Source organism: Theropithecus gelada, chromosome 2 (assembly GCF_003255815.1).
Source record: "Theropithecus gelada isolate Dixy chromosome 2, Tgel_1.0, whole genome shotgun sequence".
Taxonomy (NCBI): Eukaryota; Metazoa; Chordata; class Mammalia; order Primates; family Cercopithecidae; genus Theropithecus; species Theropithecus gelada.
In genome coordinates, this window is record NC_037669.1 from 59,755,492 (window position 1) to 59,827,580 (window position 72,089).

Genomic DNA, 72,089 nt, shown 5'->3' on the forward strand with positions numbered 1-72,089 from the left:
CTGGAGTGCAGTGGCATGATCTTGGCTCGCTGCAACCTCCACCTCCCACGTTCAAGCAATTCTCCTGCCTCAGCCTCCCAAGTAGCTGGGATTGTAGGCGTGCACCACCATGCCTGGCTAATTGTTGTGTTTTTTGTAGAGACGGGGTTTCACCATGTTGCCCAAGCTGATCTTGAACTCCTGACCTCCAGGTGATCCGCACACCTCAGCCTCCCAAAGTGCTAGTATTACAGGCATGAACCACCATGCCTGATCTATAAAGGCTATTTATCTTTTATTTTTATTTTTTGAGACAGAGTCTTTCTCTGTCACCCAGGCTGAAGTACAGTGGCGCAATCTCGGCTCACTGCAGCCTCTACCTTCTGGGTTCAAGCGATTTTCCTGCTTTAGCCCCTGAATAGCTGGGATTATATGTACATGCCACAACACCAAGCTAATTTTTGTATTTTTGGTAGAAATGGAGTTTCAACATGTAGACAGGCTGATCTCGAACTCCTGACCTCAGGTAATCCACCTACCTAAGCCTCCCAAAGTGCTAGAATTACAGGCATGAGCCACCATGCACAGCCTGTAAAGGTTATAATAAAGAGAGAATTCTCATCTCTATCATGCAGGAATCCCTTCCTCTTATCTCATTTCAGTCAGGTTGCTATGCAATTGGAAAGTTTTAGGGATAAAAGGTTCTTAAATTTTATCTTATCCAAACCCTTCAGTTCATAAATAAACTGAAGCCCAGAGAAAGGAAGTGACTTGCTGAAAGTCACACAGCCATTTAGTTTTCAAAGCCAAGAATTTTTTTGAGACAAAGTCTTGCCCTGTCGCCCAGGCTGGAGTGCAGTGGTGCGATCTTGGCTCACTGCAAATTCTGCATCGTGAGCTCAAATGATTCTCCTGCCTCAGCCTCTTGAGTAGCTGAGATTACAAGCACGTGCCACCATGCCTGGCCAAGTTTTGTTTTTTTAGTAGAGACAGGGTTTCACCATGTTGGCCAGGCTGGTCTTGAATTCCTGACTTCAGGTGATCTGCCCACCTCAGTCTCTGAAAATGCTGAGATTACAGGCGTGAATCATTGCACCCAACCTAAGAACTCTTTAATTCAAGACATGGCTTTTCTTCCAGCAGCATGGTTTTCTTCTTTCCTGCACAGGACTCTTCGCACCAACCTACTTTGCACTAAGTATCTGTTTTCCACCTAGGGAATTCTCCTATGATTGGTTATTCTTAAAATGGGGGTGACTAGCTCAATTTTTAAATAATGAAGAGGTGGAGCCTGGTGGCTCATGCCTGTAATCCCAGCACTTTGGGAGGCCGAGGCATGAGAATCACTTGAACCCGGGAGGTGGAGGTTGCAGTGAGCTGAGATCGCACCACTGCACTCCAGCCTGGGTGACTGAGTGAGACTCTGTCTCAAAATAGAAAGAAAAGAAAAGAAAAGAAAAGAAAAGAAAAGAAAAGAAAAGAAAAGAAAAGAAAAGAAAAGAAAAGAAAAGAAAAGAAAAGACAGGACAGGAGAGGAGAGGAGAGGAGAAGAAAGAAGGAAAGAAAGAGAGAAAGATGTTCCTTCTAAAGAGGAAAGGAAAAGAAAAGAAAGAAGGAAAGAAAGAAAGAGAGAAAGATGTTCCTTCTAAAGAGAATGTCCTAATTGAGTCTTGCTTCCCTCTTCCTGTAGGCCAAAACTCTTCCTTTAAAAAGATGGAACTGACATTCTGCAAATTTTGGGGAGCACCTGTAGTGACATCCATGGCTAATGAAAAACTCTGGCTCTTTAATTGACTTGGCCCAATGCAGAAATGTCCTGTGGATAAGGCGCAGGTGCTGTCACTTTCAGATGCTACTAGTTGATAATCAGGTCCATGGGATCTATGCAATGTGTCACACTCATTTCATTCTTTGGAGTCAAAATAATGATCACCTTAGACAAATGCAAAGGTAATCAAACAAATGCCTGAGAGATGAGATTTCAGGTTCCCCATGCTGGCTCACTCATTTAAAATGATTTTAGTAATTTAAGTAGAAATGTTAAGAAGATTATGACTTAGCTGGGTGCGGTGGCTCACGCCTATAATCCCAGCACTTTGGGAGGCCGAGGTGGGCGGATCACGAGGTCAGGAGATTGAGACCATCTTGGCTAACACGGTGAAACCCTGTCTCTACTAAAAACACAAAAAATTAGCGGGGCGTGGTGGCACGTGCCTGTAATCCCAGCTACTTGGGAGGCTGAGGCAGGAGAATCCCTTGAATCTGGGAGGCAGAAGTTGCGGTGAGCCAAGATTGTGCCACTGCACTCCAGCCTGGGCAACAGAGTAAGACTCTGTCTCAAAAATATAAAATAAAATAAAATAGCCTTTATATTTTTTAGAGAAGTTTCAGATTTACAGAAAATTGAGCAGATAGTACAGATGGTTCCAATGTACTCTTCCTCTCACCCCCACAGCTTCCCAACTTACCTTTGTCTTAACTGAGGAACCAATATTTCTACCTTATTGTTAACTAAAGTCTATAGTTTACAATGGGGTTCAGCCTCAGCATTGTATATTCTGTGGGTTCGGACAAATGTATAACGTTATGTATCAACAATTACAGTGTCATGAAGAACCATTTCATCTAAAAATTCCCTGTGTTCCACCTACTTATCTGTTATTTTTAATTTAATTTAATTTTTTTAATGACGAGGTGGGTGAATCGCTTGAGGGCAGGAGTTCAAAATCAGACAGGGTCTTGCTGTGTCACCCAGGCTGGAGTGCAGTGGCACGACCACAGCTCACTGCAGCCTTGACTTCCCAGGCTCAAGCATTCCTCCCACCTCAGCTTCCTGAGCAGCTGGGACTGCAGGCGTGTGCCATGACATCCGGCTCCTTTTTTGTAGAGATAAGATCTCACTATGTTGCCCAGGCTGGTCTTAAACTCCTGGGCTCAAATGATCCTCCCGCCTCAGTTTCTCAAAGTACTGGGATTATAGGGTGAACCACTGTGCCTGGCTGCACCCACACATCTCTGAGATAATGCTCTTTCAATTTTGATAGTCTATGGTTTTGAATATTTATAGGAAACAAAGGAACATCAAGTGGCATAAACACTAAGACAAGGGTCATCATTGTAACTAGAAACACCTACGTGACAATTGAGCAGAGGAGAAAGGTTTCTGTGTTATTTTGGTGGAGTGCCCTGACTGATGTGGACCTGAAGCTGTTCTGAATTTTTCATTTCAATGACTCCATTGGCTGGGCGCAGTGGCTCACACCTGTAATCCCAGCACTTTGGGAGTGCAAGGTGGGTGGATCGCTTGAGGACAGGAGTTCAAAATCAGCCTGCCCAACACGGTGAAACCCCGTCTCCACGGAAAACACAAAAATCAGTCGAGCATGTTGGCACATGCCTATAATCCCAGCTACTCGGGAGGCGGAGCAGGAGAATCGCCTGAACCCTGCGGGGGGCAGAGTTTGCAGTGAGCCGAGATTGGGGAACTGCACTCCAGTCTGGATGACAGAGGGATACTCCATCTCAAAAAAAAAAAAAATGATACCATCAATCTCTCTCTAGTTAGTTGGATCTGCATTCCTGTCAAGTGCACTGGTAAGGATCCTGTCTAAAAGAGATCTAAGTAATCAAAACACAAACAAGTCTATCTACGAAAGAAACAAAGTTAGGAAAGTGAAAGAAAATACAGAGAACGATAGAAAAAGGGAACACAGAAGTACAGGATAGAAACTTTTTTTTTCAAGTGGGCAGCTTCATGGTTGCTTGGTGGATCTGATTATTGGTCAGTTGTGTAGGGTTTGTTTGTTTGCTTGCTTGTTTGTTTGTTTTGAGACAGGGTCTTGCTTTGTCACCCAAGCTGGAGTGCAGTGGTGTGATCTTGGCTGTCTGCAACCTCCACCTCCCAGGTTCAAGAGATCTCCCACCTCAGCCTCCCAAGTAGCTGGGACTACAGGCGAGAGCCACCATGTCTACTAATACATACATACGAAAATTAGTACATACATGCTGATTTGTTTATTTTTTGTAGAGACGGACGGTCTCACTATGTTGCCCAGGCTTGTCTCGAACTCCTGGGCTCAAGCAATCCTCCCACCTCACCCTCCCAGACTACTGGGATTACAGGTATGAGCCGCTGCATCCACTGTCAGTGGTGTAGTTTGATGGGTAAAAGCATGCATGCATTTTGACATCAAGCAGGTGTGCGTTTGCATCTCAATTCTCCCACTTCTGACCTTTGATATATTGCTTCACCTCCCTGAGCCTAAAACGGGAATACCAATATCTACCTCTCGGGGTTACCAGGAGAGTCAAATGCAGCAACATAACAAAATCTCCCAGCACAGTGCTCTGCCCATAGAAGGGGCTGTTTAAATGATGCCGTTGTTTCCCCTCGCATCTGAGATTCTAATGCCTAATGCATAAGCTTCCATTCTGTGTTCCCTTGACAGGCGTGCTACCCAGAAAACGACCTACGTAATCCGCTCCTTCTGAGAGTTTACAGTCTACAACAACAGGCCCTAGGAATCCACCCTGGGCCCTTCTCTCCCAAAGTTAAGGAGTGCCTCGTGTGCGTCCTGTGATTAAAATATCAAGGTCAGGTTTTCTCGACCTGGCACTATTGGCATTTGGAGCCGGACAATTGTGTGTTGCTGGGAGCCATCCTGTGCACTGCAGGATGCTGAGCAATATCCCTGGCTTGTATCCACTAGGTGCTGGTAGCACCCCATCCTACTCCTAGATGGGACAAATAAAAATATATCCAGACATTGCTAGATACCTCCAGGAGGGGGAGAGGGGATGGTGGGGTGGGGCAAAATAACCACCAGTTGAAAACTGCTAGATTAGACAATAATTTTTTTTAATCTTTTTATATTTTCCCCTGCAATGTCCTTTAAACCCTCTCTGTGGCAATGGTGTACCAAAGAGGTAGGGAGTGGTGGGAGCAGCATCCCCGGCAGAGAGGAATGTGTTATCACTGACAGGGTTCAGTACTGCTAGCATAGTGGTGATAAAAAGTAGATCTGGAGGCTGGGCACAGTGGCTCATGCCAGTAATCCCAGAACATTGGGAGGCTGAGGCAGGGGGATAGCTTGAGGTCAGGAGTTCAAGACCAGCCTGGCCAACATGGTGAAACCCCATCTCTACTAAAAATACAAAAATTAAGGCCAGGCATGCTGGCTCACACCTGTAATCCTAGCACTTTGGGAGGCCGAGGTGGGTGGATCACGAGGTCAGGAGTTCGAGACCAGCCTGGTATAGTGAAACTTCGTCTCTACTAAAAATACAAAAATTGGCCAGGTTTGGTGGCAGGTGCCTGTAGTCTCAGCTACTCAGGAGGCTGAAGCAGGAGAATCAGTTGAACCGGGGAGGTGGAGCTTGCAGTGAGCTGAGATTGCACCACTTCACTCTAGCCTGGGTGACAGAGCAATGTTAAGAAAACACTGACAAACAGAGCCAGTAAAGACCATGAAGAGAGGGTTCTTATTCTTGTATGCCTGATAATAAAAGAGACTCTACAAAAACTACAACCTCACACAAAGGCCATGTCAACCTGACACAAAAAATACTCCCGCAAGGACATCTGCCCAGTAACTACCTGTCCAGCCTCAGACTGGCATCACCCTTGTTATTGATCTTTGTAGCCAAGGATGGTTCTTTCAAAACAATTATGTAATCCTCTTCATTTCTTTCCTTTAAAAACCTTTTTCTTCCTTTACTTCTCTAAATACACACACAGTTTACTTTGGCATGTATATTTCCATCCCGATGCTCTATTCCCAAATGCCTTTTTCCTTTGGAGAGCCCCTCTCTGTTAGGTTGGCAGCATTCGGGTAGGAAGCAAAAGGAGTATTCATTCACATACACAGTAGCTTCAGATCTGTTCGATCTTGTCTCCATGTAGGTTCTAGAGATGGGAAAAAATGACATTGGTTATCAATACTACCATGGCCATATTTGTTACCACAACGTCTAAGCTTCTGTGCATGACCATGCACTCAAGACTTCAGAAGTGTCTATTTTTTAAGAAATTTCTGTGTATAGAGGCAATTGTAAAATATTTACTGAAGAATCAAGCTCACTTTTAGGCTTAGGACCAGGTTCTTTGTAAAAATATTGCCTGATAACAAAAAAATATGTTTTAAATGTGGCTGTTCTGATCCATTTTTAAAAGATATTTACAGAGTGAATATTAAATTTTTTGTGAATTTAATGCAAGACAGCTTCTAGTTTTCACCTCCCAAATACTTGATTTACAGTTTTGGCTCCTTCACATTTTTCATTTTTGCCTTCTTTCTTTCTCTTTCTTTCTTTCTTTCTTTCTTTTTTTTTTTTTTTTTTTTGAGACGGAATCTTGTTCTGTCACTCAGGCTGGAGTGCAGTGGCACCATCTCAGCTCACTGCAACCTCGGCCTCCCAGGCTCAAGTGATTCTCCTCCCTCAGCCTCCCGAGTAGCTGGGATTACAGGCATGAGCCACCATGTCCAGTTAATTTTTGTATTTTTAGTAGATACGGGGTTTTGCTATGTTGGCCAGACTGGTCTCCAACTCTTAACCTCAAGTGATCCGCCTGCCTCAGCCTCCCAAAGTGCTGAAATTACAGGCGTGAGCCACCACACCTGGCTTTCATTTTTGCCTCTTTAATGTCAAGATTGGTTATTTTATCTTCAAAACAGATTTTTTTTTCTTTTTTGAGATTGAATTTTGTTCTTGTCACCCAGGCTGGAGTGTGATGGCGCTATCTCGGCTCACCGCAACCTCCGCCTCCCCGGTTCAAGTGATTCTTCTGCCTCAGCCTCCCGAGTAGCTGGGATTACACGTGCATGTCACCATGCCTGGTTTTTATTTTATTTCATTTTATTTTATTTTATTTTATTTTTAGCAGAGATGGGGTATCGCCATGTTGGCCAGGCTGGTCTCAAACTCCTGACCTCAGACGATCCACCTACCTTGGCCTCTGAAGTGCTGGAATTACAGGCATGAGCCACTGCACCTGGCCAAAACAGATGATTTTTTTAAAATTATAAAATGTATTCAACATATGCAGAAATACAAAGCAGCATTTTGAAATTATTTGAGGTCAACAAAATTCTACTCCTTGAATGCAGTTTAGCTAAATGAATTGGGTGCTCTTGTTGAACGAAAATAGATGATGGGAAATGCCTACCATTTGACTTTATGAGGATAAGCAAGAGTTACTCACGATGCTTGAACTTGGGGGTAAATGCTATTGATAATCCATCACTGCCCTGGCACATATCAATTACTACATAAAAGGTCACATGCAATGCTAAATCCAAAACCTTGGAGAAAAAAAGTGTTTAGTTCCCAAGAGAACAGTGATCGCTTAAAAACGTAAAATATCTAGGTATAAAAGCATTAAATGAGTACTGTGAAAACAATACATTGAGGACTTGCAGTAATACCTGGAAGTTCCTTCTGATGTACATATAAACAAAATCGTGGAAGCTTTTCATTTTACCTGTTTTATGGCATTATAGATTTCATGAACCAAGACAAAATCAATACCTTTCTTTTTTTTTTTTTTTTTTTTTTTTTTGAAACAGAGTCTCTGTCACCCAGGATGCAGTGGAGTGGCATGATCTCAGCTCACTGCAACCTCCACCTCCCAGGTTCAAACAATTCTCCTGCCTCAGCCTCCTCAGTAGCTGGGATTACAGACATTCACCACCACACCCAGCTAATTTTTGTGTTTTTAGTAGAGAGAGGATTTCACTATGTTGGTCAGGCCGGTCTCCAACTCCTGGCCTCAAGTGATCTGCCCACCTCGACCTCCCAAAGTGCTGGGATTACAGGCATGAGCCACCATGCCTGGCCTCAATTCTTTCTTTCTATTTTTTCTTTCTTTTTGAGGCAGAGTTTCTCTCTTGTTGCCCAGGCTGGAGTGCAATGGAGTGATCCCAGCTCACTGCAACCTCCGCCTCCTAGGTTCAAGTGATTCTCCTACCTTAGCCTGCTGAGTAGCTGAGATTACAGGCACACGCCACCACGCCCGGCTAATTTTGTATTTTTTTAGTAAGGACGGGGTTTCACCATGTTGGTCAGGCTGTTCTTGAACTCTTGACCTCAAGTGATCCACCTGCCTCGGCCTCCCAAGGTGCTGGGATTACAGGCATAAGCCATTGCGCCTTGCCTCAATTCTTATTTTTTAGGCAGAGTTTTAGTGTCCGTATTTGTTAAGCCATATACAAGGAAATCATGTCTTAACTACTTTTGGATGTTGCCTGTCTACATCTTGTACATAAAACTCCAGCAGATATACTATTGGCATTCATCATCTTGTCAAACCCTTCACACATTCTTCAAGCCAATCAAATTTATGGTTTTTGTTGTTGTTGTTGTTGTTGTTGTTGTTGTTGTTGTTTTGAGATGGAGTCTCACTCTGTTGCCCAGGCTGGAATGCAGTGATACCATCTCAGCTCACTGCAACCTCCACCCCCTGGGTTCAAGTGATTCTCCTGCCTCAGCCTCCCAAGTAGCTGGGATTACAGGCATGCGCTACCGTGTCCTGCTAATTTTTGTATTTTAAGTAGAGACAGGGTTTCGCCATGTTGGCCAGGCTGGTCTTAAACTCCTGACCTCAGGTGATCTGCCCGCCTTGGCCTCCCAAAGTGTTAGGATTACAGGTGTGAGTCACCACTCCTGGTCTCTCAACAGTTTTTATGTCAATACAATAAGGTGTGGGATTAGTAGATTCGACGAAAACTTGTTTTTTCTTTGTCATGTTGGACTTCTAGATGCCATTTAAAATGGATTTAGAAGATGGGACATACAGATGTTTCTTGGCCTGAATCTCCTAACATTAGAGGTGGGCGAGATAAAACAAGACTAGGAGGAAACTGGCTGCTGACTCCAAGGCACTGCCAACCACCTTGGTGGTGGCATTAGCTGGATTTGTGGCCACTGATGTATTCCGGGAGGAGTTATTTGAAGATGTTTTAACAGTTGTATGATTTGAATGAATCTTTGTGTGTAGGAGCAGTGCCAGAGGCAGTAGCCCCAGCCCGAGCCTGTCCACCATTACTCTGCCGATATCCCCTCCTTCAGTGTGGTGGCTTGTCTCACTGGATGCTGGGTGTGTGTAGAACTACTGACTCCTAACAGATGTCCACCTGGTCACTCTTAGGTACCAAAACATCCTGCTGTCACTTTAAGTCACTACACACATTTCAGGTTCAGTAACAAATGGTCTTGTCTTCTGAAATTAAAATGCAGGCCGGACGCGGTAGGTCACGCCTGTAATCCCAGCGCTTTGGGAGGCTGAGGTGGGCAGATCACCTGAGGTCAGGAGTTTGAGACCAGCCTGGCCAACATGGTGAAAACTGGTGTCTACTAAAAACACAAAAATCCAGGCATGCCGGCAGAGGCCTGTAGTCCCAGCTACTCGGGAGGCTGAGGCAGAAGAATCGCTTGAACCCAGGAGGGGGAAGTTGCAGTGAGCCAAGATTGTGCCACTGCACTCCAGCCTGGGTGACAAGAGCGAAACTTCATCTAAAAAAAAAGAAATTAAAATGCAGCCATAAAAAAGGACACATCATATCCTTTGCAGCAACATGGATGCAGCTGGAGGCCATTATCCTAACCAAATTAGTGCAGGAACAGAAAACCAAACACCACGTGTTCTCACTTATAAGTGGGAGCTAAACTGGGTACTCATGGACATAAAGATGGGAACAATAGACACTGGGGACTACCAGAGAGGGAGGGAGGAAGGCAAGACCTGAAAACCTAACTATTGAGTGCTATGCTCACCACTTGGGTGATGGAATCAATTGTAACCCAAATCTCAGCATCACGCACGTAGCCATGTAACAAACCTGCACATGTACCCCCTTGAATCTAAAATAAAAGTTGAAATCATTTTTAAAAAGACATTTAAAAAACCAAAAATTGCATTTCAGGTAAAATACTTCCCTTAGCCCGCAGCTGGAGCCAGCTGCAGATTGGACATTTGGGAAGGGACAAAGTGCAAGCTCGGCTGCTTCTGTTTCCTGATGTATTCATTCGCTAGGGCTGCTGTCACAATGCACCACAATCTGGGCAGCTTAAGCAACAGAAATGTATTGTCTCACCATTGCAGAGGCTTGACATCCAAGATCAGGAGGGCAGCACCCTTGTTTTCTTCTGAGGGCTGCGAGAAAGCATCTGTTCCACGCCTCTTCCTTAGCTTGTGGAGTTTGCTGGCAGTCTTTGTCGTTCCTTGGTTTGTACATGCATCACCCAATCTCCGTCTTCATCTTCACCTGACATCCTCCCTGTGTGCATGTCTCTGTGTCCGAATTTCTCCTTTCTGACATCATATTAGATTAGGGTGCACCCTAATGACTTCCTTGTCATTTGCTAAGACTCTATAAAGACCCTATAAAGACCTTATTTCAAATAAGGTTACAATCTGGGGTACTAGATATTAGGATTTCAACATATCATTTTGTGGGGATACGATTCAACCCATTACACCTGCCTAACCAGCTACTCCTAGCCTTCCATGTGGAGGATGAACATGTAATTTATCATCCAGAACGGGACTCTCTTGAGATTGAAAGGGGTGCTATTAATTACCTCAGGACTGCAGATGTAAATCAGAAGTGTCCTGGGCAGGCTGGGTATGGTGGCTCACGCCAGTAATCCCAGCAGTTTGGGAGGCCGAGGCAGGTGGATCACTTGAGGTCAGGAGTTCAAGACTACTCTGGCCAACATGGTGAAACTCTGTCTCTACAAAAATACAAAAAAAAAAAATTAGCCGGCTATGGTGGCGCGTGCCTGTATTTCCAGCTACTTGGGAGGCTGAGGCAGGAGAATCCCTTGGACCCAGGAAGCGGAGGTTGCAGTGAGCCAAGATCACACCACTGCACTCCAGCTTGGGTGACAGAGCGAGACTCCATCTCAAAAAAAAAAAAGTCCTGGGCAAACTGGGGCATATGGTCACCCTGCCCATGAAGCATCAGATCTAGTGGAGGTAGGAAGTGGGGCGTAGGCTAGGGAGTAGTTAGGGGGGCCAGGAAAGTGTTGAGTTGACCAACGCTGCCATGATAGATGCTGGTGCTTGCTGGGCTTGGCAGATGTTTATGGCTGGCTCTTTCTTTCGTGGGGCATTGGAAAGATCTCACCTGTTATTCACTGAATTCAGGCAAGTATCTCTCTATTCCAGCTGGTGGCTTGAGAATTTCCTTTAGAACCCAGAGTATCTAGTTTATCTTATTTCTGCTGACTTCTCCTCACCCCACCAGAAGATCTCCATGGACAAGATCTAAGGCAGCTCCACCTCAGTTCTCTTTGGCAGGCCATCCACATATGGATCCCTGGGAACAGGAACTTTTGTCCCCACAAACCATGGGGACAGGATGACCCCGATATAGCAATGTCTCCTTGTTCCTTAGTCGGAACAGTTAGCCAGCCCTGGTACCACACATTTTATTTTGTCTTTTTATTTTTTTAGAGACAGTTTAACTCAGTGGCACGATTGTAGCTCACTGTACAGCTACAGTGATTGAGCTCTTGGACTTGAGCAATCCCTCCTGCCTCAGCCTCTAGAGTAGCTAGAACTACAGGCTGCACCACCACGCCTGGCTAATTTTACTTTAAAAAATTTTTTTGTAGAGACAAGGCCTCACTGTATTGTGCAGGCTGGTCTCCAACTCCTGCCCGCAAGCGATTCTCCAGCCTCAGTCTCTCTAAGTGCTGGGATTGCAGTCACTGTGTTCGGCGTGCAACTTTTAGATTACTCAGACAGGAGTCCACTGTGTCCCCAGCCCCTGTGAGTGATTCCTTTATAGCCCCTTTTTCTGGGTTTAAGATGACAGGCTGGCACCCCCCCTCCCCATCCCCCACCCTCCTCACTGCTGGGGGGAAGGTGGGGAAAGGATCAACTCATCATCAACTCCTTCCAAATACTGTCTTTTCCTGTAATGTTCCTCTTTCAACCCTTTTCATACCCTCAGTGGGGGCGAAGGGCTCAGCATCTCAAAACCAACCCTTTTGCAAGCCCTGCATGAGGATCTCACACATCTTGCTGACATGTGACATCTGTCTCTGTGTTTCAGCCAAAAGCAGAACAAAATGCTTCCATTCCAACCCTGCCTTAATGTATCATTATTAACTAGAACGAGGCCCTCTGAAGGTAGGGATTGTCTTACTCAAGGCGGCATTCCCAGTGTCCCGAGACTGACCCCTGGCAGGAGGTCTGTAAATGTTTCCCAATGAATGGAGGAATGGCTGGTTTCCAGTCTTCTCAACATTTGGACTCCTCTCCTTTGACAACGCTTCAGTTTGATTTTATGAAACCCCTAGAGCAATCTTTCATAATAGAATAAAGAGGCCTAGAAAAGCGAGCTGTAAGTGAACTCCAGCCCAGCTTCGGAGGGCACGCCTGTGACTCCCCTCACCCCCATCCCTCGCTGCCTAGGGAAGGTGGTAGGTCGGGCGGAGCTGACGCGCGCCCCAGCCCGGGCTCCCCGTGGGCTTCGCGCCTGCGCGCCGCCTTTTGGTTCCAGCTGGTGGCCGCGGGGCGCACTGCAGGGGCTTCTGCTGGCAGGAGGACGCCGGAGCAGCGCTCTGACGCGCAGCGGGGTTGTCTGGGGATGTTCGCGGAGGTTTTCATCGGTTGCCAAGTCAAGTTCAAAGCCAGACTGGAAGCTTTCAGGATAGACACAGTCATCCAAAATACCCTTGGCGTTGACAAGGCCGAGGCAGGCGGTCTGCTCTGCCGATGTGCTAGGGGAAAACGGATTCAGAGCGTCCAAATAAAACGCTGTTGATAACATCGGGTTCTTCACGCTGCTCTGGGGCCAAAAATAAGCTATGGAATACAGGCACTGGAATAGATCTTACAGATTTTTTTTTTTTTAACGCGTTCATTTTATTTTAATGGTTGCTTATGGGAGAAAATAAAGGCATTTGGAGAAATAAATTTTGATAGGAGAGGGTGTTTTGTTTTGTTGAGATGGAGTTTCCCTCTCGCTCTTGTTGCCCAGGTTGGAGTGCAGTGGCGCCATCTTGGCTCACTGCAACCTCAGCCTCCTGGGTTCAAGCGATTCTCCTGCCTCAGCCTCCCAAGTTGCTGGGATTACAGTCATGCACCACCATCCTCGGCTAATTTTGTATTTTTAGTAGACATGGGGTTTCACTATGTTGGTCAGGCTGGTCTCGAACTCCTGACCACTCACCTCGGCCTCTCATGAGAGGGTTTTTATTTTTACTTTTTAAATTTTTAGTAGAGACAGGGTCTTACTATGTTGCCCAGGCTGGTCGTGAACTACTGGGCTCGAGCAATCCTCCCGCCTCAGCCTCCCAAAGTACTAGAATTACATGCATGAGCCACTATGCCCAGCCTCAAAAGGTATTTTTATTTTTATTTGTAAATACAGACAGGATCTTGCTATATTCCCCCGGCTGGTCTTGAACTCCTGGACTCAAGCAATCTTCCCACCTCAGCCTCCCAAAGTGCTGGGATTACAGGTGTGAATCACTGCCCCTGGCCTCAAGAGGTATTTTTAAATAAAACGCCTTTTATAACATGTAATGGAAGTGGTGTCTGATTGTTGTAAATGCATGGAAGAGCCCAGATGCGTATAATGCAGACAATACCAATTGTCATCCCCTCCCTTACCTCTAGCATCACTCCCTAGAGGTAATCACTGTTGACAGTTTAATGAATTGCTCTTCATAAAAATAATGACAATAATAGCAAAAAAAATGGATCAAGTACTCATTTTTGTATCAGGCACTGTGCTTTTATCCTTTCTTTGTGGTAGATGCTTTTTTTTTCCCCCGAGATGGAGCTTCACTCTGTCACCCAGGCTGGAGTGCAGTGGCACGATCTTGGCTTACTGCAACCTCCACATCCTGAGTTCAAGCGATTCTCCTGCCTCAGTCTCCTGAGTAGCTGGGACTATAGGTGCACATCACCACACCTAGCTAAATTTTTGCATTTTTAAAGCAAAGATGGAGTTTCACCGTATTGGACAGGCTGGTCTCAAACTCCTGACATCGTGATCTGCCCACCTCGACCTCCCAAAGTGCTGGGATTACAGGTGTGAGCCACCACTCCCGGCCTGTGGTGGATACTTTTAATACTCTTGCTCTACAGATGTAAAACCCAAGTCTTAGAGCAAGTGGGTAACTTCCTGAGGTGATATTGCCTTTTATACATTTTTCTCATACATTTACAAAAATATATTATGTGAGTACATCTGTATGTGTTTATCTATACTTTGAATTAATGCGATTTTCTAAAATGAAGTTATCTATAATGTACTGTTGTGAAACTTGCCATTTTGCACTGAATATAATGTAGACACCTTTATGTAACAATTTATGATTGTGTTTCGTTCCACTGAGCAAGATGATCTCTATAAACTTCAGTCTCCCTGTAGTTTCCCTGTTATTATCAACATGAAAGTTAATCTATGTATGTAAAGTTCCAGGCTGGCACATAGTAGGTGCTCAAGAAATTACAACTATTAACATTACAATTAGTATTTACTAGTTAAGGTGCAGGTGAATTACCATTGAAAGAGATGCTTTTTGTTTGTTTTAATTTAATGTGGTTGTCCTAATGCAACTAAAATCCACTGGTTTCAAACCACCTGCCAGCTCTCTCTGGATGTTTTACTTTGAGAGTTTGGTTACTGTGGGCTCAAAGAGAAAAGAGAAAAAATAGACAGCTGTGAATGGATGTTTAAGGAACTGTCTAAAGAGGCTCAGAAAAGCAAACAGAAAATGCAAAAACAAGTGAAATCCCGAGAAGAAATCTGACAACAGGAGATCAAGTCTGAAGGCCTTTGCCCCGTCTGTATCTCTTGAGATCATTCCCTGGCTGTAGATGAGGTGTGCTCAGAGCCCATCATCTTAGTGAGCCTTTAATGAGAAGCTGTCTCACAGAGCTCAGTTGCCAACCTGGAATAATATGTTAAATCTCTAGAGTACTACTGCCTAATAAATTAGTAAATTGCAGTTCGTTCCAATAGCAGAGGTTGCAAATTGAAACCACAATTTTTTTTTTTTTTTTTTTTTTGAGACGGAGTTTCACTCTTGTTGCCCCGGCTGGAGTGCAATAGTACGATCTTGGCTCACTGCAACCTCCACCTCCTGGGTTCAAGCGATTCTCCCGCCTCAGCCTCCAGAGTAGCTGGGATTATAGGCATGCGTCACCACGCCCAGCTAATTGAAACCACTAATTTTTAAGTTCCAACAGAGGTTTCCATCGTTACAAAAGGCAGGGATTCTGGATGCTTCTAAGTAGAAAATAAGCTTGATTTTTTTTTTTTTTTTTTTTGAGACAAGGTCTCGCTCTATTGCCTATGTTGGAGTACAGTGGTGCCATCTTGCCTCAGTGCAATTTCTGCCTCCTGGGCTCAAGCGATCCTCCTGCGACTGGGACTATAGGTGTGTGCTACCACACCCAGCTAATTTTTTTTTTTTTGTAGAGAAGGAGTTTTGCCATGTTCCCCAGGCTGGTCTCAAACTCCTGAGCTCAAGCAATCCACCACCTCAGTCTCCCAAAGTGTTGAGATTACAGGTCTGAGCCACCACACCTGGCCAAATTCAGTATATCCTGTTAATGTCTTCTAGCCTCTGCTAAAATTAAACAACAAACTTGGAATCCTTTGAAATTGTAGTTTTGTTTAACTAACATTTATTGAGCACCTACTACGTGCCAGATAGTGTTGTAGACACTTGTGATATCAGAGAACAAAATGGAAAAAAAAATTTTTTTAAACCCTTAGTTTCTACCCTAGCGGTCTGAACTTCAAATGGCCAGGAAAACAACAGCTCCTGATGACCTGTTTTCAGCAACACAACCTTTCTGCGGCATACATAGTAATTTAATAAAAATCATAATTCCTTATGCTGATTTAACCAGTATGAATTGCCTCATGATCCCTGGGTTAGTAGAAATTTTATGTCTTTGTTTTTGAAATTGAATTAGAACCAGCTCACAGCCCCACATTTTAGGATTGGAAGGGAGTCTGTTATTTGTCTCTCAGGACATTCTCCCTACCTTGGTATGTCAGGAATCCTGAGGGGACCTCAGAATCCAGGAAGGATGTCTGCTAGGCTTCCCCCAGGAACGGTGCTGGTCCCCCGGTCCAGGGTTTACTAGGACTCTAATGTTCCAAACTTCTACTCAGTGTCATTGCCAGAAATTAGTCACCCACTTCCTACAGGTGTGATCCAAACTATTTAACCATCAGTATAGCACAGGCGCCAACCAATCAGAAGACAAGCCAGCCATAGTGCTGGTGTGGGGTCCTGGTGCCTCCACTGTGCCTGGCATTAACCTTTCATCACTGGATCATAGGATATAGGGAGGAGGGAAACAAGTGAGTAGCCAGGATAGAGGGGCCACTTAGGAAAGGAAGGATTGAGGCAATGGTTATTGACCAATCATTACAAAAGTATTTAAGTGTGTTGACTACACATATAGCCACACCTTTGTTTATGGGTAAATACTAGCCCTGCCATGGCTTGCCTATGAAGTGGGGCTGCTGGCTGTGGGAGTGGGTGCTTGCTTGCCCAATTCCCTGCTCTAGATGGTAGGCCCTTCGAAGAAAGGGGGATCATGTCTGTTCCTTTCCTTTCATGGCAAGCTGGACCCAAAGAGCTCTTTGCTATACTCCACCATCTTTTTTTTTTTTTTTTGAGACGGAGTCTCGCGCTGTGTCACCCAGGCTGGAGTGCAGAGGCGCGATCTCGGCTCACTGCAAGCTCCGCCTCCCAGGTTCAGGCCATTCTCCTGCCTCAGCCTCCGAGTAGCTGGGACTACAGGCGCCCGCCACCACGCCCGGCTAGTTTTTTGTATTTTTAGTAGAGACGGGGTTTCACCATGTTAGCCAGGATGGTCTCGATCTCCTGACCTCGTGATCCGCCTGCCTCGGCCTCCCAAAGTGCTGGGATTACAGGCTTGAGCCACCGCGCCCGGCCGACCACCATCTTTTTTTAGAGACAGGGTCTCACTCTGCCACCGAGGCTGGAGTGCAGGTGCAGAATCATACCTCCCTGCAGCCTCAAATTCCTGGGCTTAAGCCATCCTCCCCTGTCTCAGCCTCCTGAGTAGCTAGGACTACAAACAGGCACTACCACACCTGGTTCATTTTTTAATTTTTAATTTTTTTTTTTTTTCTTTTTTGAGATAGAGTCTCACTCTGTCACCTAGGCTGGAGTGCGATGGCATGGTCTCGGCTCACTGCAACCTCCACCTCCCGGGTTCAAGCGATTCTCCTGCCTTAGCCTCCAGAGTAGCTGGGACTACAGACACATGACACCACACCCGACTAATTTTTGTATTTTTAGTAGAGACAGGGTTTCACTATGTTGGCCAGGCTGGTCTCAAACTCCTGACCTCATGATCTGCCCGCCTCAGCCTCCCAAAGTGCTGGGATTAACCACCGCGCCCAGCCAATTTTTAATTTTGTTAGAGACAAAAATCTTGCTATGTCACCCAGGCTGGTCTTGAACTCCTGGCCCAAGTGATCTTCCTGCCTCAGTTTCCCAAAGTGCTGGGATTATAGGCATGAGCCACTGCACCCAGCCCACTCTATAATCTTTGAACCCAGCCTTCACAGACATCTCTGCAGACATCCTCCCATGAGGCCAATCCCTCCTTAAAGGGACTGCCCCTGTGTGGGCTCAGTAGGAATCTGTCCCCTGATGGAATTGACAGTACTTGCCAGCATGTCCTTTAAGTTCTTGAATATAAAAGCCTGATCCCACTCTGGCTTTCTAGGTAATGGTGTAGACTCCACCCCTTCTAAGAATGGCTGTTCTAAAGTCCTTCAGGCACAGGGTATGCCTATGTCCTATACACACACAGTACACCCTTTGAAGAAAGTTACCTGTATTACAGTGGCTCTCAATCTTCAGTGTGCACACAGGTCACCTGAGGGAACTATTAGAATGGAAAGTTTCAGGGATTCACCCCTAGAGATTCTAGTTAGTTAGGTATCCAGTGGGACACAGGTTTTAAACAAGAGCTCCCTTCAACAGGTGGATCTAATGCAGATGGTCAGAGGGAAATAAACAGCAGGTGATTATTAGCAGGGATTTCAGCTCTATTTGTAAGTCACTTTGTGTTTGCAAAGTAATGACAGATGTGTTGCCCTCTCAAAGCCCTAAGTCAATTATAAAACATAACTTTGGTTGTTATATTTCACTCTATTACTCTGTTTTCCTTAAGTCATCCACAGCAAACATGGCCAGAGATTCCTTTTAAGATTGGCGATACCTCAAAGTTATCTCAAAGATATAATTAAAGGTAGCATGGTACATTTTCCTAGTCGTGCAGTCCCATTGCCTCCTGGTGATTGTTTGATCTCTAGGAGTGACGGATTCAGAGTGAAAATGGCAGTTGGAAATGTTAACCTTTTAGTCCTTCTGTATGGCTAAAATTGTGAACACATGGGGCAGATATTATCTTTATTTTTTGTTTGTCTAGAGACACCCTCACCCCCTGCCCTTCAAGCGTCCCCTTGACATTTCCTATGCGTGCCCTTTTCCTCTGCTTTAGCTGTTGCGAACTTTGTCAGGGTTCAAATGACTGCAGCTCCCATGTGATAGTCCCTGAGATCACATGTAAAGGAATACCTATCCTAACCATTAGAAGCCACTGAAGCGAATCTGGTGGCTGACTGTCTTCCTTACATGCCACCCTGACCTTTCTTGTTGGGCATGCAAGGCAGGACCAGAATGATGCCACCTTGCATGACTCTTTTTTTTTTTTGAGACAGACTCGACTTTGTTACCCAAGCTAGAGTGCCGTGGCACAATCTCGGCTCACAGCAACCTCCCCCTCCTGCGTTAGAGTACTTCTCATGCCTCAGCCTCCTGAGTAGCTGGGACTACAGGCATGTGCCACTATGTCCAGCTAATTATTATTTTTTTTTTATTTTTTGGAGAAATGAGGTTTCCCTATGTTGGCCAGACCAATCTCGACCACCTGGCCTCAAGTGATCCATCCACCTCGGCCTCCCAAAGTACAGGGATTATAGACGTAAGCCACCGTGCCCGGCTACATCACTCTCATTCTAAGGAATTTGTTTAAAAATGTAAAGCCCACAGAAAGTTAATAATAAAGACATTACTGTTAGCAAGGAACTTTCATCTCTGTCACCCCCTTCCCCCTCATTTCCCATATATGACATAGACTTCCTGTTCCTATGAGGAAACTTCCTCTAAAGCAAGTTTCTCAACCCTGTGAGGGCACTGAGGTACATTTGGAAATACGTGGAGGCAGTTTTGGTTCAGTGACAGGCCCACCATTCAGAGATGCTGAAGAGTTTACAATGCCTACAAGAGTCCAACCAAGACCTGTCCTGCCCACCATACTAACAGCAACCGTTAAACACCACACTCGGCTGTCATTCCTGCCTCAGATCCTTTTCCTCCCAACCCTAGGAAAGGAGTAACTTCTCTAATTGGTGTCTTTGGGAGAAGAAGTGAGCAGCGCAGCTCAGCCCCTACTGGGATGTGTTCTTCGAAATCTGGAAACCCAAAGAGAGGGTGAACTAGGGCCTGCTCTTTGCTGGGTGATCAGATGCCCAGGTAGGCTCTGCTCTGTTAGCAAGACCTGAAATCCATCTATACCAGACCCTGGTGGGAAAATCTATTAATGGCAGTGGAGTGTTACCAAGCCTTTTGGATCACAGTTCTGAAGTCATGTTTCCAGTCCCTTTTATCAGTGACAGAGATGACATTTTCATCTCCATTTGTTTGTCTCCCATATCTTATTGATCAATTGTTTTGAACTAGGAAGGGAATCAAGGAATGCTATTTAATTGGCTCCAACAAGTAAAAAAAAGTTTGAGAGTAAAGAGAAAATATCACTGTATGTAAATGTTAGTAGGCTCTAGATTTTCCAGTGATTTTAAGTTTTTAAAATATGTCACAACCACTTAGATTTGTGTTATTCATATGGATTTCAGGACATCTAAATGGTATTTTTATTTTTTAAATTATGCCTATTGTAACTACAAAACAGAATTGAGGCTGCTTTTAAAGAATGCATACAATTTCATCAGACTTTTTCTTACTTAAAAATATAATGGAGTAGGAAAATAAGGATCCAATAATAAGATAAAGCCAATAAAGTATTGGTACACTAAAATGCATGCTCTTCAGTCTTCCACATTTATTAAAAATAGGTGGCGAGCTAAACACTACACTTCCTGGTGGACAAAGGAAAATCGAAAACACAATTATTTTCAAGAATAACTGGCCAGGTGCGGTGGCTCACGTCTGTAATCCCAGTACTTTGGGAGGCCGAGGCGGGCGAATCATGAGGTTAGGAGTTCAAGGCCAGCATGACCAACATGGTGAAACCCTGTCTTTACTAAAAATACAAAAATTAGCCAGGCATGGTGGTGGGTGCCTGTAATCCCAGCTACTCAGGAGGCTGAGGCAGGAGAATCACTGGAACCCGGGAGGTGGAGTTTGTAGTGAGCCATGATCATGCCACTGCACTCCAGCCTGGGTGACAGAACGAGACTCCATCTCAAAAAAAAAAAAGTAACTTTGCCCATTGAATATAAGATTAAAGTATATTTTAACTAATTATATATCAGTGTACCAGTCCTCAGGAGAAAGTCAAGGGGTATTGGCTAATGTCATGTATATAGCTCCAAAAACATCCCTAAAGAAAATGGAACAGCGAGTTAGCTTCAGGTCTTTCTTACGGGTTCCTTCAATGCAAGCCATGAGGATCATGCCAAATCATAATCTAATAAAAGGCCTCCTTCAGGGACCAAAGCAATCCAAGAAAATTGCCCTCTGATGGTCTGGCTTAATGCCCAAACTTATAAGATCTAGATTGTTTTGCCTTTTACAAACATTTTTGAATAGCAGCTATTATTTCCTGTATATGATAAATGTTTAGATTGTATTCTGATATACCCCATCATCCATAGTGACAAGGTAATGCAAAGACATAAACCATTCCGAATATTGGGCTTTAAAACATTATTAACAAGCACTAGAAAATCTTCATGTTTTTGGCTTAGGATTGCACTGCTTAAATTTTTTTTCAACAGAAGCAACTTACTACCTCTATAATATTTTTCTTGGTAGTCTAAACCCCCAATGGATATGGAATGATTTCCACTGGAATAAGGCAATACGTCATTATAACTTTTATTTATATTTAGTAAAAAGAAGTTTAAAAAAGAAAAACATGGAAAATAATAAATAAAGCTTTCCCCTTGCTCAGTACCCGAATGACCATATAGCATGTGTGGTAGAGGAGGTACTCAGAGAGAGTTCCACAATGCTTAAGGATTGGAAAATGCACACTTTTTGTTGTTGTTGTGGCTGCTGTTGTTCATCTGCTGTGTCGGACACTTCTTGAGCACCTCTTCAAAATTTTCTTGGCCCACTAAGTGTAGGGAGTCAGCTCCAGCCACTGCTGTGGGACCAGTATCATGCTGGCACTAATATGGGCCTCACTGTACATCTCACTCTTCTGCTCTGGGACTTGGGAATCCCCTTTGAGTAAACAAGAAGAGCAGGAGTGTTTATGCCCATGAAGCCATTCTTGACCAATGGGACACAGGAGCTGATGGATAAATGCTTCTTTTTTGTCCTACAGACACATATTTCTGAAATGAACTCTGTGAGGCTCCCCAAAATATCCCAGTGAGATAGAGCACTAATCACCCTTAGCTGGGGTCATGGAGGGGCAACTTGGGAACAGGTTCTTGTATGGGTTTTCCATCCTGTGTTTCACTCCCCTGACCTGCATTTTTATTCCTTGTGACCGTATTCCCAAATGAACTATCTGCAAAGAAGACCTTACACTGGCCTGCACTTTGGGTGGGGGTAACCCAGCTAGGATATCTGCTTTGGTCATACTTTACTGTGTTCCCATATATGTGGATTTACAGATTCTATCCTTCAATTTTAATAAAACCAACATGTAAAGAAAAATGAACCTCTGAAGATTCCCACAGCAAAGCTGCTGATTGAAGATAAACCAGGAATGTAAGCACAAGATGACAAGAAAATCAAAAAGCTAATTCTTCTCTTACTCGAAGGATGAATTCCACATGAGCTACAGAGAAGAAGAAATAACTGTTGTAGCCTTAACAGTAAATTAAAATAAGTTTTAAATATTTTTATCTTTATTTTATTCTTTTAAAATTCCATTTAAAAAACAAATTCCAGGTCAGGCATGGTGTCTCAAGCCTAGTAATCCCAGTGCTTTGGGAGGCTGAGGTGGGAGGATCACTTGAGCCCAGGAGTTTGAGACCAGCCTGGGCAATGTGGCGAAGTCCTATTTCTGCAAAAAATACAAAAATTAGCCAGGCATGGCAGCCTGTGCCTATAGCCCCAGCTACTCAGGAGGCTGAGATGGGGGAATCACCTGAACCCAGGAGTTCAAGGCTGCAGGGAGCTGTGATTGTGCCACTGCACTCCAGCCTGGGCAATAGAAACCCTATCTCAAAAAACAAATAAACAAACAAAAAGCAAAGAAAATAAATTCCATGTATTTTTAAAGTTCACAATGAGTGAAGTAGTCCATATATAATTTCTAAATAAACGAATATGCATATATGAGGAGCATGCACTCAACATTTTTTACTGATAGCTTGGAGACCACTGGTCCAAATAAATTCAAGGCTGATCTGAGTGCAATGGTGTTTACAACTAATCAATCACAACCAGTTACAGATATCTTTGTCCCTTCTCCATTCCCATTGCTCCACTTGACTAGCCTTAAAACATATATAAAAAGTAAATGAAATCTAAAAAAAATTTTTAATTCAAATGATCTTACCTTTCCAGTTTCCTTATCAGCTTTGATTGGGTATAATAGGAGGTGAGCAAAACTGAGTCATTCATGAAAGTTTCCCTCAATAATCCACACTGATGAACAGAGCAGATTCATTGATAGATAAACAATTTCTTTTATTTTACATGTCTTTAAAAAATTTTTTTTGTACAGACAGTGAGCTGTGATCACACCACAGCACTCCAGCTTGAGTAATAGAGCGAGACTCTGTCTCAAAAAAACCTAAAAAGTGAATGATAAATAAATATAAAAATATTTGTCAGTGTACCTCTAACAATGCCTTTAGTAAATAAAAGGTAAAATCATAAAGTTTTTGGAGGCAAATATGGAAGAATATCTTCAGGACTCAAGGGTAAGCAAGAGTTTCTAAGGTTCAGAAGGCAAAATCACAAAAGAAACATTTGATACATTGAAATTTGTTTAAATTAAAAACTTCTGCTCATCAAAAGACAATTCAGAAAACGCACAGGTGGCTGGGCACGGTGGCTTTCGCCTATAATCCCAGCACTCTGGGAGGCTGAGGCAAGTGGATCACTTGAGGCCAGGAGTTCAAGACCAGCCTAGCCAACACGGTGAAATCCTGTCTCTACAAAAAATACAAAAGTTAGCCAGGCGTGGTGGCACATGCCTGTGGTTCCAGCTACTGGTGAGGCTGAGGCACAAGAATCGCTTGAACTCAGGAGGTGGAGGTTGCTGTGAGCCAAGACTGGGCCATTGTACTCCAACCTGGGCAACAGAGAGAGACTCTGTCTCAAAAAAAAAAAAGAAACAAAAGAAAAGAAAATTCACAGGCAAGCTACAGACTGGGAGAAAATATTTGCAAAACATACTCGTGACTAAGGACTTATATCTAGGATATACAAGTAATTCAATAATAAAGACAACTAATCCAATTTTAAAAGGGCAGAAGTAACATTTCACAAAAGATAAAAAATAGACAATAGGTCAGGCCTGGTGGCTCATGCCTGTAATCCCAGCACTATGGGAGGCCGAGGTGGGCGGGTCACTTGAGGTCAGGAGTTCGAGACCAGCCTGGCCAACATGGTGAAACCCCCATCTCTACTAAAAAAAAAAATAATAATTAAAAAAAAATAATCAGCCAGGCATGGTGGTAAGTGCCTGTAGTCCCAGCTACTCAAGAGGCTAAGTCAGGAGAATTGCTTGAACCCAGGAGGCGGAGGTTGCAGCAAGCCAAGATGGTGCCACTGCACTTCAGCCTGGGTGACAGAGGGAGATTTTGTCTCAAAAAAAAGCAATAAACACGTAAAAACGATGAGTGATTTATTCATTCACTCTACAAACATTCACTGAGTATTATACAGCAGGAGTTGGGAGCAGTTTTCGTGTGGGAAGGGGAGGGTGCATGCTGTTGAGCTGGACTGCAGGAGCTGGGGTAAGAGTTAGGAAAAAGAGGAGGGGCACACTGTCATACCCACAGATCCATTAAGTCTAATAGGGTCTTGGCTGGGTCTCTCTGAGACGGACCTGTGCGGACCTGCGTCCCTCCCTCCCCGTTGGGAGGTGGCGAGGGATAGAAAGCCCCTCAACTCTCAGCCTGCCTGAGCAGGGACTGGTATGTCTTCTAAAGGGCAAAGTGACTTTGACCCTGGGTTGCCGCCAGCACAACCAAGGAGGTGGCTGGACAACTGGAGGATGAACAGAGAGCCCATCCCCCACTGACCCGGAAATGGCCACCTTCAAAGGCCAAGACCACCGGTCCCAGGAAGACATGCTGACTTTGCTGGAATGCATGAAGAATAGCCTTCCAACCAATAACAGTTACAAGTTCAAAACCACCTAATCACATATGGGGACAAAGTAGCATTTAAAGATTTCTGGAGACATGACAAGTTCAATAGGTAGAGATTTCTTTTTTCTTCTTCTTCTCCTTCTTCTTCTTTTTGGCTTTGTTTTGTTTTCTAGACAGGATCTCATTCTGTCACCCAGGCTGGAGTACACTGATAAGGTCATAGCTGATTGCAGCCTCAAACTCCTGGGCTCATGCAATCTTCCTGCCTCAGTTTCTGGAGTAGCTGGACCCACAGGTGTGAGTCATCACACAGGGCTAATTAAAACAAATTTTTTTTGTAGAGATGGAGTGAGAAATGGGTGTTGGCCAGGCTGGTCTCAAACTCGCAGACTTAAGCATCCTCCCACCTTGGCCTTCCAAAGTACTGGGATTACAAGCATGAGCCTCTGTGCCTGGCCTAAATGAGTGAAAATTTATAACAAGGTGAGGAAGTTGTGCACTTTGACAGAATTGATCCTCAAGGCCAGAAACATGTTAAAAATCCTTAAAAAGGTTAAACTCAAAAAACTCAAACAACACCCAGACTTCCCAAAGAAGTCTCTGATCTCTTATTTCCACTTCCTTATGGAGACGCAGGCCAAGTGTGCAAAACTCCACCCTGAGATACGTAACCTGGACTTCACCAAGTTTCTGTCCAAGAAATAAAAGGAGTTTCCCGAGAAGATGAAAATGAAATACATGGAGGACTTTCCAAGACAGAAACAGAGTTTGAGTGAAACCTGGCCCATTTCAGGAAGGATCATCCCAACTTAATCGATAATGCCAAGAAGCCAGACATCCCCAAGAAGCTCAACTCCCCGACCCAGCAGCTGTGGTACACCCATCAGAAGAAAGAGTTTAGTGTATGTGTGTTTTTGGGTTTTGTTCTGAGACAAGGTCTCATTCTGTCACCCAGCCTGGCCAACATGGTGAAACCCCCATCTCTACTAAAAAAAAAAAAAAAAAAATTAAAAAAAAAAATCAGCCAGGCATGGTGGTAGGTGCCTGTAGTCCCAGCTACTCGAGAGGCTATCACGGCTCACTGCAGCCTCAACCTCTCAGGCTCAAGCGGTCCTCCCACCTCAGCCTCCCTAGTAGCTGGGACTACAGGCACACACCACCATGCCCAGCCTATTTTTAAACATTTTGTGTAGAGACAGGATTTCACTATGTTGCTCAGGCTGGTCTTGAATCCTGGGCTCAAGCAATCCACCCACCTTGGCCCCTTAAAGTGCTGAGCTTACAGGCATGAGCCACTGTGCCTGGCCAAGAAGGTGTATCTTAAAGTGTGGCCAGATGCCCCTACAAGGAGGTGAAGGACTTTCTGGGGAAGTAGTGCTCTCAGCTCTCAGACAAAAAAAAAAAAAAGACTGAAATGGATTCATGAGGCTCCAGGAGCAGTGGAAATAGTACAAGGAGATCATGCAGACCTATATCCAGGAGCACCCTGAGCCGAACATCTCTGAGGAGGGCCCCATCAAGTCCACCGTCACCAAGGCTGAACACCAGCTCAAGGACAAATTTGATGGGTGACCCACCAAACCACTGCAGAACAGCTACTCACTGTACTGTGGAGCTCATGGCCAACTTGAAGGACCTGCTCAACACGCAGTGCGTGATATGCCGTGGGGCCAGCAGTGGAAGCTGCTCTCCCAGAAGGAGAAGGAAGCCTAAGTGCGACCAGAAAACAAAAGATTATGAGGTGGAGCTGCTGCGTTTTCTCAGGAGCCTGCCCCAGGAGGAGCAGCAGCAGGTCCGGTGGGAGGAAAGCGTGCTGAACATCAACAAGAAGCAAGCCGCCGCCCGGGCTCCAAGAAGCCAGCCCAGGAAGAGGGTAAGGAAGCCTCTGAGAAGCCCACGTGGCTTCTCAGTGGATGGAAATTGGCAGTCATCTCCCGGAGTCAGAAGAAGCACTACAAAAGCTGGCCAATGAGCAGCAAAAGCATATAAGGTGCACCTGGACCCCTGGGTTAAGGGTCTCTGTCCCCCAGTGGGCCATGTTCATCTGCCCCCAGGAAAAGCGGCAGCAGCTGCAGGAGGAGCAGCCTGGGTTCTTGGAGAGCAAGCTGGCCTGCATGCTGGCCTGAAGGTGGAATGACTTGTCTGAGAAGGGCAAGTACAAGGCCAGAGAGCAAGCCGGGCAGGGAGTGCCAGGAAATCGGCAAGCCGCCTGAGTCACCCAAGAGAGCACAGGAGATCTGGCAACAGAGCATCATCAGCAACTACCTGGCCTGCTTCAAGAACGACCAGGTGAAGACCTCGAAAGCCATGGAGGTGACCTGGAATCACAAGGAGGAGAACCTGATATGAATTGAGAAGGCAGCCAAAGACCAAAAGCGATGAGAGAGCTGAGTGAGATGTGGGCACTTCTAGCTGCTACAGACTCTTCCAAGATGATGAAATTCCAGGGAGGAAGCAAGAAGCCTCGTGAACCGGAACCAGAAATTCTTCCAGGAAGCTGAAACACCTGCCACAGATGGAGCGCACGGTGGATGGAAATTGGCAGCCCTCTCCCGGAGCCAGAAGGAGCACTACAAAAAGCTGGTCAATGAGCAGCAAAAGTGTACAAGGTGCACCTGGACACCTGGGTTAAGGGTCTCTGTCCCCAGGACCACACAGCCTAGAAAAAGCACATCTCCGATAAATGTAAGAGCGTGACCAAGCTGCGGACTCGAACTCCTCTGAGTCCAGACAAATGATCCTGCAGTCCAAGTCAGAGTCCTAGGAGGATGATAAAGAGGATGAGGGCCATGAGGACAAGGGTGGGGAAAACGTGTGAAACGTGGCCCATTTCAGGAAGGATCATTCCAACTTGATCAAGAATGTCAGGAAGTCAGACATCCCCAAGAAGCTCACCCCTCCCCGCAACCAGCAACTGTGGTACACTCATGAGAAGGTGTTTTGTGTATATGTGGTTTTTTTTTTGTTTTGAGACAGGGTTTCTGTCTGTCGCCCAGGCTGGAATGCAGTGGTGCGATCATGGCTCACTGCAGCCTCAACTCCCAGGCTCAAGTGATCCTCCCACCTCAGCCTCCCGAGTAGCCTGGACTACAGGCACATGCCACCACGCCTGGCTATGAGAATGGGGACTCCTCTGAGGATGGCAGGAACTCCTCTGAGTCAAGCAGCAAGGAAGGGGATGAGAATGAGGAGTATGATGAGGATGAAGATGAGTCCATGGGCAGCAGCTCCAGCTCTTACTCTTCAGGGAACTCCTCAGACCCTGAATCCAGCTGAGGCTCAGCCCCATGCTGGGGCAGCCAGGGAGAGCCCAGGAGCTCCCCTCTCCAGCTGGCCACCTTTGTTTCTCCCCCATGTCTATCCCCTCCCCACTGGCCTCCCCCACTTTCTTTCTTCCTTTCTTTCCTTTTTAAACAAAATAGGGATGGGGGCTGGAGGAGTCCAGGCCAGCACTCTGCAACCTTAGAGACATTAGCCCTGGGGGGTCCTCCAGGGAATGCAACCATCACACTGAGCCAGTCCCAGACCAGCTGGGCCCACCCCACCCACTTCTGCACTTGCGGTTCCAGCATGGATGATGGATGGGGAAATGCGGTTGGGGGTGAGTGTGTCCCGAAGAATTCAGTGAGCCCCTCCACACCTGCAGCCCAATGCAAGATGGGGTGGAAGCTTGGGGAGGACTCCTTTCTTCTCCAAGGAGCCTGCCACTGAGACCCCCAAATTAGAACTAGAAGCAGGGAACATGTGGGGAGAGGAAGGAGGTGTCTTTGAGAAAATAGGCACTGTCCTGATGTCCCTCTCCCCTACTCCCTGGGGAGCCACTCATGGGGGAGGGGGCAGAAGTGTTTTCTGTATAGGTGTATGTATATATTTTGTAAGCTCTGAGTCATCAATGAGACATTTCCTACCAAGTATATATATACACACACAGATATATACACACATACATACATATACATACTATACATATATATACACAAACACCAAGTGAATAAGACAACAGCTGTGCTCCTAAGGGCCTCATTGTTGGGTGGGAAGTCAATTAAACAGAGTCCTGAAGCACAGTGATGAGCGCTATTATAAACTGCTGTATAGATTTTCATCTACACATACCTGCACATACATCTCTACTCACATATGCATGTACACATACTGTTTTTTCCTTTTTAAATTTTATTTATTTATTCGTTTATTTTTGAAACATAGTCTCACTCTGTTGCCCAGGCTGGAGTGCAGTGGCGCGATCTCAGCTTTCTGCAACCTCCGCCTCCTGGGTTCAAGCGATTCTCCTGCCCCAGCCTCCTGAGTAGCTGGGATTACAGGCGCATGCCACCACGCCTGGTTGATTTTTATATTTTTAGTAGAGATGGGGATTTCACCATGTTGGTCAGGCTGGTCTTGAACTCCTGACCTTGTGTTCTGCCTGCCTTGGCCTCCCAAAGTGCTGGGATTATAGGCGTGAGCCACCGCTCTCAGTCTTATTTCATTTTATTTCTGAGACAGGGTCTCACTGTGTCACCCAGGTGGGAGTGCAGTGGCACAATCGCAGCTCACTGCAACTTCGACTTCCTGGGCTCAAGCAGTCCTCCCACCTCAGCTTCTCCAGTAGTTGGGACCACAGTCACACGCCACCACGTCAAGCTAATTTTTGTATTTTTTGGTAGAAATAGGGTTAGTTTCACCATGTTGCCAACAGGCTGGTCTCAAACTCCTGATCTCAAGCAGTGTATCCACCTTGGCCTCCCAAAATGTTGGGATTACAGGCATGAACCACCATGCCTGGCCTCTTGGCACTATTTTGACTGGGATGGAACTCAGGGGAGAATTCTTTGGTGCTAGAATGTTCTAAATACTTGATTTGGGTGATTACATTATATTTGATATTTATGTTTATGGTATTAAATTAGACCTCAGTAAACATTTTTAAAAGATAAGTTGCACATGTTTCTGCTCTCATGAATATGATAAAGTCGTTAAAAGTACAGCATGTTAAAATTAACTACCATAGAAGGCAAAATACGTTCAAAGTGATAGACTTAAGAGAAAGTATGGCTAAGGAGATCTTGGAGGCGAAACCAGCTCCTCATCCAATACCTACATGAACTTGGGCATTGCTTTGTTTCTGTAAGCCTCATTTCCCTGCTCTGTAAAATGTGAGTCATGGTGCTTGCCTGCCAGGATTGTAGTGAGGATTAGATGGAATCCCTTATGGAAGGCACTTAGCGTAGTGCTTGGCACACAGCAGAGTTGAGCAAGTTTCAGCTCATATTATGATTATTCCTAAAAACCCTAACTCCATGGTGAGTATAAATCCTCACAGCCACAGTAGTCCACAAGCCTCAACTGGGGCTTTCTTCTTTTTATTTTTAATTTAATTTAATTTAATTATTTATTTATTTATTTATTTATTTATTTATTTTTGAGACAGGGCCTTCTATGCTGCCCATGCTGGTCTCTGACTCCTGGGCTCAAAGGATCCTCCCGCCTCAGTTTCCCAAAATGCTGGGATCACAGGCATAAGCCACGGCACCTTGACCATAACTGAGCCTTTCTTTATTTTTTCCATAGGTCAACTTAATCTCTGATTGAGCCCTTGTTCGCTGTGTGGCAGAAAATAATTTTTTTTTTTTCTTTTTGAGACAGAGTCTCTCTGTTGCCCAGGCTGTAGTGCAGTGGCACGATCTTGGCTCACTGCAACCTCCACCTCCCTGCAACCTCCTCCTCCCTGAGGCAGAAAAAACAATTCTTCTGCCTCAGTCTCCCAAGTAGCTGGGATTATAGGCAGCCACCACCACGTCCGGCTAATTTTTGTATTTTTAGTAGTGATGGGTTTCACCATGTTGGCCAGGCTGGTCTTGAACTCCTAATCTCAAGTGATCTACTCACCTTGGCCTTCCAGTGAGCCACTGCACCTGGCAGAAAATAACATTTTGTTCTAGATTTTCTCAGTCATTTCAGGCTTAAGCTCAGTCACTTCATTGTTTCTGCTCCCCAGAGGTGGTTTAGGTTGTGCTGTGGAACTGGGGAAGCGGCTGGTGCTTGCTGACAACTGACGTGCTGTCACTCATTCCGTAGAATCCTGTCCTGAAAAGATCTCAGCAATGTCAACCCTTCAGGTTGGCACTTACCAAGAGCAATGGGTCGCCCCAGGCTCCAGCCATCTTTTGGATGCATGATCACCACCACTAAAGATGTAGGCATGTTTAAGCTTGGCAGAAGCTAAATGCTCTCTTCATTTAAAATAGACAATAGATATTGTAAAATAATCTTAAGGAAATGCTAGATCCTGCAAAACAGCTATCTTAGTGTTCACCCATGGGAGACACTTCACTGATCTAAATCCTAAATTGCTGCTTTACCACCTGCTTCTCACCACTAATCTCTCACTGGTTGCCCAGTGATTCCATCCTCCAAAACCAGCTACCAAGAAGGTGATCCATAAACATTTTAATAAATCAAAAGCTGGATTAGCATATCACTAAACACTTTTTTCTAAACACTTATTTTTCTGCATAAGAGAATCAAAAAAGTGAGTGGTGCAAGGTGAATGTGGGAGGTAAGGAGAAAGGATGATAATGACAACAGCAATAAAAGTTAAATTCATAATATACTAGGCACTGTACTAAGTTTTCATTCATTAGCTCATTTAATCCTCACGATGACCAAATAAGGTAGTGCAATAATCATCTCCACTTTATAGATGAAAGTAAAGAGGGTTTATTTTGTTTTTGTTTTTGAGACAGAGTCTTACTCTGTCACCCAGGCTGGAGTGCAATGGTGTGATCTCTGCTCACTGCAATCTCTGCCTCCCGGACTCAAGCGATTCTCCTGTCGCAGCCTCCCAAGTATCTGGGATTACAGGCACACGCCAGCATGCCCAGCTAATGTTTTTGTATTTTCAGCAGAGACAGGGTTTCACCGTGTTGGCCAGGCTGGTCTCGAACTCCTGACCTCAAGTGATCCACCCGCCTCAGCCTCCCAAAGTGCTGAGATTATAGGTGTTAGCCACCGTGCCCGGCAAGTATAGAGGATTTTACGTGAGCATGAAACACTCTGCTGCGGTTTAAGCTACCTTTATTTTGGGTCTCTGTAGCTCACAGCCAAATCTAAACTATTTGACACAGTAATATGATGTTGATATTGATGATCTTGTTTTTACTAGCTAGACCCATTGTCTTCTGTATCTTGTCTTGATTATGCTAGCTAGATTCATGTCTTCTCCTTTATCATCATTATGATGCCATTGTTGCTCAGCATGCGTCCAACAGGTGTACATCAATCACGGAAAAAGCACACTCAGCTGGGATTTTTTAAAAACTAACTTTTAAAAAAAAGACTGTTTTTTAGAGCATTTTGAGGTGCACAGCAAAATTAAGTGGAAGGTACAGAGAGTTCCCATATATCCCCTGCCCCCTACACATGGCCTCCACCACCAACAAGCAGAGTAGTACCTTTGCTACAATCAATGAACCAACATTAATACATCATTTTCAATCAAAGTCCATAGTTTATATTAGGGGAAACTCTTTGTGTTATACATTCTATTGGTTTTGACAGATATATGATGCCATGTATCCACCAATATAATGTCATACAGAATCATTTCACTGCCCTAAAAATCCCCTGTGCTCCACCTATTCATTCCTCCTTCCCTCAAACCCCTGGCAGTCACTGATCATTTTACTGTCTCTATCTTTTTGCCTTTTCTAGAATGCCATATAGTTAGTATCATCAGCTAGGACATTTTTTTTTTTTTTTTTTTTTTTTGAGACAGAGTCTCGCTCTGTTACCCAGGCTGGAGGTGCAGTGGTGCAAACTCGGCTCACTGCAACCTCCGCCTCCCGGATTCAAGCGATTCTCCTGCCCCAGCCTCCCAAGTAGCTGGGATTACAGGCATGTGCTACCATGCCCAGCTAATTTTTGTATTTTTAGTAGAGACAGGGTTTTGCCATGTTGCCCAGGCTGGTCTCCAACTCCTGACCTCAAGTAATTGGCTTGCCTCAGCCTCCCAAAGTGCTGGGAGTATAGGTGAGAGACACCTCGCCTGGCCATCAGCTAGGCTTTTTAAAGAGACTTTAATAAGTAACTATTTACAGAAGTGTGGACAGGACTAAAGGAAGCAGCCAGAGATGCCCAGGCACCCAGGGACTAGTAAGTGGAGAAGCCATCACTACCTCCAGGTCCCCAGGCCAGAAGATGTAACCAGAATCTGGTTAAGAGTTAGTTCTATGCAGAGGATCCATCCCACGGAGGCTGAAGCCACAGAGGGTTGCAGCCACTGCCCAATCCAGGCCGAGTCATGGAAGACACAGGAGGAAGAAATATCCAGACCCATCTCTTTCCAAGCTTCAATCTCCTACTGGTGCCTACCATTGGCCAACCAGAAACCAGTCCCTAGAGATCAGCCTCCCAGGGTGCACAGCATGGTTTACACAGGGTTTGCAGAGAAAAGAGCTGGGGTTGGCCCGGCACGGTGGCTTTAATCTCACCACTTTGGGAGGCCGAGGCAGGCGAATCACCTGAGGTCAGGAGTTTGAGAGCAGCCTGGCCAACCCTGTCTCTACTAAAAATACAAAAATTAGCCGGGTGTGGTGGCAGGTGCCTGTAATCCCAGCTACTTGGGAGGCTGAGACAGAAGAATTGCTTGAACCTGGGAGGTGGAGGTTGCAGCGAGTCGAGATCATGCCACTGCACTCCAGCCTGGGTAACAAGGAGCGAAACTCTGTCTAAAAAAAAAAAAAAAAAAAAAAGAACCGGGGTTGTGGAGAGGGGTGGAGAATTGCCCACATGACAAGCAGCAAGCATTCCTTGTTCACATCAGTTGATTCACATACAATTTGTTCAGCACTAAAGACAAAAAAAATTTTTGAGACAGGATCTCACTCTGTTACCCAGGCTGGAGTACAACTTCCCAGACTCAAGCAATCTTCCCATCTCAGCCTCCCAAATAGCTGGGACAACAGACCTGTGCCACCATACCTGGCTAAGTATTTTATTTTTATTTCTGTAGAAATGAAGACTCACTACAAAAATAGCAGTCATTGCCCAGGCTGTCTTGAACTCCTGGGCTCAAGCAGTCCTCCCACCTCAGCTTCTCAAAGTGCTGGATTACAGACATGAGCCACCACGCCCAGCCAGCACTAAAAATTTGGTTCATGTTATGAACCCAACTATTTGGCAAAGGAAGAAGTATGTTCCTATTTAAAAAAAAAAAAGTGGCCTCCATTTTTAATCGGTTACTAGTATGAAGACACTTTACAGTAAATGTACATTTCAGTGTTTGCTTTGAAAGCACAAGCCAGTTAGCCTTTTCCCCTGCTCTGTTGGTTTTTTTGTTTGTTTGTTTTGAGATGGAGTCTTGCTCTGTCGCTCAGGCTGGAGTGCAGTGGCACAATCTTGGCTCACTGCAACATCTGCCTCCCCAGGTTCAAGTGATTTTCCTGCTTCAGCTCCCTGAGTAGCTGGAATTACAGGCACCCACCACCACGCCCAGCTGATTTTTGTATTTTTAGTAGAGACAGGATTTCACCATGTTGGTCAGCTGGTCTCGAACTCCTGACTTCATGATCCTCCCTCCTTAGCCTCCCAACGTTCTGGGATTACAGGTGTGAGCCACCGTGTCCGGCTACTCCTTGTCTGTTTATCAAGAGTTAAGTGTGTCTCTGTATGAAGATACACTGCAAGCCTCTATGACTTTTCTGCTGGTTCTTATATTTAGAAGAAGAACCAAAATTAGCAAAAGGAGCAGGGAACTACCATGTAACAAAGAGATTTTGTTTGTTTGTTTTGCATTTGGGGAACGGACCAGAAGTGACAGTGAGGCAGTAGGGATGGGGGAATTGTCTGTCTCAGGATGTGTCTGTCATACAGCAGGATCTCATACTCTTAGAGATGAAAAAGACCTTTCAAGAAACACACACACACATGCTCAAGTCCTATGTTTCTCAAGCCCTTTTAGCTGTGAAACGCCTTGTTCACACACTTAAAAAAAATTTTCTTCTTTTTTTTAAGAGACAGGGTCTCTGTCTCTGTCACCCACCCAGGCCAGGGTGCAGTGGCAACATCATAGCTCACAGCAGCCTCAAACTCCTGGGCTCAAGAGATCCTCCCACCTCAGCCTCTATAGGCAGGTGTGTGCCACCACACACACATATATATATATTTTTTAATTTTTATAGAGACAGGGTCATGATTTATTGCCTAGGCTGGTCTTGAACTCCTGGCTTCAAGTGGTCCTCCCACCTCATCCTCCCAAAGTGCTGGGGTTACAGGCATGAGTCACCATGCCCAGCCTAGAAGAATGTTAATAGTTCACATTTATTAAATACATGACTATGTGCCTGGTATTGTGCTTCGTACTTTACCTGGATTATCGCATTTCATCTGGACCACAGTCTTGCAAGAGAGCTTTTCTTTCTTCTTCCATTTTACAGAGGAAGATACAGGAGGTCAGAGAAATGGCCCAAGGTCGTAGTGCCAGTGACTGTGGGAGATAGGATTTGAACTCAGACTTCCCGACCCCTCAACCTGTGTCTCCACTTTCAGATAAAAGCCAAATTGCTTTGTTAAAGCAGAGGGTAGATCCTCAGAATCCTGGTCACCTTAACCATGGCCTTGTTCGTGGCCACCAGGGGCATAGTCTGAAAACCCATCCCGTCTAACACTTCCTCTGATAACTTAATCGATTAAACTGATTGATTCAATAAATAGAAAAACAATCACACAGTTCTCAAACACTACCCGTCTCTTATTTTTCTCTCCTCCTCGATATAATGAGACACCGTTTTTCATAGCTATCATCAATACACACATGTAATTTCATCTTGGGGTCTTTTTAACGTAAATCTATTTTCTGTAAACATTTCATGTATAAACCCAGACATTAAACTTACCAATTTTAACCACTGCTTATTATGTTAATGGAGTACTTGATGAGAATTTCCTAATCTGTATTCCATGAAAACCTGCCTCCAGGTGATATGAATAAGTATCTGTAATAAAAAGGGGTTTTATACATTTTTACATTTATATTATACATAATATATATATATATTTATAATAAGTTTGGGGAACAATACACATACTCTTCCCACAGGTACTCCCTTTCAATACCCCCACCAACATACACATTAGAATATTAGAAACACTGAGAAGTCACACAAGAAAGCAACAGGCATAAACAGGCTTAGCAAACTGATCTGATGGTGAAATCTTTTTGGAGACACCCCTACTGAGCAGATTTACTGCCCAATAGACTCCAGTTGATGGCATGACACCCTACGCCAGGTCTGCTGGATCCTTTCTCCATGCATGCGAGTGCCCTTACTTTACGGATGAGGAAGCTAGCACTCAAGTCACCCAGCTAGCTGGCAGCACTGGTTAGGACCGTAACTCAGGTCTGCTAACTTTTGCAGAAATCCATGTGACAACATTGCCTGGGCCCTTGCAGGTTGACACATGCTCTGATATTTCACAATTTCTGAAGAGCAAGTGAGCACAAAGCCCGGTTCATGATGGATGGCTCAGGTCACATGGTAACTTGGCAGCTTGGAGTAAAGCATTCAGTCTCCCCTTAGGTCCTGTAGCAAATGCAAACCGGCTTCTCAAAAGGTGAATATGTAGTGTTCTGCAGAGGAGGACACAGCTTTGCTCCCAAATCCTGAGGCTCCATGCTGATCCACCCCTACCAGCAGCTCCAAACAGCATCTCTCAGCCACAGATACTTCAAGCTGCATCCTGTCTTTTGGGTTGTAGGGCTCAAGCAGGGAGCAGCTTTCACAGCAAGCTGATCCTGTTGTAACCTTCTCATATTCTATGCCCTTCATTTTAAAAGGCCACTGTCAGTGGGTTAGGAATGAAGATCTAGGCTCAGGGAAGGAGCCACAACCAATGTGCAATGAGGCGGGGAAGAAGGCGGGTGTAAATATCAGTTATGACCATGTGACCAGTTGCAGGAACTAGGTCTGTTACAGTTATGGGGATTTCTTCCTGATTTTTTCATGGAGGTCGATGCAGAAGGATCAGTTGAGCCTGGGAAGTCAAAGCTTCAGTGAGCTATGATTTCGCCACTGCACTCCAGCCTGGGTGACAGAGCAAGACACCATCCCTCACCCACCTCTCATCAAAAAAAAAAAAAAGTGTTAATATTTAACCTTATATTTCAGTATTTAAGTTACAGGATATCAAAAGGGCAGTGTAGCTCAACTAGAAAAGGAATGAACATCACCCAAAAACAGTTAAGGAGGTTTGGGGTCCCTTACTGGGGGAAAGTTAACATGTTTACAGATGCATGAGAGGTTATCATATTATGTTTTTTTGTTTTGTTTTGTTTTTTTGAAATGGAGTCTCACTCTGTCGCCCAGGCTGGAGTGCAGTGGTGCGATCTTGGCTCACTACAAGCTCCGCCTCCTGGGTTCACGCCATTCTCCTGCCTCAGCCTCCCAAGTAGCTGGGACTACAGATGCCCACCACCACGCCCAGCTAATTTTTTATATTTTTAGTAGAGATGGGGTTTCACCGTGTTAGCCAGGATGGTCTCGATCTCCTGACCTCGTGATCCGCCCACCTCGGCCTCCCAAAGTGCTGGGATTACAGGCGTGAGACACCGCGCCTGGCCCATATTGTGTTTTGACCCATAGTATTTCTTATTGTTAAGGTGCCAGCTATCAAAAAAATACTGAGTATAAAATGGGAAAGAGATTCAGGGGAGTCTGGTCCAGCCAGTCCACATATGAATTCAGAAATAATACTGTATTTGTCCATGCAACAAAGTTCAGCATCCTTTTAAAGCAAGTGTGCCAACAAGGGTGAAGGAAATCGATGTCTGTGTATTAGAGGGTGAATAACCATACGCCGCTTGGGGGAACTCATGTTCTCTTAGTCTTCTCAGAACTTACAAGCTGCAGAGACATTTTGTTGATACTAAGAGATGGGTTAGTGTGTGTGGGGGATTCTGAGCAGAAATGGCTTTTGGTGCCAGGTGACTCATGTTTCAGCAACTTCCACATTCAGCAGATGGTGATAATGCCAGCACTTAGCGATGGGGCTGAGTAAATCAGGACGGCATGTTTCCACACTTCTCAGATGCTTATTTCTAAACATTATGTAAAAACCATGTCTTCGAGCGCTTCTCTCAGCATGAAGGGATGGAGCCTAGGCGAGGTTTCTGCCCTTGGAGTTCATCTTGCCCTCCCATTGGAAAGCTATCATGGGCCACACTATGGGAACATGAAGAAAAGGTGACAGACATTCTCACCTTTCAGGCACCGCAAACATCAGGCCACAGAGTATAATAACCACACTACCACAGACATTGTCTGTCTTCATCATTTCTCACAAGAATATGGCCATATTGAAAGGACATTCAAGACCAGGCGCAGTGGCTCCTGCCTGTAATCCCAGCACTTTGGGAGGCCAAGGTGGGAGGATCATCTGAGGTCGGGAGTTCAAGACCAGCCTGACCAATACAGAGAAGCCCTGTTTCTACTAAAAAAATACAAAATTAGCCAGGCATGGTGGCGCATGCCTGTAATCCCAGCTACTCAAGAGGCTGAGGTAGGAAAATCACTTGAACCCGGGAGGCGGAGGTTGTGGTGAGCTGAGATCACACCATTGCACTCCAGCCTGGGCAACAAGAGCGAAACTCCATCTCAAAAAAAAAAAAAAAAAAAGGAAAAGGAAAAAGAAAGTAAGGACCTTCAAGTCTCCAACAGATTCCCATGTATTAAATTAAATTGTTAATTTAACAGTTAAATTACGGAACCTTAGAATTTATGGAATAGAAGACACTTAAGGTCATTGAGGCTGGAGCGGAGATAATTAACTTTTCACCAAATATTTTGCATGCCCTCTTCCATGGTATGGAGTTGATGCTGAGAAGTAGCTGCCTAGGGAAGAAACACATTTCCCAGTCCCCTTACATCTATGCAACGCCACAGGACCAGTGCTGGCCAATGAAACGTGAGCAGAAAGGGACATGTGTCACTTCTGGGCCAAGGTAGTTAAGAAGAGGGTGTACCTTTCTTCTGGATGCAAAGGTCTGCAAAGCCCTAAAGGATGGCAGAGCCATAAGATGAGACAAGCCTGGGTCCCAGAATCACCACATGGAGGAAATCCAACAGGAACACCATCAGACTGCAACATGAGTAAAAAATACATTTGTACTGTGTTAAGACACTAAAATTGGGAGGTTGATTATTATATTAGCTAGCATTTTCTTTTTTTCTTTTTTTTTTTTTTTTTGAGACGAAGTCTTTCTCTGTCGCCCGAGCTGGAGTGCAGTGGCCAGATCTCAGCTCACTGCAAGCTCCGCCTCCTGGGTTCACGCCATTCTCCTGCCTCAGCCTCCCGAGTAGCTGGGACTACAGGCGCCCGCCACCTCGCCCGGCTAGCATTTTCTTTATTAATACAAAGACCAATCTCCCTCAATCTACTGTTTAAATTATCCCATCTCCCTCCCATTCTCTTCCCTCAATCTACTGTTTAAATATTCTTTATAATTCTTCATAGGGAGATTAGTAGAAATAACCTGAGACAGTTTGTGTAATGGTCAAATGACCAACATTGGTGTCAGGCAGACTAGGGCTTGAATTTCCTTGTCAATATGAAACTAACAATGTGCTCTTGGGTGAGTCATTTAACTTCTCTGAGCCTTGGTTTCTTCATCTGTAAAATGCACATAATCGTAGTACTTATGTCAAAAGGCTGTTGAGAGAAGTAAGGAATTCATCCATGTAAGGGGCTAAGTTTTCAAGAACTGGAGGCTTCTGTTCTTACTGGCATCATCCTACAGGGACTCATCCAACGTATGACGGTGGTGATATTAAGGAGGTTGATTTGCGAGGCTTTGTGGTGAGATGAAGGAGATTGATCTGTGGGGCTTTGTTGTAAATAGGCCACTTTCCAGAGGGCCAGAGGAACTTATGGATATAGACGACTTTCCTAATTAGGTACCAGAACCCTGGAAAACAATGCAGGGTGGTAGAATTGGAAATGTAGGTCCTTGGAGACTCTGGCACCAGGAACACATAGAGAATAAGCATCAGAATCCCTGGACACTAACACATCTTAGCAGTACCCAGGTCCTTCAGGGGCAAGGAGATGGGAGCTGTTGTTTCCAAGATGTACAGTTGAGGTCACATGGGATGTGAGTGAATCGGGAACTCTCAACACAGGGTGGTTCTCTGACTGGGTCTTGGGAAATGGGACCCTCTCCTATGGTCTTTAAGGTAACCCTAGACTTGTATAGAGAAGAGAAGTCACCAGGAGAAGTCTCAGGAGGCATGCTGCTGAGAGCACAGGGCAGAGATGGAGGAGAACCAGACAGGGGACCTGCAGGATCTACGGCAGCTTCCTGCCTGCCATTCCTACACCTGCCCCTCCAGTTCCACTGTGGGACCCCCTGCACGAAGGGCCTGGGGCCCCCTCCCTTTCTCCTCTTAACAGAACTCCAGGGTCCCAAGCAGACTTTCTGCTGACCCCTCTGTCACCCCACTGCTTCATTTAGCATCAGGAATCTGGAAGACAACTCTCTTTCCTTCTTTTGCCCAGATGTGGAGAATTGAAAAAGGAGAAGCAGATGTTTGGCCCAAAACTGCTCCGAAGATGCAAACAGCCTAGTTTCTCCTGCTCTTGTGGACAGCAATAGGGAGAGGGACAACTCAGACCCTGTTCCTGTGCCCAGTTTCCAGCATTCTTTCAGCCAAGCCATCAAAGCAGCCTTCATGAAGCCAGACCCAGCAGCTACTTCCGACCCCTCTCTGAAGAAAAAGGAGAGGAAAGAAAAACGCGTACACAGCAGCTCCTGTTCTGCACCTCAGGCATCCACACCAAGTGGCACAGCCGACCCGGGCTGCCTTCTCCATTGGGTTTTCTCTTTTCTGTGCTTTTATTTTGCTGCTGTAATTTTTAAGTATTTGCATTTTTAATAGTGATGTTGCATACATATAATAGTGATCAGATCAGGGTAATTAGTATATCCATCATCTCAAAACTTTATCATTTCTTTATGTTGGGAACATTCAATGTCCTTTTTTTGAGATGGAGTTTTGCTCTTGTCACCCAGGCTGGAGTGCAATGGCGCAATATGGACTCATTGCAACGTCCGCCTCCAGGTTCGAGAGATTCTCCTGCCTCTGCCTCCTGAGTAGCTGGGACTACAGGCACCCACAATCACTCCTAACTAATTTTTGTATTTTTAGTGGAGATGGGTTTTCACCATGTTGGCCGGGCTGGTCTCAAACTCCTATTTGAGACATCAAGTGATCCGCCCTCCTTGGCCTCCCAAGATGCTGGGATTACCGGTGTGAGCCACCGCACCTGGCCCTGTTAATATATTACATAGTTTCAAGTAGCTAGAAGAAGGATATCGAGGCTGGTTGCGGCGGCCCACATCTGTAATCCCAGCACTTTGGGAGGCCAAGGAGAGCAGATCACAGGGGGTCAGGAGTTCAAGACCAGCCTGGCCAATATGGTGAAAGCCATCTCTAAAAGAAAATACACAAAAATTAGCCGGGTGTGGTGGCATGCACCTATAATCCTAGCTGCTCAGGAGGCTGAGCCAGGAGAATCACTGGAACCTGGGAGGCAGAGGTTGCAGTAAGCCGAGATCATGCCACTGGACTATAGCCTGGGCGACAGAGCGAGACCCTTTCTCAAAAAAAAAAAAAAAGACTGGGCACGGTGGCTCACACCTATAATCCCAAAACTTTGGGAGTCCGAGGTGGGCAGATCACTTGAGGTCAGGGGTTCGAGACCAGCCCGGCCAACACAGTGAAACTCCAACTCTAGTAAAAATACAAAAATCAGCTGGGCGTTGTAGCAGGTGCCTGTAATCCTAGCTACTCGCGAGGCTGAGGCAGGAGAATCGCTTGAACCTGGAAGGCAGAGGTTGCAGTGAGCCGAGATCATGCCATTGCACTCCAGCCTGGGCAATAGAGGGAAATTCCATCTCAAAAAAAAAAAAAAAAAAAAAAAAGAAAGAAAGAAAGAAAAGAAAAGAAAGAAAGAAAGAAACTATGTAACGCATTAACTAAAGTCATCCTACAGTGGCATAGAACTCTAGAGCTTATTCCTCCTGTGTAGCTGTAATTTTGTATCCTTAAACAAATGTCTCCCTATTCTTCCATTCCCCTGACCCTTTAAGTATTTGAATTTAAACAGATTAGCTCAGGAACCAGGAAAATTTCAAATACAATGTACTTTCCAGATTTCTGTGTTTACACCAAAATAAAGTGTTGACACTGACAGAAAAAGGAAGGAAGGACACTTCAGGGTAAATAATTTTTTTAAAAATCTGTAAAGAGGGGCCTCACTGTTTCCCAGGCTAGTGTTAAATTCCTAGCCTCAAGTGATCCTCCCACCTCAGCCTCCCAAAGTTCTGGGTATACAGGTGTGAGCCACGGTGCCCAGTTAGGAGTAAAGATTCATCTTGTGTTTATATTGTATACTTATTTTCAGCACCCCCAAGACTGATCACCTTGAAGAAAATGAGGTCGAGTGAGAATATAAGTGACTCTTTCCCCTAAAACACACAGCTGAGCCTTCCAGCTTTGGACATCTCTGTTGAACATTTTCCTTTTTACTAAGCCAAATTTATCTCCCTGTTTTTTTCCACCCCTGCCTTGGGTCCACATAAAGCAAGTCTAGTCTTTCTTTCACTTATAGAAGTCCACAGTGAAGGCCTGCTCCATGGAAAGACAGAGGGCAAGGGTGGTCCTTGTTGAGGATGAGTTTCTCCATGGGGAGCTTTCTCCTTTGGGGCAGTAAGAGACAATTTCTTCTATGGTTGTATTTGAGGGATACTCAAGAGCCCTCAGCCCCAAGTTTTCCTTCCAAACTCCAACATTGGCCTAACTCTTTGAGGGTAACTTTGCTCTCACTTAATGTTCCCGTGTGCAGAGCAGAGGTTTGAGGGAATGGGACTCAGTATAGACATTGTTTGGGGTCAGGGCAGCAGACTTGATCCAGTCCATGCAGGAGTGCAGCAAGAGAGCACCAGGGGGAATGAAGAAGCAGTTAGGTGGGAGCAAAACGTGGGGCTTCCAGTGAATACCCCAACCATGCTCAAGAGGCTAACATCAATCAGTGCAGAGACACAACTACCCATTCTCCACAGTGGGACAGAAACAGGAAGCCCCGAAACACCTCCCCTCAATCAATCCTGTCCCAACATGTATTACTCAGCCTGGCTTTCCCTGATACACTCTCGCCTTTGTCTGTTCTCCTGTTTTCTAACTTGCTCCCTCCAACAGCTATTCCAGATGGTGGTGCAGATGAGAGGAAAGATTCAGGAGAAGAGAAAAGAGAGGACATGGTATATTTATTCTGGAACTTGAACCCTTAAAGTCTGGTTATTTAAGATAACTTAATATTCTAGGTTCCTCAGCTTTCTACTCATATCCTCCCCAGATGACAAATGTTGCTTGCCCATCTCCCATCCCTTCTCTCTCTCCCTCTCTCTCTTTTTTTTTTTTTGGAGACAGGGTCTTGCTCTGTCACCCAGGCACACAATCATGGCTCACTGCAGCCTCAACATCCCAACTCAGCCTCCCAAGTGGCTGGGACTACATGCATGTACCACTATGCCTGGCTAATTTTGTTAAAATTTTTTTGTAAGGACAGGGTCTTTCTATGTTGCCTAGGCTGATTTCAAACTCCTGAGCTCAAGAGATCCTCTTGCCTTGGCCTCCCAAGGTGCTGGGATTACAAGCGTGAACCAACACACCAGCCCCATTTTCCCTCCTCACGGTAACAGTTTTCCTCTGTTAAGCCACCCGTCTCAGTCCATGTGGTTCATTTGAGATGGACTGCACAGAACTCACCATTCCAGAGATGAACGAAAGAACAACACCTGGTGAATTAGAGTCAGTGGTTGGATTAGGGATGGAAATGTGGTGGGAATCATGCCATTCTGGGCTTTTGCTGGAACCATTGTGTTTTTCCAGCACATTTTTTGCTGGAAAAATGGGTGGGGTTTGCCAAGCAAATAGGAGGTAAATCTGGAGCTGCTGATAGCCATGGAGTGCGTGCCTGAGTATGAATCCAACACTGAGGGGAGAAGGACCAAGAGATGGAGAAAGATAGGCTTTGTCTGTTGAAGTTGTTTGTCTCTTGCATCCAAAAGAATTCTGATCCATACTCTATCCCAGTGCTCTCGACCTGTTTTTGTTTTTTTGAGATGGATTCTCGCTCCCATCATGCAGGCTGGAGTACAGTGGCACGATCTCGGCTCACTGCAACCTCCAACTCCCAGGTTCAAGCGGTTCTCCTTCCTCAACCTCCCAAGTAGCTGGGATTACAGGCAGGTGCCTCCACACCTGGCTAATTTTTTTAATTTTAGTAGAGATGGGGTTTCATCATGTTAGCCAGGCTGGTCTCAAACTCCTGATGTTAGGTGATCCACCCACATTGGCCTCCCAAATTGCTAGGATTACAGGTGTGCAATCCACTGTGCCCAGCCAACCTTTTTGGTCTCCGGACCCCTCTGCACTTTTAACACTTGTTGATGACACCCAAGAGCATTTGTTTATATGCATTATTTTTGTTTGTTTTTGAGACAGAGTCTTACTCTGTCACCCAGGCTGGAGTGCAGTGGTATGATCTCAGCTCACTGCACCCTCTGCCTCCTGGACACAAGCAATTCTCCTGCCTCAGCCTCCCAAGTAGCTGGGACTACAGGCATGCACCACCACATCTAGTTAATTTTTGTATTTTTAGCAGAGACGGGGTTTTGCCATGTTGGCCAGGCTGGTCTCAAACTCTTGGCCTCAAGGGTTCTGCCCGCCTCACCCTCCCTAAATGCCAGGATTACAGGCATCAGCCACCGTGCCCAGCCGATGTGCATTATTTTTATTGATATTTACCAATCAGAAATTAAAATTATGAAGTTTTAAAAAACTACATATTAAAACTAATAACAAATCCATTATACATTAATAGAAATGCCATTTTATGAAAAATAACTGTGTTTCTAAAACAGTATATTTAGGGAATAGTGTTTTGCTGTTTTACATTTCTTCAATTCTCTTGCAATGTCTGATTTATTTGAAGATAGCTGAATTCTCATATATGTTTCTGCATTAATATATTGCCATATGTTGTTTTGGTTACAGTCTGTGAAGAAAACCCAGCCTCACAGAGATATGTATATTTGGAAAAGAGAGAGGTATTTTAATAGACTTCTCAGCAAGTTGTGTATATTCTTTTTTGATACTACCACAAAACTTAACAAGTGATAGTTACTTAAGGTTTGTTACAATGTGAAATCAGAAACTATAAACATGAGCTTTTCATATTTTGTACACTCATGAGAGAGTAAGAAGGATAAAAGGCAAGATATCTTTATATGAATGTGAAAACAGTTTTGGTCTTCTGGATCCCCTGAAAGGGTTTCAAGCACCTCTGAGGGTCTCTGGACCATTCTTTGAGGACCACCGCTCCACCCTAATTCTCATCAACTCCGGTGCTCTCTCTGCACATTTTTCTCACTTATTTATTTATTTGTTAACTCCTCTCACTTTCATGCTCAACAATTTTCATCTATCTATCTATCTATCTATGACAAAGTGTGGCTCTATTGCCTAGGCTGGAGTGCAGTGGCGCAATCCAAGCTCACTGCAACCTCCACCTCCCAGGCTCAAGCCATCCACCTCAGCCTCCCAAGTAGCTGAGACTACAGGTGCACATCACCATGCCTGGCTAATTTTTGTGTTTTTTGTAGATACTAGATTCCTCCCTGTTGCCGAGGCTGGTCTTGAACACCTGAGCTCAAGCGATCCACTCACCTCAGCCTCCCAAAGAACTGGTGTTACAGGCGTGAGCCATCACACCCAGCCTCATTTTTCTAATTTAAAGAAAGATCTGATTCAGCTCATTCAGCCACTCTTCAATAAGAAAATCCCTATTAGTTATTCAATAAATACTATTAGGTGCTCCCTGTGTTCCAGGCATGGTGCTAGGAGTTAGGACTGCAGCAAATCTTCACATAACATCATGTCATTCAATGTCTTTTCATTATTATGTTGGTGAGGAAAAAATGTCAGAGCCACTGTCTGTGTGGAGTTTGCATGTTCCTTCCATGTCATGGGGTTTCTCCAGGTCTTCCAGTCCTCCCACACCCCAAAGCTGTGCACATGGGGTCTACATTGTCCTAGTCTGAGTGAGTGAGTGTGTGTGAGAGTGCACTCTGCGATGGGATGGTATCCTGTCCAGGATCGTTCCTGCCTTGCACCCCGAGCTGCTGCAACAGGCTGCAGCCACTCACCACCCTGAATTGGAACAAGCAGACAAATAATAATCTTAATCTTTTTTTTATTAATCTTCCTTGGATGTATGTGTAGCTTATATGTATTTCAATATTTAATATTAGGAGCTTTTGGAGTCTTTATTTAGAAGTTTGATGATTTGTTTGTTTGTTTGTTTTTGTTTGTTTTGAGAAGGGGTCTCACCCTGTTGCCAGGCTGGAGTGCAGTGGTGCGATCTTGGCTCACTGCAACCTCCACTTCCCAGGTTCAAGCAATTCTCTTGCCTCAGCCTCCTGAGTAGCTGGGACTACAGGCACGCACCACCATGCCCAGCTAATTTTTGTATTTTTAGTAGAGACGGGGTTTCATCATCTTGGACAGGATGGTCTCCATCTCTTGATCTCATGATCTGCCCACCTTGGCCTCCCAAAGTGCTGGAATTACAGGCATGAGCCACCATGACCAGCCGTTTTGTTTTTTGTTTTTTGTTTTTTTGTTTTTTTTTGAGACAGAGTCTTGCTTTGTCACCCAGGCTGGAGTGCAGTGGCACGATATTGGCTCACTGCAACATCTGCCTCCTGGGTTCAAGTGATTCTCCTGCCTCAGCCTCCCAAGTAGCTTGGATTATAGGCATGTGCTACCATGCCCAGCTAATTTTTGTAATTTTAGTAGAGACGGGGTTTTGCCACATTGGCCGCACTGATCTCGAGCTCCTGACCTCAGGTGATCTGCCCACCTCAGCCTCCCAAAGTGCTGGGATGACAGGCATGAGCCACCATGTCCAGCCAATGATATTTTTGTGACCAGAAATATATCATAGGAACTTAACTCTTGTTTATATCAATTAGCCTACAGTCAAATTGGTTTTACTGTAGATCATTTCATTTAAAGTTACAGTTTCCAAGAACTTATTGACTACGTTCTATGAGGACTTACTGTATAATGGGGAGCAAAACTGCAGCAGTCTGACTCCCGAGTTGCCTGCAACCTAGTCCAGTGTACAGACACTAATTAAACAGTCACTCATAGAGGTTTACAAATTGGGGCAAGTGCTGTGAAGGAAAGCTACAAAGAGCATCAAGTAAGAGAGTGGCAAGGGATTTGTTCCTTAATGAGCTGACTTTCAGACAGAGATCAAAAGGATACATAGCTGTTTGCTGGGCAAACGGAGAAGAGGCGTGAGGAAGCGGAGAATGTAGATTGTTCCTGGTAGAGACCATAGCCTGTGAAATGTCTTAGGGAAAGGAAAGCTGCAGGAGTCCGTGTGGCTAGAAAGCAAGGGTAGAGTCTGGAGAGGTGAACAGACATTCTCCATTGGACAGAGCGCTTGCAAAAGGCTGCCTTCTGGGCTGCTGGTTGACCTAGAGAACACTGCCTTTGAGATAGGTGCCCATCCCTAGTCTAACCAGCTGGAACCCCAGGTGCAGGGTCCTGTGGCAGCCCATGCAAAAGGCACAGCTCCAAAGGGATTGTGGGTATGGCGAGCATTCCCAGAGGAGTCATAAACTCCTCTAAAAACCCTATTTTGCCAGACTCAGTGGCTCACGCCTGTAATCCCAGCACTTTGGGAGGCCAAGGCGGGAGGATCATGAGGTCAGGAGTTTGAGACCAGTCTGGGCAACATGGTAAAACCCCATCTCTACTGAAAATACAAAAATTAGCTCAGTGTGGTGGCACACGCCTGTAATCCCAGCTAGTCGGGAGGCTGAGGCAAGAGAATTGCTTGAACTTGGGAGGCGGAGGTTGCAGTGAGCCAGGATCATGCCACTGCACTCCAGCCTGGATGACAGGACGAGACTTCATCTCAAGAAAAAAGAAAAAAAAATCCTACTCCATCTCTCATTGCCTCACAGTTGCCTGACACATGGCCATTCTCCCACTGGGCCACATGGAAGATCTCTTGAGTTTGCTGGTTCATCCATGCTCAATTTTCAGTAGGAATATTGTCATAGGTGGGGTTCCTGGGAGGCAGTTTCTGTGAAGACTTGCAGCAGGATGCTTGTTGAGAAGTGATCTTGAGGACAATGCTTGTGGAAGAGACAGGATAGGAGGATTAGAGACATGGAGAAGTTGGCCTGTCAGGCAGTCTCAACAGAGGTCTCAGGCAACCCCACAGGCAGCTCTGAAGCTGCGCTGGCCCTTCCAAATTGTTTCAAGTCAGGCCGGGGGCGGTGGCTCATGCCTGTAATCCCAGCACTTTGGGAGGCTGAGGCAGGTGGATCGCTTGAGGTCACAAGTTCAAGACCAGCCTGGACAACGTAGTGAAACCCCATCCCTATTAAAAATACAAAACAACCAGGCATGGTGGTGGGCACCTGTAATCCCAGCTACTCCAGAGGGTGAGGCGGGAGAGTCGCTTGAACCATGGAGGCAGAGGTTGCAGTGAGTCGAGATCATGCCACTGCACTCCAGCCTGGACAATAGAGTGAGGCTCCATCTCAAAACAAAACAAAACAAAATTGTTTTGAGTCAGAAGTCATCACAGAAGCTGCCTCCCAGGAACCCCACCTGTGACAATGTCCCTACTGAAAATTGAGCATGGATGAACCAGCAAACTCAAGAGATCTTCTAAGTGGCCCAGGGGGAGAATGGCCATGCGCCAGGCAACTGTGAGGCAATGAGAGATGGAATAGGGGGTCAGTCATTAAGCCACCGTATCTGCCAGTCATTGGATGTGGGCTGCCCTGGAAAGAAACACAGCCCAGGGCAAGGCAGGTTTTCTTTAGCTAATGCAATCCCCAAAGTGGGCTGGCAGCAGAGGGTCGTCTTCCAGCATCATTCCCAACACCTGGGGAAAGTGTCTGTCTTTCCCAAAGGGGGACATCAGCAGTGTCTCTCAGAGCCCACAGTGTCACTCGATCCACTTAACAAGAATCACAATGGCATTTCTGAGAACCTTGGTGGCCAGGAAGTTAGCGGAATTGAGTTCTAGTTATGGCTTTCCAAAAATCAAACAAGCATAAAAAATCATGGGGTTGGTGACTTGGGTCTACTCTGTTGGTCTCCCCAGCCTTATCTCATATTCCCTCTCCCTCACTCAACCTACTTCATCAACACAGGTTTCCACTCTATTCCTTCAACCCTCCAAGCTCACATACACCTAGGGCTTTTGCACTGTCAGTTGGAATTATCTTATTTGTGTGTTTGATGAGAACATATACTGCGTGAGCATGGAAGCCATGTATTCACTCATATATCCTCACGATCTAGAACATGACGTAAAAAATACTTGCAGAAAAATGAGTGACTGAGTACCAGGCGGAGTGGATGTGTGAGTTTTCTAGGGCTGCCATAACAAAGTGCCATGGACTGGGTGGCTAAACAGAACGTACTTCTCACAGTTTCTGGGTTGGTTTTTTTCTGAGGTCTCTCTCCTTGGCTTGCAGATCACTAACTGTCTTTTCCCTGTCTTCACATAGGCTTCCTTCTGTATCTGTGGCTAAATTTCCTCCTATTGTAAGGACACAGCTCATATTGAAATAATGCTGATTAATCATAATGACCTCATTTTAACTTAATTACCTCCATAAAGACCGTACCTCCAAATATATTCTGAGGTACTGGGAGTTAGGACTTTGACATATGAACTGGCAGTGGGCGGGGGGAGCACAATGCAATCTATAACAGTTGGGTGGGGACACAAAAAGTCTATGTCCTGGGCTTTTTCTTTCAAGAGCATAGCTATACTGCACTTAAGAAGGCTGACTCACAGTAGCCACTATTTTTTGTTTTGTTTTGTTTTGTTTTGTTTTTTTGAGTCTTCATGACATACCAGGCACTGTGCTTAGTTCTTCATAGGCATTTTCTTTTTTTGCTTCATAACAAACTGTTGAGGTGGGTAGCATTATGTCCATTTTACAGAGGCTCAGAGCTGTTAAGTCACTTGCTCTAGGTCACACAGTGGATAGGTGGAGATGTTAGAACTTGAAACCAGCTAGGTGCAGTGGCTCACACCTGTAATCCTAGCACTTTGGGAGGCTGAGGCGGGTGGATCACCTGAGATCAGGAGTTCGAGACCAGCCTGACCAACATGGTGAAATCCCATCTCTGCTAAAAACACAAAAAATAGCCGGGCATGGTGGCAAGCACCTGTAATCCCAGCTACTCAGGAGGCTGAGGCAGGAGAATTGCTTGAACCTGGGGGTGGAGGTTGCAGTGTGAACTAAGATCATGCCACTGCACCCCAGCCTGGGCAACAGAGTAAGATTCCGTCTTAAAAACAAACAAACAAAAAAGACAGGAAATAAAAAACGTGAAACCAGATCTCCTGATTCAAAATCCACACAGTTAACCATTTCCAGAGAGCGTCTCTTGTCTGTCTTTACAGCTTCCTAATCCCATAATTTGAAATGCTAATATTCTGCATCAACAGAGCCATAATTAGTTTAACTACATGATATTTTGTGATGTGCTTTCTAAATCACCTGTAGCCCTCTCCAAGGAGAAGGGAACCATCTGGGAAAATAACAGAAGCCCAGATGTTCTCAGCATTCAGGATAGAAAAGCATGAACAAACGTTTTTCTCTGTTCACAATATTGTCAAAGCTAACGCTATGGTCCCCTCCCTGAAACTTAAGCCAAAATCAGAACTTACTTCATTCTCTGTTTTATTAGCTTGGAATTGGCCCAAGGTAAGTTTAACCAATCAAAGAGTCTGAGAAAACTGCAACCAATTGCCCTGAAAAATATGCTAAGCCTGAACAGATTTATTCAACTTTGCTTAGTGGGTGGCTTCACTGGATGAAGGCCAAGATTTATCATCTGGTTGGCTTTGCCTTTGATTATTCATTGACTGGGATGACTTTCTTCCCATAAGCTGATACAGTCTCCCAACTCAGAGAGAGGGGGAAAATACAAAACACCACATTGTCTGATTCATTCCAAACAGAATGTTTCTAAGACAGCCAGATCTGTGCTACTAATGCATATTCCCTGTTTTTCCTTTTGAATTCACAGCAGTAGATTAATGAAAAATTTAGTGATGGGTGGAGGGGTGCAGGTAGAATGTTCTACTGATTCCACTGGGTGTCTATTCAAACATATATTTCTTTTGCTTTTGCTTTGTTGAGACAGTTTCACCCTGTAACCCAGCCTGGATTGCAGTGGCGCGATTACGGCTCACTGCAGCCTCTACCTCCTTGTCTCAAGTGATCCTCCCACTTCAGCCTCCCAAGTAGCTAGGACTACATACAGGAGCACACCACCAAGCCCGGCTATTTTTATTATTATTACTTTTTGTAGAGGAGGGGTCTCAACATGTTGCCCAGGCTGATATGGAACTACTGGGCTCAAGTGATTCCCCCTGCCTCAGCCTCCCAAAGTTCTGGGATTACAGGCATGAGTCACACAGCGCCCCGCCCAGTTCATACTTTTGACAAACTAGAAACTTCTTTCCGCCCTGAAGGGTGTGTTGGAAAATGCTAAGAAATGACCAGCAGATGGTGTGCATGCCTCATGTCTCATAGACGTGTACTCAAGGCTCTGCTAAGAGCTGCTTGCAAACGCCAAAAACTTGTTTTGTTGTAAGACGTAGCCTATGTAGAATATCAGACTTGTGCATTCTTTCTCTCCCTTTCCTCTCTTTAAGTTCTTTTTCTCACCACTCAAAAACCTTTGCAATAAAGGTATTTAAAACCTGGAAAATATAGCCACCATCCAATGTCTGCTCCCATGGCTTTAAATATACCTATATGTTGATTACTTTGAAATATATTAATACATCTCCAGACTAAATTCATTCCTAGAACTACAACTGCCTACTTGACACCCCACTTAAGTGTCAAATATGCTTTTCAGAATGAATTTAACCAAAAAGGAACTCTCAATTCCCTGACCCTTCTGCCTGCCAAACTTGTTCTTTGCCATCTTCCCTATTTCTATAAATAGGATTACTTTCCACATAGTTTCTCAGGCATGAATCCTAGGTGTCATGCTTTAGTGATCCCATTCTAACACAGACACACACACACTCATGCACACACATACGCACACATCACTCCATCAGCAAATCCTGTTGGTTCTACCTCCAAAAGACATCTTAAATCCACTATTTCTCCCCATCTCCACAGCACCTCCGTCATCCAAGCTGCCATCCTCTCCTGCCTGGACACTGGAAATGGCTCTGATCTGGTCTCCATGCTTCCACCTGGATTGCCAAGCAGGCTTTGATGGGATCATCCTGTATTTTTGGTATGTAAATTCTAGCACCAAAAAAAGATATGGCTTCAAGTTCTTGTTTTTTGTTTTTTTTTTTCAGACAAAGTCTCACTCTGTCGCCCAGGCTGGAGTGCAGTGGTGACAGTAGCGCTTGGTGTTTGTGTTTATAATAAAAAAAGAGTTAGGATCTAGGTTCAAAAAATAAGTTTTTTACCTGCACAAGTGTCTGCAAAAAAGAATAATTTCTTTTTTTTTTTTTTTTTTTTTGAGGCAGAGTCTCGCTCTGTTGCCTAGGCTGGAGTGCAGTGACTGGATCTCAGCTCACTGCAAGCTCGGTCTCCCGGGTTTATGCCATTCTCCTGCCTCAGCCTCCCGAGTAGCTGGGACTACAGGCGCCGGCTACCTCGCCTGGCTAGTTTTTTTTGTATTTTTTAGTAGAGACGGGGTTTCACCGTGTTAGCCAGGATGGTCTCGATCTCCTGACCTCATGATCCGCCCGTCTCGGCCTCCCAAAGTGCTGGGATTACAGGCTTGAGCCACCGCGCCTGGCCAAGAATAATTTCATTTCCTTAACACTGTGATTCTTAGTCTGGTCACAGCCCCTATACAGAGTCTCACTCTGTTGCCCAGGCTGGAGAGCAGTGGTGCAATCTCAGCTCACTGCAACCTCTGCCTCCCGGGTTCAAGCGATTCTCCTGCCTCAGCCTCCTGAGTAGCTGGGACTATAGGTGCGCACCACCATACCCAGCTAATTTTTATATTTTTGGTAGAGACGGAGTTTTACCATGTGGGCTAGGCTGGTCGCGAACTCCTGACCTTCAGTGATCCATCCGTCTCTGCCTCCCAAAGTGTTGGGATTACAGGCATGAGCCACTGTGCCCAGCCAATTTCTTAAAACAAATGTTTTCGGAGCATTGCCTTTACTACCCTGCATTGAACCTGATAGATACTAAAATCTACTGATACACATAATTTCTAAAAATCAATATAGTCTTGGCTGCCATATGAAGGAGAAATAAATGAAAATAACTTATAGTACAATATGTATTTCAGTATGAAAATCTTCAAGCATGACTATGACTATACAGGAAGATGGTGAAGTAGTCAGATGTTTGCCACCTACTTTAAATAAGTGCATCTGAATTTCAGAGGAGTGAGACAATATTCAACAAAATATTGTTGACCCTTTTACTTTAAATCTGCTATTTCAAAATAATCTTTAATTAGGCATACATAAAGTCTCCATGAATGAAATAGCTATAAGTGACGACTGGTACAATTGCATGGCACTATCAGCTCAGATTCCAAGGGTGGTGCTGCTGTCAATGACATCACTTTCCAAAATGGCAAACAAGTCATGGTAAAGTCCAAGGGCCTTCCTTGTATTTCCACAGTAGCAGCATTCCTGGGAAGCTTGGTATTTGTGTTTATACGGAAAAAAAAAAAAAAAAAAAAAAGTTAGGATCTAGGTTCAGAAAATGAAAAAGAAGTTTTTTATCTACACAATGTCTGGTAGGACATTTCAAATCTTGGGGCATTCAAGTCCGTTTTTGCCCCATAAGCCAGTTTCTCATTGGCCCTCAAAGCAAATAGGACATCAGACTTCCCCATCTCCACCCCCACACCCCTGCAATCCTTGTGACAACCAAAATACCCTCACAAGTAAACACCCCCTAAGGACGGTACCACCCTCTTTGAGAAACACTTCCTTGAAGTCATAAGTCATAAGAGAACTTCAGGTCTTTCAATAGCTCCTTGGGTTACCACAATCCCTACCCCATACGATATCGCTCAACTTGGAATCAAAGGGTTAGCAGCATGCGAGTGGAGAGGACTGCAAAGACTGGTGGATACCTCCAGGAAAGAAAAATAAATAAATAACAAAAAACAAAACAAAAAAAACTGCCCCTTTGAGCTATGGGCTGAGCCTCAGGCACTAGGTGAAACTCCAGCTCCAAAGAGCTCACAGTGCTAGGGAAACTAGGCAAAGGGATGAGTGGGACAGAGAGGCCCTGCAGGACACAACAGGGCATGTAAGAACAGGAAGGTGAGCTGTAGCCACAGGAAAGCAAGGGGTATAGAGCAGGGTTCTACTCTTAACACAAGGCCCCAGTTATAGAAGAATCACAGTCTCAGGATACTTCCAGAAATTCAGAGAGAGAGAAAGAGATGGGTGGAGGAGACAGAGAGCATTGGCTAAGAACCTGGGCTTTGGGGCCAGGCATGGTGGCTCATGCCCTATAGTCTCAGCACTTTGAAAGGCCAAGGCAGGAGGATTGCTTGAGCCCAGGAGTTTGAGACTAGCTTGAGCAACATGGCGAGACCCTGTCTCTATAAAAAAGTAATAAAACATATTTTAAAATTTTATAAAGAACTTGGGCTATGGGATCAGATAGGATCAGAAAGGTTCAAATTCCAGCTCCACCACTGATGAGAAGTGTGACCTTGGGCCCACTGTATTTTTTTCGACGTGAAGTCTTTCTCTGTCACCCAGGCTGGAGTGCAGTGGTGCGATCTTGGCTCACTGCAGCCTCCACCTTCCAGGTTCACTAGATTCTCCTGCCTCAGCCTCCTGAGTAGCTGGGATTATAGGCACCCACCACCAAACCTGGCTAATTTTTTTTCTATTTTTTGTAGAGACAGGGTTTCACCATGTTGGCCAGGCTGGTCTCGAACTCCCGACCTCAAGTGATCTGCCCACCTTGGCCTTCCAAAGTGCTGGGATTATGGGCATGAGCCACAGTGCCCAGTCAGGCCCACTGTTTAACCTCTCTTTGACTCAGCTTCCTCATCTATACAATGGGCACAAATAACAGCCCAGACTGAATACAGTTGTTGCAAAGTTTTAGTGAGATCACAGGGAAGGTGTTCAGCATGGGTGACCGGTAAGCCACTCAGGAGCAGGATCCTCTCTAGTTTTGCTCACCTTTGTACCCCTAAGTGTTGACACCAAGTCACACAATCAACTTTAGTTGAATGAACTGATGAAGAAGGGACCTATGGAAAGTAGCCGTTCTCATCACTATGAATGAAAACAAGACGGGGAACCTGTTACTGGAGCTGGGGTAGGAAGTGGAGACTTGGTTTCTTTACTGAGACACAAGATCATGGGCAGTACTAGTTGCAAGAAGAGGAAGCCAGATCACCAGAGTAACTGAACCAAGGCTTCTGAAATCTCTGAGCCAGGAAGCGCTGGGATCAGCACATGGGAGTGCAGCTGAGCCCCTGGGAGAAAGCCACACAGCCCTAGCAACGGTTAGAAGAGACCAAAGGAGCCAGAGAGCTCCTGGGCACCAGAAATCCCTGGGAGGAGGGCTCAGGAGCACTCCCATGGGAGCACTCCATTGACATGAAAACCTGTGGCCCCATGACAGGTAGGGCAGGCCTGCTTCCTCCCCTCTAAGAATTGGACACATAAGAATTAAAGAGAAGCAGGCCGGGTGCCATGGCTCACACCCGTAATCCCAACGTTTTGGGAGGCTGAGGTGGGTGGATCACTTGAAGTCAGGAGTTCGAGACCAGCCTGACCAACATGATGAAACCCCATCTCTACTAAAAATACAAAAGTTAGCTGGGCGTCATGGCACACGCCTGTAATTCCAGCTACTCAGGCAGAATCACTTGAACCAAGGAGGAGGAGGCTGTAGTGGGCTGAGATTGAGCCACTGCACTCCAGCCGGGCAATAGAGTGAGACTTTGTCTCAAAGAAAAAAAAAAAAAGAATTAAAGAGGAGACACACAAAGTGAGAGGAAATTAGGCCAGCCTTGACTCCTGGCCACCTCTGCAGCCCCACACCATATCACTCTCCCCTTTGTGTTCAGAGCTTCAGCCACTCTGGCCATTTCCTTATTTCTCAAAAATGCTAAGCTTCCCCAACCACATCCCCACCACCCCATTCTTTGCCTGACTAATTTCTGCTCACCCTTCAGGTCCTGGCTCAAATATCACTTCCTCGGAGATGTTGTCCACGAACCCCCGGACTAGGCAGGGTGGCCTTCACTCACTCATCCTTATCTGTTGGAAGTGCCTCCTTCTTGGCATCTCTCACTGTGGTTGTTGGGGTAGTAATTTGTTCAGTGTCCATCTCTTCCCCTAGTCTGTACATGCTTGAGGGCAGACCCTATGTCGAATCCATGATCCCGTATCCTCGGGGGTGTAGCTCTGTGCCTGGCGCAGGGTTAGCCCTCAGCGGGTGTTAACAGAAAGGAAAATGGATGGGAAGGGAGAAGGAGCCCACAACTTCACAGCAGGGATTACTGGGTTTGTCCTAAAAGATAATCAGATCTATAAACAAGCTCCACTCTTAAGAAAACCAGGCCACCGACATTCCTGACTGAATATTCATTTTGCAGCAATTTCTCACCCTATTTCAGGGCGTAGCTCACAGAAAAGGTTTATGTTGTCCTCCCCTCTAAGATGCGAAAGGCTGTGGTAGCGACTACTTTGATTTATTTTCCCCTCCTCCGTGCCATCCAGCAGGATGTCATGAGCCATGTCGGGCACAGGTCTGACTATTTTGTTCCATCTGTTTGATCTTGCTGGTGAGAAAATACATTTGGTACTAAATCCAAGGCAGAAATGGAAACCATAAAAAACAGATTTCTCCCTACCTCCTGTGTCCTAGGCCACCTCACCCTCACCACCACCACCACCCCCACGCAAAACCCTGCCGAGCTAAAATCTACTAAACAAGATAGCTGAGTTCATGGGCAAGAAACCATAGTTTGTTTCTAGAGATTACTTCATTCTTTTTCCTTCCACATCATCATTCATGGGAAGTTCAGATTCTTTTAGGTGTTTACAGACAGAGCGGTTGATCCTAGAAAGCTAACTCTTCTTGAAGGTACAGAAATGGCTGTAGGGCCTATCTGAGTTTGCCAGCATTTGACTTCCAATAACTAATGATCACTTTCAGATTTTTTTTATTCTAACTAGTAGGCCACGTATCAACTTCCAATCATTGAGCCCTCACTCTGAGCCAAGAACTATATCCATGAGTTTATCTAATCCTACTCCCAACAACTCTGTGGAACAGATACTTTTATTGTCTCCATTTTACAGATGAGAAAAACTGAGGCCTAACTTAAGTAACTTCCCAGACTCACCTGATCAGCAAGAGGTAACAGTAAGAGTCAACCTTAGGTCTCTCTGCTTAGAGATCTTTGTCTGATCTCTAAGCACCACATTTTGTTGTAAGAATAATTGCTACTAATAGGGTATTTTGATGGTTGAATTAGTTAATGAATGTAGTGACAATAGCAACAACACTATTGAGAATAATTACAGCAGTGTTTAATGACTGTTAGCTGCTGTTATTATTGTTGTCGTTATTTTATTACCCCTGACTTAGAAATATAATCTAAGAAGGGAGAAAGAGCCATTCCTCTAACAATTCTTTCTCTTTGGCCTCTGCCCAGGGTCTGATCACAGAGGCAGCTGCCTCTGTGACTTGGGCACCTGTCTGCTGAAGTGGCTACAGCCCAATTGCTCAGTTCTCCCTGGGTCAAGGATGTACCATCACATGGGCCCCAAACAAACACCCAAGTGGGATTTGAAATGCAGCCGTGAAGGTGACAAACCCCAGCTTCTATTACTGGTTCTTAGAACAAGGCTGTTTCCCCACATTGAGTCCTGCTATGATTCATACAAAATGAGAGCTGAGTGACAAGTTAAAGTCTTTCTTTTTTTAAATATACCGACCTGAAGAGACCTTGGGAAAATGGATGGGGCATTTTTAATAGCAGAAGACTACTTTAGAAAACTCAAAACTATTTCAGAGAGAGGGAAAAATAATTCATATACATCTATATCTGAAAACCTGCTTATAATATCAAACATAATCTTCTCCTCTCCTGACTTTTTAAATGTGTTAATTCTCTGTTAGAAAGAAGCTGGCTCTCCACGTGGAAGGACGCACAGGCACGGGGAACAGTGGGATCAGCAGCATAAACTAAGGGAGGCAATTCATGGGGGAAGATATTCATGGACAGAGGCAGCTCTGGGTGTAGGGCTACTCAGATCCAGGTTCAAATCCCAGCTCCACCACTTACCACCTGTGTCACTTGGGGCAAATCTTTTTAATTTCTCTGAATTGTTATGATTGAGTCATATCATATCCACCTGGTAGATGTTTCATGGGGACCTGAAAATATAATTGAGTTCTTTACGTGAGCAGAGGAAGTAGGGCACAGGAGTTACGAGCTTTATGCTTGCAACCAGACCTGAGATAAAATCCCAACTCTGCCATCTCCTTGTGCCTTTGGACACGTTGCTGCCATGAGCTTTGGTTTACTCATCCATAGGAAAATCACCTAACTCTGAGGGTAGGAGTAAGAATTATGTGTGATGATGTAAGTAATGTGCTTAACCCAGTGCCTGGTACTTAGGAGGGCCTTGAGAAAGGGTAAAGCCACCTAGTAGGTATGGGCGAGACCTGCGACAGGGCTTCTTTACTTTTGATGTTTTGTCTTCTTTGCTTGTTATGAAATAGAGATGGGGTTTCATTATGCTATCCAGGCTGGTCTCAAACTTCTAGGCTCAAGCAATCCTCCCACCTCAGCCTCCCAAAGTGCTGGAATCATTGGCATGAGCTGTGGCGCCAGCCTGGGCTTCTTTATGACCTGGCCAGAGGTCTGAAATCAAGTGCCCAGCCTGGCATTGGGCAGCAAGCCGCTCCACGCAGACTGAGGGATTCAACTTGGAGGTCAGCTCAGCCGTTGGTGAGCACTTTCTCTTCCACCCCGGAGCCTCCTGAGAGCTGCTTGCCACATTTCCTCACTCCAGCCCACCAACTGCATTCTTAGATGTGGGCTCTGATAACATTTGCCAGTGCATCTACCAGCAAAGGCTGAGGGAGGGATTGAATTTTCTTTATGTATTTATTTATTTGTTTGTTTTATTTATTTTTGAGACACAGTCTCACTTTGTTGCCGAGGCTGGAGTGCAGTGGCACCATTTTGGCTCACTGCAACCTCAACCTCCCGGGTTCAAGCAATTCTCCTGCCTCAGCCTCTCCAGTAACTGGGATTACAGGTTTGTGCCACCACACCTGGCTAATTTTTTGTATTTTTAGTAGAGACAGGATTTCACCATGTTGTCCAGGCTGGTCTCGAACTCCTGATCTCAAGTGATCCACCTGACTCGGCCTCCCAAAGTGCTGGGATTATAAGCATGAGCCACCGCACTCAGCCAGGAGGGGTTGAATTTTAAATTGATGCAAATTTTTCTTATGGAGATGAGGCTAATAAGAAAATTGGTGGGGAGAGAATCACAGAGGATTTTTGCCTCGACCCTGAAATAATACAGAGTTGCTTCGAAGACAACTTGCCTGCATTCCTTTTAAAGGTACATTTAGTCCTGGATAAAGTTGCAGATTAACACACCTGCTCTTTTTTCCTCCCACAAAGTGAGCACTGTCCCTTGTTATAAAGGGATCTTTGACTGACGTCAGTAAGGGAATTCGGTGATCAGCCAATTTGATCATGGAAATTCTATTTATACCAGGGCTAATCCTTGATTAACTGAAAATGGGGATTCACCTCTTCCTTTGCCTTCCCCGGAGGATTTTAAAAAATTGATTCTGACATTCCATTCTGTAATTGTAGTTGCTGCACAGAGAGTCAGGCCAAGAGTAGCAAGTAGGACTTTGGAGTCAGGTAGACCTCTATGTGTCTTATGTCTCGTTTCTTATCTGTGAAACAGGACAAGGACCTACTTCATAAGTTTATGTGATGATTCAGTGAGCTCAGACATGTGTGGCAGAACGGCTTTCCCTCTTGCCTCCCCACACTCACTGGGGATAGCAGATACTGCTAGTTTCCTACCCAATTGCAATTCCACATGCCTACTGTATTAAAAACAGAATTCCAGTTTGGTTCATTCTCTTTTAAGTGACCATGTCCTTTATTTTGTAGGGCTACCCTCCTAGGCAGTCCTAGGGAATAAATCTTTTCTCATTTAAGCCAGTCCTGCAGGTCTGAATGCTGTTAAGTGGGTAGTTTAAACAAGGGCATGTGATACAATTCTGGCCAAGGAGACAAGAAGAAAATTGGCTGGGAAGCCTCTGGAAAGGTTTTCATTGTTTAAAAAAAAAAAGAAAACAAGGGCTGAGCATGGTGGCTCATGCCTGTAATCCCAGCACTTTGGGAGGTCAAGGCAGGTGGATTGCTTGAGCCCAGGAGTTTGAGACCAGCCTCAACAACATAGGGAGACCTGTCTCTACAAAAAAAAAAAAAATGCCTGGGTGTGGTGGTGCAAACCTGTAGTCCCAGCTACCCAGGAGACTAAGGCAGGAGGATCACTTGAGCCTGGGAGGTCAAGGCTGCAATGAGCCAAGATTGTACCACTGCACTCTAGCCTGGGCTACAGAACCAGATCCTGTCTCAAAAAAAGAAAAAAAAAAAATGAAAGAAAGAAAAGAAAACAATATAGATGTGTTTCCCTTTCTATCCCTGGATGTTGTCATCTTGTTAGCAGTAGTGAATTCATATGGGTCTGCAGCAACTCGACTCTTGCCTCCTCAGAGGAAGGAATTCAACCAAGGGGCATAAGGCAGAGGAAGAGACTGAGGCAAGTTTTAAAGCAGGAATGAACGTTTATTACAAAGTATTAGACCAGGAACAAAAGAAAGTAAAGTACACTTGGAAGAGGACCAAACAGGCAACTTGAGAGATCCAAGCACCTGCTCATCTGACCCTTGACTTGGAGTTTTATACATTGGCATGGTTCTGGGGTTTGCATTTCTTCTCCCCTGATTTTTCCTTAGGGTGAGCTCTCCGCATGCTCAGTGGCCTGCCAGTACTTGGGAGGGGCTGTATGCATAGTCTGTTTACTGAAGTTATGCACATGCTTATTTGAGGCATTTTTCCCTTACCAGTCAAGTGTTTCTAGAGGAAGGTCATATACCAGCTAAACTCCGCCATTTTGCTTCTTAGTGTGCATGCTTGAGCCGACTTGCCCAATTCCTGAGATCTTATCAGGAAGCTGGTGATCATCTTCAGGTGTTTTCTGTCTGTTGAGAGACTCCTTTTCCCTGGCACCAGCTCTGACCAGTTATTATTTTAGAGATGGTTTAACAACCACCTGACCAACACCTGGTGGTTGCCTTACATTCCTGGGGCAGGGGCCTCTCCTGCCCTGCTCATGTCTGCCTAGCTATCTACTCTAACAATCTCTACATAGACACATGAAAGAAGGCAACCACTTCAGACCATGAAGATGCCATCCTATGAGGTTAGGGCAACAAATCGAGACTGGGAGGACAGAAAACAGAAGGAACCTGGGTGCTTGATGATATCATTAGGCCAGTGAATGAACCAAGCTGGCAAATGTCCAATATAAGATAATAAATATCCTCATTGTTTTAGTCACTTCCAGACAGATGTTTTGTTACTTGCTATCAAAAGCACCCTCAGAGTGGTTATCAGGAAGGTTTGCAAATATTTGCATTCTTTTTTTTTGGGCACACGGGAGGTGTATTAGTCTGTTCCATTCTCACGCTGTTAATAAAGAGACTGGGTAATTTATAAAGGAAAGAGGTTTAATTGACTCCCAGTTTAACATGGCTAGGGAGGCCTCAGGAAATTTACAATTATGGCAGAAGGGGAAGCAAACACACCATTCTTCACATGGCAGCAGCAAGGAGAAGTGCCTAGCAAAGGGGGAAAAACCCCTTATGAAACCATTAGATCTTTTAAGAACCCACTATCATGAGGACAGCATGAGGGTATATGCCCCCCATGATTCAATTACCTCCCGCAGGGTCCCTCCCGTGACACATAGGGATTATGGAAACTACAATTCATGATGGGATTTGGGTGGGGACACAGCTGAACCATATCAGTAGGATTACACGTCCCTGTCTTCTTTGAAGAAAGGCTTGCTTTGGCCAATAAAATGTGAGTGGAAGTGGTGTGTGTCTTTCCAGGTGAAAGCTTGTATGTGCCAGTATAATTTTCCAAGCCCTCCTTTCCTATCTCAGCCATCAAGGATGTGTAGATGAAAATGCTAGCAACTTGGAGTCCCCAGGGACTACAATAAATAGAGGTCTCTGAAGCCCGCATCACATATATAGTGTGAATAAGAAACGAATTTGGTTGTGTTAAACCAATGAAATTGGAAGTTGTTACTGTAGCAAAACCTAGCTTCTCCTGAATGATACACACCTTAGCAAATATATTTAAATAAGGGGACAGAGACTCGAAAAGAAGGAGATGGGAGGTATAGGAGATTTATCAATAGAAGGCAAATCTTTGGTGTGAAAGTCTGATTGATTCCTTTCTAGATAATTTACTCTATTTTTTAAAAAATAAAAGAGTTTCTTTTTTTTCTTCTTCTTCTTTTTTAACATAGAGATAGGGGTCTCGCTATGTTGCTCAGGTTGGTCTCAAACTCCTGGCCTTAAGTGACCCTCCCACCTTGGCATCCCAAAGTGCTGGAATTACAGGGGTGAGCCACTCCAAATGGCTGATAATTCACTCTAAAACTAGACTACAGTGCAAAATTATTATCCCCTCCCCACATTGCCTTTAAGATTCAAGCCCCAGGCTTGGGACAGTGACTCACACCTGTAATCCCACCACTTTAGGAGGCCAAGGCAGGTGGATTGCTCGAGCCCAGGAGTTCGAGACCAGCCTGGACAACATGGCAAAACCCTGTCCTGTCTCTACAAAAAATTCAAAAATTAGCTGGGCAAGGTGGCACACCCTTCAGTCCCAGCTACTTGGGAGGCTTAGGTGAGAGGATCACTTGAGCCTGGGCGGTGGAGGTTACAGTGATCCATAATCACGCCACTGCACTCCAGCCTGGGCGACAGAGTGAGACTCCATCTCAAAAAAAGAAAAAAAAGTAAGTTAAAATTAAAAAAAAAAAAAAAAAGATTCAGGCGCCATCTAGTACAACTAGACAGAGAAGCCACTCTAGACATTAAATGAAAGAAAAGGCTAGACCCTACATGAAAGGAGGCGGGTAAAGAAATTGAATAGACTGGCTGGGCGCAGTAGCTCACAGCTGTAATCCCAGCACTTTGGGAGGCTGAGGCAGGCAGATCACCTGAGTTCGAGACCAGCCTGGCCAACATGGCGAAACCCTGTCTCTACTAAAAATACAAAAATTAGTCAGACGCAGTGGTGTGCACCTGTAATCCCAGCTACTTGGGAGGCAGAGACATGAGAATCGCTTGAACCCCGGAAGTGGAGGTTGCAGTGAGCCGAGATCACACCACTGCACTCCAGCCTGGGCAACAGAACAAGACTCCGTCTCAAAAAAAAGAAATTGAATAGACTGAGGGGAGCATGGGATATGAAGAGAAGAAAAGGAAAGATTCAAACAACAGAGAGAGGTCACTTTGGGCTCCTAGAGTGCTGAGACCCAAGGCCTTGCACTCACTGAAATGGCAGGAAATGAATTGACTAGAGTAGAGAAGTCACTCCTGAATTCCTTACCCCGATTTAGAATTAGCCACTGAAACCCAAAGTAAACAACTCTTCTAGTTCTGATCTGTGTAGCTTGGCTAACAGTAAGTCCATTTACTTATGGATAGTATATTCATTTCCTAGGGCTGCCATAACTAAATACCACAGACGAGGTGGTTTAAACAACAAACATTTATTTTCTTGGAGTCCGGAGGCTAGAAATCTAAGATCAAAGTATCGGCAGGGTGGGTTTCCTCTGAGGCCTCTGTCCTCGGCTAGGGCTTCCCTGTGTGTGTCTGTGTCTTCATCTCCTCTTTTTATAAAGACACTAGTCATCTTGCATTAGACCCACACATATAACCTCATCTTACCTTAATTAATTCTTTAAAGGCCATGTCTCCAAACACAGACACATTCTGGAATACTGGGAGTTAGCACTTCGACATATGAATTTGGGATTGGAGGGACATAATTCAGCCCATAACAGAGGCTTCCTTTTCAAGATAAGGGTAATAGTGCTTAGATTACATATGTGAAGGGCCTGGGCCTCAGTACTTCCAATAAAAGGGAAGTAATACTGTTTCATTGTTAACCCACTACAGGATCATAAATTCCCTGAGGCTGGGGATTATGTTTGTGTGCTTCTTTGTGACCTGCAGGGCCCAATATTGTATCATACACTTGGCACTCAAAAAATACAATACTCACACTCTGGATGTTGTAGGAAAAAAATTACAGTGCTGTGGTTAAGAGCATGGGCTTTAAATTCAAGCACATTCAAGCTCACTTTTTTTTTTTTTTTGAGACAAAGTCACTCACTCTGTCACCCAGGCTGGAGTGCAGTGGTACAATCTCAGCTCACCGCAACCCCTACCTTCTGGATTCAAGTGATTCTCCTTCCTCAGCCTCCCCAGTAGCTGGAATTACAGGCACCTGCCACCACACCTGGCTAATTTTTGTATTTTTTTAGAGACAGGATTTCACCATTTTGGCCTGGCTGGTTTTAACTCCTGACCTCAAGTGATCTGTCCTCTTTGGCCTCCCAAAGTGCTGGAATTACAAGCATGAGCCACCACACCACACCATTTAGTAGCTGTGTAACCTTGGACACATCACTTATATTTTCTATGACTGTGTTCTCCTCAGTAACTTAGATTTTGTTTGTTTGTGTGTGTGTGTGTGTGTGTTTTGTTTTTGTTTTTTGGTTTTTTTTTTTTTTTGAGACGGAGTTTCACTCTTGTTGCCCAGGCTAGTGTGCAATGGTACAATCTCGACTCACCACAACCTCCACCTCACAGGTTCAAGCAATTCTCCCGCCTCAGCCTCCCAAGTAGCTGGGATTACAGGCATGCACCACCACGCCCTGCTAATTTTGCATTTTTAATAGCGAGGGAGTTTCTTCACGTTGGTCAGGCTGGTCTCGAACTCCTGACTTCAGGTGATCCACCTGCCTCAGCTTCTCAAAATGCTGGGATTACAGGCGTGAGCCACCGCACCTGGCCAGTAACTTGAGTTTTTAATATCTACCTCTATTCATTTCCTATTGCCACTACAACAAATTACCATGAACTTAATGGCTTGAAACAAGGCAAATTTATTATTTTACAGTTCTGGAGGTCAGATGACATTAGTCTCACTGGTCCAAAATCTACATGTCTGCAGGGCCGTGTTCCTTCTGGAGGAGAATCGGTGTTCTTGCTACCAGAGGCCACCAGCATTCCTTGGCCCATGGACTGCTCTCATCTTGAAATTCAGCAACAATTGCATTGCTCCAACCTCTGCTTCTGCCATCACATCTCCTTCTCTGCCTCTGACCCTCCTACCTCCCTCTTTCACTTGTAAGAACCCTTGTGATTACCTTGGGACCATCCAGAATAATCTCCCCTTCTCAAGGCCAGATGCATCACTCATTCCAACTGCAAGCTTCATTCCTCTTTGCCATATAACCTAACATATTCACAAGTGCTGGGAATAAGATGTGGACATCATTCTAGGGGAACATTATTTTACCTACTATACTACCTCTCAGAATTATTGTGAAGGCCAAATGAAATAAACTATGTAAAGGTAGGGAGTGATTATTCAGCACAGTGCATAATCAATAATTATAGCTACTATTATTGAGTTACATAATGTTCTTTGCTTCCTAAGAATTCATTCTGTGAAATTACTCCTTGAAGGTTAATATCATTTAGAACATTATAGGCCTGTGAAAATGAGAGTTACTTTGAAATTCAGACAGAATTTGTCTTTGTGTGCTGATGTCTGGAATCGTAGCATCTTCAAGCAAACAGATGTTATACATCATCAAAGCCAGCTCTCTAATTTTACCAAAGAGTTAACTGGGGCCTGGAGATGTCTATAAATGGCAGATCAAAGACTAAAAGTTAGATTTTCTGTATGACACAAATATTCAATGGTTAATCATGAGGCATTATTTCAATACTCATCTTCTACCATTTTTCTCCCCATAATCCAGAAAGACTGGAATCTGTATGATGCTCAATTCTGTCAATAAAATCATAATTTCTTGCATTTTATGTAGCTTTGCTTTTCTAATGAAGTCAAAGACCCTTATGAAGAACCTTCTTCTGGAAATGAGGTGCCTGGTTATTCATGCATAGTGACCATTTGTTTTGTGGTCTGATCAACAATATTTTCTTTGAGCTCCATCCCTCATCCCATTTCATATTAATATATTCAGTTCATTACCCCCAACCTTCACCCAAAGGTGGCCACATGACCCATTGACCAATCAGAGGCTTCCCTGGGACCTTTACTACAGCTATTCCAAATATCTCTTTTTTCCTCAAATTGTAACACTGGGGCCACCAGCAGCCATCTCATTTATTGTATAGAATTAGAGAAGCATGATTAAATCATCTGTTCCCCTCAAAAGACCAAATATTTAGGGACTCTTATTTATAAGAACCCAAATAAATCTTTCTGTTCTTATTGCTTAAGCCAGTTTCATTTGAATGCCTGCAATTTGTATCTCAGAGTCCCCACGAATGCAACTGATATCAATTAAATTAAAAATGTAATCTTTAATAGAAAACAACTTCTAAACTTGAAGATTCCAGTTTTTTGTAAATGATTCATGAAACAATACTGAAAGAATATAGGAAATCATTTATTTTTAAAACTTTGTTTAAACTTTAAGTGTGGTAATCCTTAGCAAACTAAAGAACCATTTTTTGTTTGTTTGTTTGTTGAGATGGAGTCTTGCTCTGTTGTACAGGCTGGAGTACAGTGGTGCAATCTCGGCTCACTGCAATCTCCACCTCTTGGGTTCAAGTGATTCTCCTGCCTCAGCCTCCTGAGTAGCTGGATTACAGGTGCCGCCACCGGGCCCAGCTAATTTTTTTCTTTTTTTTTGGTAGAGATGAGGTTTCACTATGTTGGCCAGGCTAGTCTCAAACTCCTTCCCCTAGGTGATCTGCCTGCCTTGGCCTCCCAAAGTGCTGGGATTACAGGCGTGAGCCACCGCACCCAGCCAAGAACTGTATTTTGATGTGAATGAAGCCTCTTAAATTGTATGACCTGGCCATATGAATATCCAATCAATTGCTTTAAAAATATTTACTGTGCATGTACTTTAAAACATTTACTGTGCAAAGATATTTATATGCCAGGCACAGGTAGGAGCAGGACAACAATCAAGACTCATTTTCTTTCTTCTTTTTACACAAGTAATTTATGCTCACTGTGGCCATTTAGAAAATATAGCCACACAAAAAGAAAACCACAATAATTTCTAATCCAGTTACTTGGAGAGCTATTATGACTATTCTGAGGTACATTGACCCGGACTTTTTTCTCTGTACATGTAATGATAAAAGCAATCACTTACTGTGTGCCTCATTCGTGCCAAGAATTAGGTTCAGTGCTTCATGTGGATTATTTAATTTGACATCACAATAGCTCTATAAAGTAATGACTCTTCATCATCCTAGTGTTATGGCTTGAGAAGCTGAGATAAGTCAAAGTTAAGGAACTTGTACAAGATCACACAGCTAGTAATAGTGGTTCTGGGACTGAATAAGGGTAATCCCATTTTTATTATTTTAATGCAAAAATTAGGATTATACTCTTTCACATCTGCTTTTTTTGTTCAAAAATGTATCTTGAGGACTGTTCCATGAAATAAACCTATCACTTTGCTGTTAAGCACTGCAGTGAACACCAAGTCACTCAGCCAAGTGCTCACTTTGGACGTTTAGGTCAATTCTAATTTTCCCACAACTGTGATGCTCACAGTCCAGGATAGGCCTGGTGGGGTTCTATGAGCATCATTTACCACGGAGAAATACACAGCCCTTTATAACCCACTACTCACCTGTCCCTAGACTGTGAGTTCTACCTTCTGGCCACCCTCAGCTGCTGGCCTTTCCCTGATGAGGCATGACCCTTCACAGGGCTACATCTTCTCTCAACATGCAACATTCTTCCTTTGCTAAACGCCCCCTGTTCCATTTCCTGACCCCCAGAGAAGGTGGAAGGCAGGACAAGCTTGCTGCTTGACAGACCAGCGTGTGGAGACTCGCATCGTGAACTTTTGCTCCAGAACTACTGCAGGAATATATCGGGAAAGTGAAGAGAATCCACAGACCCTCTGAAGGAAGCAGATTGCTCCTGCAGGACCTGGGAGACAGCCCAAATACTATGCTGGTATCCACAGCTGAGACACTTGAGGACAGCTCACATCACAGGGCTCTATGCAGACAACCTCCAGTACCAGCCCGGAGCCTGGTAGCCCTCCTGGGTAGCCGGATCCAGAAGAGAAATAACAATGACTACAGTTCGGCTCTCGGGAAGCCACATCCCTAGGGAAAGGGGGAGAGTACTACATCAAGGGAACACTCCGTGGGACAAAAGATTCTGAGCAGGTCGGGTGCGGTGGCTCATGCCTGTAATCCCAGCACTTTGGGAGGCTGAGGCAGGTGGATCACCTGAGGTCAGGAGTTTGAGACCAGCCTGGCCAACATGGTGAAACCCCACCTCTACTAAAAATAGAAAAATTAGCTGGGCATGGTGGCACGTGCCTGTAATCCCAGCTACTAGGGGGACTGAGGCAGGAGGATTGCTTGAACCTGGGAGGCAGAGGTTGCAGTGAGCCAAGATCATGCCACTACACTCCAAACACTCCAATCTGGGCAACAGAGCAAGACTCGGTCTCAAAAAAAAAAAGAATCTGAACAGCATCCTGAGCCCCAGATCTTCCTCTGACATAGCCTACCCAAATGAAAAGGAACAAGAAAGACAATTCTTTCAAACCAGACAATTCTTTCAAACCAGAAAGACGAAACAAGGTTGTTAAACACTCCCCAAAAAATCACACTAGCTCACCAGCAATGGATCCAAATTAAGAAGACATCCATGAATTGCTAAAAAAAAAAAAAAGAATTCAGAAGGTCGATTATTTAGCTAATCAAGGAGGCACCAGAGAAAAGTGAAGTCCAATTTAAGGAAATTTTTAAAAAATGATACAAGATATGACAGGAGAAATCTTCAGTGAAATAGATAGCATAAATAAAAAACAAGCATTTCCTGACCCCTGGCTAGGAGCTTCATCACCTGGGCTAACCACTTGGAGCGCCAGCAGTATAGACAAAGGCCACCCCACTACTCCACCCAGTACATTATACTATCTATATTTGTTCACATCTGTTGTTTTCTAAAGTTCAAGGCATTTCTTATTCATGTTGGAATCCCCAGTGCCAGGCACTACACCTGCCATATAGCTCAATAATTGCTCAATTAAAGGAAACTGAATTATTACTATTAATACCACCATTTGAGAAGTACTAGTCCAGTTGTCTGATACCAGATTAGGGATTGAGAAGCTTTTTCATAACATACTACTAGAAATATTTATATGATGCTTAGTATGAACCTGGAACCATTTTAAGAACTTTACCCAAAGTAGCTCATTTACTTCTCACTACAATACTAAGTAGGTACGATTACCATCCCAGGCCAGGCACGGTGGCTCACATCTGTAATCCTAACAATTTGGGAAGCCGAGGTGAGTGGATCACTTGAGGTCAGGAGTTCGAGACCAGCTTGGCCAACATGGCGAAACTCCATCTTTACTAAAAATACAAAAATTAACCAGGCGTTGCGGTGGGTGCCTGTAATCCCAGCTATTTGGGAGGCTGAGGCAGGAGAATCCTTGAACCTGGGAGGCGGAGGTGAGCTGAGTCTGGGCCACTGGACAGTCTGGGCAACAGAGCAAGACTATGTCTCTAAATAAATAAATAAATAAATAAATACCAAAAAAGAAATAGGTACTATAACTATCCTTATTTTACAAATGGGGAAACTGAGGCCCAAAGAGGTTCAGTTATTTGTTCAAGATTGCATAAGTAGTAAGGGTCAGAGGCAGGATTTGAACCAAGTCTCCAGAGACCACGCTGCAGGCAAGACAAATGCCCACCTATTGTTGAGCTAGTAGGTTCTTTATTATAGCCAAACCCTCAGAAGACCCTGTCTCTCTGCAGCACAACCAGGGCCACTGTCTTCCTCTGAGCCTGCGGTGTCCAGATTTGAACCACTGACACACAGTACAAAGACTCTGGGCCTGAAGGCAATGCCGAATTCTTCCTTTGCTAATTGCTCTCAGAGAAACTGTTTGCAGTTCTCACAGCAGCTCTCCTCACACGGAGCAAGCTCTGAATATCAACCACGTTTAGGAGCGAGGGATTGAAGCATATGTCAGAGCCAGAGAGAGAAACCAGTGACAGCCTTCTTCAGGGAAGGAGTGTGAGTTTTTTTTGCAGGCAGGGCTGCTTTTTAAGTGAACTTCTCCTCTTCATTTTTGAGTCCACCTGTTACCAGACCAGATGGCCCCAGCTAGCCTTTTCTTTCATAAGCTTCAAATAAAATGCAACACCCTCTGGGATTTAACCAAATTCCACCCACTGATACTAGCTCCCTCTTTACCCAGGTGCTTCACGTTGAAGACTCTTAGAATCATAGAATTTGACACCTACACAATCCTGACATTTACGAATGGGAAAATGGAGGCCCAGAATGGGTTCTCAGACTCTCATTGAGTCTATCAATACATACTTAATGTATAGAAGCAGCAGGATTGAAAATAATAATAATAAAATAAATAAATACTTAATGGGCTCTCACTATGTACTAAGCATTCTGCTAGGTTTGTGGATACAGATGAACAAGGCAAATAAGGTACCTGGCCCTTCACAGCGCTTACAGTCTAATGGCCAGCCTAACTGTGATTATTCATTTTCACGGGGAGAAGTGCTTTGGAGAAGTTAGAGTGCATTGAGGGTGCGTACCAAAAAGCTCTGACCTACCTGCAATCAGGGAAAGCTTCACCAAAGAGGTGAAGCTGCAACCAGCAGGAAAGAGTAAGTACTGGCTCAAAAAGGGAGAAGGGAACAGGTATTCCAGAAGAGGGGACAACCTTTGCAAAGAAGCCCGAAACCTGTAAGAAACTGCCAGAGTCACAAGGTGAAGAGAGGTGCAAAGAGCAGCTACAGAGCGAGGCAGACGCATAGCAGCTTGCTGGCCTTGGTGAGAGATGTGAACATTCTCTGGGGATACTGAAATGATCCAAGAAGAGGGGTGACACAGTTGGATCTGCCTTTTGAAAAGACACTTCTGGCTTGCAGCTGATCAGTAGCACAAGCAGATTTGGGGACTCAAATTCAAATCTCTTGTTTTCCTGTTCAGTGTTCTTTTTCACCAGCCCCTAAACTGAGGAACCCTATTCCTTGTTTGTTTGTTTGTTTGTTTGTTTGTTTGTTTGTTTGTTTTGAGACAGAGTCTTGCTATATCACCCTGGCTAGAGTGCAGTGGCGCCATCTCGGCTCACTGTAGCCTCTGCCTCCCAGGTTCAAGCAACCCTCGTGCCACAGCCTCCCGAGTAGCTGGGATTACAGGCACGTGCCACCACACCTAGCTAATTTTTATGGTTTTTGGTAGAGACAGGGTTTCACCTTGTTAGCTAGGCTGGTCTCAAACTCCTGACCTCAAGTGATCCACCCGCCTTGGCCTCCCAAAGTGCTGGGATTACAGGCGTGAGCCACCGCACCCAACCTGTTTGTTTGTTTTTTCGTTTAGAGACAGGGTCTTACTCTGTCACCCAGGCCAGAGTGCAGTGGTATGATCATATCTCACTATAACCTCAAACTCCTAAGCTCAAACAACCCTCCTGCCTCAGCCTCACAAGTGGCTAGGTCTACAGGCATGCACCACCATGCTGGGCTAATTTAAAGTATATATTTTTTGTAGAGATACAGTCAAGGGAGAGGCATTTTCACTATGTTGCCTAGGCTGACCTCAAACTCCTGGCCTCCATCCATCCTCTGGCCTCGTCCTCCCAAGTAGCTGGGATTATAGGCACATGCCACCACTCTCAGCTCCCCTGTTCCATTTTTGTTGTTGTTGTTGTTTAAACTTGACCCATTTCCCCATCTTCTAAATTGCCAGAGGTGACTGAGAGCTCAAAATGTGGGCCCAGATGGATGACCTGAGCCAAATCCCTTTTACACAACTGGGGCTGCTGGCTGCCATGTGCCCCAGAGGCCAACACAGAGAGAAGTGAGAAGAGCAGAGCCAAGAGTCAGACAAAGAAAGAGAGTCCGGGCAGCCCTGGGTTGCTGGTTCTAGTCCCGGAGGCCATGGCTGCTGTACTCTGTTTTCCAGTTCTGTGAACTATCACAACAGCCCTGCAGGCTTCTCAAGTCACTTAAATTCACTCTTGCTTTAGCCACATTGA

At 44.8% G+C, this 72,089-nt stretch overlaps 1 pseudogene; it reads left to right on the forward strand.

Annotated features, from left to right (window-relative positions):
- Positions 1-21,216: 21,216 nt before the first annotated feature.
- LOC112619315 lies at positions 21,217-26,653 on the forward strand (annotated as a pseudogene).
- The last annotated feature ends 45,436 nt before the right edge of the window (positions 26,654-72,089 follow it).